A 54,427-nucleotide genomic window follows, 5' to 3' on the forward strand; every position below is an offset into this window, starting at 1 on the left:
GCAACAAGAGAGCGGGAATGCTCACTTGCGGCACCACCGCCGTCAGGCCGCGCAGGGCCGGCGCCGTGCGGAACGAGAAGGCGGTCGTGCCCAGCGCCGGGTCGTGCGCCGGGCACTCCTCTTCGACTGTCGTGGCGGAGATCTCGGCAGACACGATGCGGTGAGGATCTGCTATGCCGTTGGCGTTGTAGATGGCTACCACCCCCAGCACCACGATGAAAGCGGCGCCGTCGGCTCCCTTGAACAGGTTAGCCGCCGTCGGCTGTGGCACTGCTGGCGCCTTCACGACTACCGAGGTGCCGTGAGGCTCCTCGGACACCGGCGCTGCGTGCCGCTGGCGGTCAAGGGTGTCATCTGCTGCGCCATTTGGGGGTGGCAGTTTCGCCGCGCTGTTGTATGAGGATTCGGCCCCCTTGCTGAGGCGAACGGGCGTCGAGATGTCAGAGTCCAGCGCTTGTACCACTTCATGTGGCGCTGAGTGGCCGACTTGCTGCCGAAGTGTGTCTATCAGCGGTGGTAGAGGAGGGCGGCAAAGCACGGCGGCCCCAGCATTGTCCGCGTTCTCGTCGTCATCCTCGCTTACCTGCACAGGGTTCTCTGCGGTCGCATCGCGCCCGTCTGCCTCTGGTAGCGGTGGTGTCATCACTGGGGCCACCGCCATGTGAATAGTGCTACCACGGTAGTGGTGCGGGCGCCGGCGACGCGGTGTCTTGGAGCGTAAAGGCGACGAGGACGCGTCCAAGATGGATGCGGAAGCCGCTGATAGCGCATCGATTTTCAGCGCGAGCGGGCGGCTGCGGTCGGCGTCGTTGTTTGCTCTTCCTGTACTGGCTGAAATCACCCCAGCGTCAGGGGCAGAGAGAGGGTGCACAACGAAAGGCGAGGGGAGCCGCGCTGAGACTACGGCCGCGGCCTCCTCGCCGTCGCCGCCTAGCTCAGGCACCGCTTTCTCTTCATGCGCGGTGTCAGCTCTCATTTCGGTCGGCAGTGCGGAAGAAACAGGCACTTCATCCCTTGTCACAAGGCCGTTGCTGCTGTCGTGCCTCTCCTGGTCGCTTACTGCGGTCATGGCACCGTTTATGGGCGTAGCTGTGCCTTCGCCGCTAGCGTTGTCGTGAGCAGGGGCTGCGCGAGCGGACACCCCCTCTGCAGCTGCTGTCGCACCCCCGACGTTTTCCTCGGCCACCGCATGAAACCCTGCGAACGTCAGCTGGGAGGGAGACGATGCTGTCGATAGCTTCCCATGGCTGGATGGCGGGATGGCCTCATCTCCTGGCGGGGCAGAGGTGTGCGGCAGCGGTGTGTCTCCTTGACGCCCATCCTCATTTTCACATGTCTCATCGTCACTGGCGTGCGCCTTCCGCTCGTCTTCTGCGCTGTTGCCCTCCCCCGCCGTTGCCACGCCTCTCGCCGGTGGAGTGACCCCTGGTAATACCTCGCCAGCTGCCCAACGAAAGCAGACGCGCAGCGGCGGCTGTGAGGCGCCGCGACTGTATTCTGCATCAGGCGTGCCATCGAGCACTTCTTTCGCGGCGGAGAGCTCCAACACAGAGACGCCCGTTGTCTCTGCAGGCGCACCGGATGCTGTCAGTGTTGAGGCAGCAGCGTTGATAGCAGTGCTTGTAAGTATATCCATGGCCACCATGCACCCGCTTGGATGCACGTCGCTTGCATCGGCGGCGGCGCTTTCGGCGTACGCCTTCGTGGCAAACGCGAGCTCCGTCGCGCGACACGCTACGCGGACGCCTGGGTGACGGTACAGGACAACCGGTCGCTGCATAGGAAGCGGGGTTATCTCCCACGGGCACCCAGGCCCACCGAGGCGCACCGCTAGCTCATCGAGGGAGGGCTCGCAGCGGGTGACGAAGATCGAGATGCACCTGCCATTCGCTGCGTCGCCAATGGCCTCATGGATGCTGGATAATCCAGACAAGAATGATGAGTCATCCATCGGTGCCTGTTGCTGTCGTTGGCCCAGATGACCTCGCCAGGGGATGGGCAGTGGCTGTACACGCAGATGCAAGCCGGTGATGGCCACCGAGGCTTTTGCTTGGTCTCTGCCTTTCAGCTCCTTGACAATTTCTGTTTCTTCCCAGCGCTGTTGCTTCTGCACGCGCGGCGTAGTGCTGCAGCGAGCTTCCACGTTGGCTTTCCGTTCACGCCCGTTGTTTTCTGCGGCTGCTTCGCAGCAGCTGTTACCCCACGCAGCTGTCACTGTATTAGAAAGGTCTCGGGACGCAGAAGAGAACGAAAACGAGAGCGCTGCTTGGCGTGGCAGGCACCCCCTCGCCACCCCTCACGAGCAATTGAAAGACGTCAGAGCGTGTGCCCGTATGCGTAGGTGTGTGTGTGTGTGCGTGTGTGAGGGAGAGAGGGAAAGAGGCGCTGGGCAGAGGCGATGCTCGAAGGCACCGTGAGGCAAGGGATAACTGATGGTGTCAACAGCCAAGCAGTCACCGCCACCACTACCATCACCACCACAAAAAAAAAGCTTTCAGAATGGAAAAGAATGCCCATACAACGCAAAGGGCAGCGATAAGAGCAATGGCAAACAAAGAGATCTGAGCGTAGAAAGAGGAGCGGAGGGAGGGGGAATGCAGGGCAACCACCACCACCACCAAAAAAAAAAAACGGTCGCCTCACGATACGGAGAGCAGAAAGCCGCACGTGGCTACAGAGGGTGGTGGGGTGAGGTGGATAGGCACCTTCAATATATATATATATATGTATGCAAGATATCAGCGAGCGAACTGAAGAAGAAGGGAATGTGAGGCTGACCGCGCAAGAGGCGTGGGGGGGACAGAGTAAGAGGGTGCAGACGCGAGAGGGAAACGGAAGTCGGCCGAAAAAAAAACTCAGCTGTTGCGAGCGCAAGTGCGGCTGTTGCTTCTTGATGACTGCTTGTTGACGGGAAAACGAAATGAGATGAGTGTCTGTTGAGAGACTAAACAACCGCAGGAGCGACAGAAGGGGAGAGAGGAGAGAGGAGAGAGACGTTGGAAAGGAGGCGCATGTCTGCAGGAAGAAGAAGTGGGCATAGAGATGACATGCGGAGCCTCTGCGACGCCAAACCTACTTCTCTTTCCAGTACTGTACACTTCCTCTTACAACAGTAGCGTCACTCCTCCCCAGCCGTCACGCAGGCCCACATCTCTCATGGTTCGAAGCAGTGCTCAACGCGCGTTAACGCAGGGCGTTTCCAGCGTCGTGCGACACCACCCCTGCCTCACACTCGGCGCACTCACGCCTCACAGGCGCTCCTATTCAGATAGGCACAGCGCGGAGCATCCCTCAAGAGGGCTGACGTGGAGCGCCAGCCGGCAGGGCGAGGGCCGTGCGCGACGCGCTCGCTTCCCCTTGACGCCTCACGCATCCCACGCATGAGACATTACGCCCGCTGCCGCTGGCCGCTTCGATGCCACGCAATGCACGACCTGACCGCCAGCATCACTGGCCCTATACTGCTCCCATCTCCCCAACGTTGTAGCCTCTCGACCCTGTGTCACCATCAGCGATGGCTCAGCAGTTGGCAAGGGAATGAAAAGGGCTGCGTGGCGTCCCCGCAGAGGGAGGGGGCACCGGTCCCGACGATGCCACGCACGGAGGTGTCGCCACCCGCCCCCGTGACTCAGCATCGTGGAGAAGTGCAAGAGTGAAATATATATATATATATAAAGACGGATACCAGAAAGCACGTAAGGGGAAGGAGGGAACAGCTGTGGCGGGTGTAGGCGTGCGCACCCCCAAACGGAGAGCGCACGTCTTTAGTCGCACAACTGCGAGCGCACGTCTTTAGTCGCACAACTGCGAGCGCGTCGAAGACTCAAGCGACGGCCGTGATAAAAACTGCCAAGTGCGGGAAAAAAAGACGAAATGGATGTCCGTCGAATCGACGAAGGAAAAGAACGCTGGCGCTCTGAAGCGGTAGAGATGGAGTAAGGAGGAGGCCTCCGACCTTTCCTCTTGCGTGTCTGCCCTGGTGCATCACGGTGCTGCGAGTCTCAGCAACCTGTCATCATTGCGATACAAGAAGCCACACCCACACAGAGAGAGTGATACAGACCACAACGTCCAAAAGAAAAAGAAGCAGAGACAGAAGGGATAGGGGGAGAGGGAGGGTTGGAAGGCTCTGATGTCGATGATGGCGCCCAACACACGACGAAGGCAATAAAACAGCAGCCAACGAAGAAGAGAGAGACCGAGATGATGTCAGTCGGCAGCAAACAGGAGTGGCGTCCGCCTCCGGCTCAACAAAAAACGTGAAGCCGCGCTAGAGGAGTGCAGCATATGTGGTACTGGGCCGAAGGCACGTGCAAATAAGTCTGGCCGAGCTCAGGTGCAGGATAACGAGAAAGAGAGGGAAGGGGTCAGGTGTGCGTTGAAGGTGGAGAGAAAAAAAAAAATAGGCAGAGCCTTCAGGAAGAGGTGAGCGTTGAAAACAAGTGGAGGTGCTTGGCGAATGCATCACTGCATCAAGTCTGGCATGCATGCCCGAATTATATGCTGTAATTCTGCCACCCTCACCCCCCCTCTCTCCGCCACTCTCTCTGCGCTGCAGGCGACGAAAGAAGAAAGGGGTAAGGAGGAGGAAGCACTGAAGACGGAGGGGCTGAGATGACAGCCTGCGAGAGAACTGTGCAGGAGTTCTCTTCTTTGACGTACTGATTAGATAAGCGCGCACGTCCACATCTGCCACGCCGCTGGGGAAAGAGACGAGGTAGGGAGGGGACACGGAAAGCAGCTCAGCCGCCACACATCATCACACTTACACTGCTTACGGCGCTGCGGCGCCATCAGCTCACGCCGTCAACGGTGGTCCATGGCATGCTTTCCATCAAGAAACTCTATTCCTCTAACACATCTTCATGCAGCGTCACGGCGCGGGCGACTGTTTGGCGGACGCGAACCCGCTGTGAAGGACTCTGGCAACGTCACCGCTGCACCTGCACCTCCCCCGACCCACCCCAGCATGCCCGCGTCGCACAATATTCCCTCTGAAGGGAACCCGTTCACTGTCGTCTTCATCACTGTCTCACCCTTGACCTCGGCCCCGACGCAGGCCACGAGAACATGGTCGCCCTGCTTTACATTTGTTGCCACCGTCACAACGGGTATCGGCTTTTCCTTGCCCACGTCGACCTTCAGGCGCTTCAGCCTTGTTTTGGGTGCGTCTTCGCACTCCATGATTACACCAACGTGAATGTGCGCGTATGCATCGTCGTCATCTGCCACTCTGGCCGCCTGAGGCGAAGCGGGGCGATCCGCTTCGCACGCTGCACAGGCCACGTCTCCCTCTTCGTTCTCGTACTCGCACTCTGGGCACACCCACGATGGCATCGATGCTGAACAGATATTGGTGTTCGTGACGACTGTGCTATAGAGGTCGATGCCGGTGCGTATCGGCTGAAACTAAGAGAGAAGAGGGGAGAGGAGGTTGTGTGCGGGGAGACGATCATGGAAGGAGTCTAAAGGGGTGCAGCAAAGGAGTTGTGCGCCCTCCACTGAAGCCTCGACAGGACGCCCCGGCCACTTGGCCTGGATACGAAATGTAGCGGGAATAAGGAAGGGTAAAAAAAAAACAGCGTCCTGAGTACCGCCCTTGCGCGGCGAAAGCGCGGTGATTCTCCTCAGGTGTTCCCATCCGTTGAGCTTCCTTGAGAGTGCCCAAATCACGAGCTTCAAGAGCCGCTGAGCCTCCGCGAGGCGATATATATATATATATATATATATTATAATGAAGACACAAAGGCAGCGGCAACGGCTGACCTTGCAAGATGGGCGCACCGGAAGGGCGTGAACTGATGAAGGGAGCCTCTCAGAGATACCCGGTGTTGTAGCCGACAGACACTCGCTGATCCCCAGCGGCGCGGCGCTCGTACAGAGCACGAAGGGCGCGGCTCTCCCGTCGCTCTCGCCCCAGTGTGGTGAGTCGGCCGTGGCCAGGCAACAGCACGGTGCTGTCTGGATACCCCTCCAGTGTCAGGAGACTCTCAGCCAGGCGCTCTCCTGAACCCCAAGGAAGGTCGACGCGGCCAACGCTATTGTAGAAAAGGACGTCGCCTGTGAAAAGCAGGCGCTCGCGTGGGAGAGAAAGCATCATGTGCCCGGGGGAGTGCCCGGGTGTGAAGACGTAGTGCAGCACCGAGTGAGGGCCGAACTCGTAAAAGGAGGTCGAGCGGTTCGTGGCGCTGGAAAGAAGGATGTCGTTAGAACGAATCAACGACGGAGGCGGCGCGTGCGGCGATGTAGAGTGGCCACCGCCAGTCGCCTTGTCGGCGCCGTCCGTCGCGCCCTCCACTGCAGTAGCTACCTCGTTCAGGACGCGCTGGCGCTGCCCTAGTTGATGCGCGTACGTGTAGTAGCTGTACAGACTGTTCTGTAGCAGTGGCAGAGGCTGCCGCATCTCCTCGATGCGGCCGTACCGCTCACAGGCGCGCGGAAAGGCATCCACCCACGACTGTTCGGCCGGGCACCACATGAGCCCCAGCCGCACGTGAAAGTGGTGCTCCATCACAGCCATGAACGCGTTCAGGTTGACGATGGAGTCGACGTGGCAGTGCGTGAGAAAGAAGTGTGTCGGGCGTAGGCCAGAGGTGGCAATGAAGGAGACCCAGTCGTCCGGCCAGTCATCCGCCGCGTCGACGAAAATGCACTCCTTTGTCTTCTTCTGGGCAAGCAGAAATTGATTTCCTGCGAAGCCATTCGCGTAGTTGCGGCCGGCAACGAGCAGATGCGGTGTTTCGTGCAGAATGGAGATGGGCCGTACGTCACGCCTCAGCACCCGCGGAACCCCCATAGGGACGTTTTTGCTGCCGAACTTGAGGAAGTGCTCGTTGCGGTTCAACTGGTTCGTGAGGGAGGTGAGGTTTGGCTGAAAGGCGCACCGGAGCAAGGCGGTGGGGCGAAGTGGCCCGCCGTCCCGGTGCGACCGCAGGAGCGGACGGCAGAGCCTAAGCATAGGCAAACGTGGCGCACGTGTGATTCTTCACTGCACCCTTTTTAGCCTCTACTCAGCAGCTATCAGACTGTGGGCAAGTCGTGGCCAGATGGCGTTCCTCCATCGTACAGCCAACGCACTTCGCACCCGCCTGCCGTTCCGTTGCCGTCTCTCGATGTAGTTCAGCAAAACTGGAAAAAATACGAGAACAGAAGCTCCAAAGAGAGAGAGGGGGACAGATATATCAGCTCACTTGAGCGCACCAGCCTGCGAAGGCAGCGGGCCGACGGAGCCGAACGAAACGTCTGCACGGTCGCAAGGAACACCAGGGGCGCCGGCGACAGAGTTTCGGCAAGGAAGCGGATGCCGGCGCTGGCAGCACCACTACCACCCTCATGACAGAACGCCTTTCCTTCCTCTACGTCAACGCTTACTCCTTTGTTTTTCCCTCTTCCCCTCTTTTACCCCTTATGTGGATGTCCTCCACCCTTGCTAGCGTGAGCTTCGCGCGTTGGAGAGAAAAGAGCGTTATCGTTGACTGGGAGGAGAGGAAGAGGGGATCCATCTCACTTCCAGGATGTTCATGGGAACTATTATGCTGAGCGGTGTCGAGGCACAGAAAAGGGAGACGGACGCCTGCATCTCACTCGCAAGAAATCGCCGCTGACCTTTTTGCGCGACTGTCATGGAAGCGCAGTGGGCATTCATCTTCTTTCATCTCGCCTCACTAGTTACCTGGCTCGGTGAGGTGGGTGTGGCGAAGGAGACTGCCTTGAACTCGCCGACAGGGTGGCAAGGCCGATCCATATCCTCCGCAATATGCAAGAAAGAGCTGCAAATTCTGTGCACGCAGACACACACACACGCGCACGCGCAAATAGAGATACATATTTATACATACATATACTCGAGTGCCGAGGCTGGGCGCCGGCCGTCAGGATTTAGAAAAAAAGGAGAAGGAAAGGAGGGGCGCGAGACACTTCTGCAATGACGATAAATCGAGAAAGGAGAGAAGGGGAGAGAAGGGGGGAGAAGGGGGAGAGACAGAAATACAAAACAAATAGAGAAGAGAGAAAAAACGAGCAAATCAAGATTGTTGGACGGCGTGGCTGAAACGTTGGAAAGAAAACAACATACGATACGCACACGCACACGTGAAAACCGAAAACTTGGTCGGAGAGAGGAAAACACTCACAGATGCAGACGCGGCCCCTTCCCTCTCCCCTCCTATTATACATATATATATATGTGTGTATATACATATACATGTATGCATATATACTATATATGCATATTGGAAGCATGACAGATGAGCGCCAGGTAGGCACCACCCCGCTCCAAAATCAACTCTCCTCCCCTTCTTTTCAGTGAAGGGGGGGCTGATTGCACCAGCTGCGGGGATGGGCAAGGAGGAAGAAGGGAGGATGGAAAATAAATAAAATAAAATAAATAAATTGAGAGTGAGGGAGAAGAGCGACAAGAGTCGCCATGCTTCGCTGTCTTCAGGTACGCCCACTTCGCTTTCTACCATCTCTTCCTTCTTCGCTAAGGTATTCTATCTCAATACTTCACCTGATCATGCGCGTACCACCCGCGGCAAACGTGCGCCGATCAGTTGGCACGCCAGTAGGCTTGCGTGCAAGTTCGAGGCCATGAGCAGAGATCCGGCACACAACTGTGATGACAACGACAAAATTCGGAACAAGATCAAAGAAAACCGTCGGCTGAGCTTTCTTTCAAGCAATAGATTGCCAATAAGGAGGGGAGTGCAATGCCGTCACTCGGTTGCGACGGCAGCACAGGACTTCGGACGAGCATCTTCGATGAAGCGTTGTTGAAGGTGTGCTGCGGCCCTTTGCTGTTGTTCAGTCAAACTTTTCCACGTTCGCCTCGATGGTCGCGACCGGGGTCCGCGATGGGCTGGAAAGAGATACTTACGGCAGTGTACCACGGAGAGGTGCATGCTCACGTCGCGTAGAGAATCGCAGCCGAAACCTTCGCTGGGCTCGCCGATACTAGGTGGCCCAGACCTGTTCGCGATAGAGTGGTTCATGATGCTCACCCTACGCCGCACCTGCGGCAGCCTCGTCGCACGCCGCGTCGCAAGCGCCGCTGCTGCTTCGCCAAAGTGGGCCAGCGTCAAGCTCGGAAAAGTCCGTCACGTCAATCCGTGCGAGCGTCCCGCTCAGCAACGCCGACAAGGAAACAGCGAATAATAAGTCTCGGAGAAAAGGAAGAGGAGCGATTCTTTGAAACGGGCTCGACGGCGCCGTATGACAGCGTAGCGAGGGCACCGCTGTACATGAGCACCCGCTGCTTCACGCTAATGAGCTCCTGCTGGATCTGCAAATCGCAGTCGCGCAGGGGGTTTGGGTGGCGCGTGGGTGTTGCAACAGACGTACTTCTTCATACCGACCGCATCCGCGCCAAGGGCGAGGCCGTTTCGGTCGGCATGCTGCTCAGAGGTGAGGTAGAGTGAGCTGGTCCGCTTAGGTGTCGATGAAGCCGCGCAGCCCTTTTTGCGTCATACGGCGGTATGCGCGACGGCCTGCAACGCAAGCGCCGTCGCATACGCAAATCTCTTTCGCGTTTGCTCACTGGGAGGGGCCGGGGGCGTTCCGTCGTACCGCACCTCCACCCTATAGCCCCGGATGCTGGCGTAAAGCTAGTCGCTCATCTTGTGGAATCCGCTCAGCAGCACGGAAGTGCCCTTGAGATTACTGCGAGCGTCGCCTGCACGGGTTCAAATAACTTGCTTCGCGTGTAGGTCACAGCAGGCGGCGGCGCCGTTGCACGCTTGCATCGAGTCGATAGCTTTGACAGTGGCAGCGTACGCAAGCGTTCTCTGCTACACTCCCCCCCTCCGTGACACCGCGCAGTCGCCACCATCCTGCAACGTCAGGAGAGCGAGAAAGAAAACCTACACCACCCTCATGCGTGCAGCTGCGCAGGCGCGCCCGAAAAATGTGCCATCGGCACAGACCTAACGCAGCCATAAGGGAGGGATGGGGAATCGATGTAGCGGCAGAAGCGGTGCCAGCGCGCGAAGGCGACGGCGGGACGGCGCCTGACGTGCAGAAGCAGCTCCATTACAACTACCAAGCAAGCCATCAGACATAACCCTCAAAGCCAGGTAGACAGCAGACTTGAGGCTGTAACAGACGCACACGGCAGAACGCCTCGTGGGCGCCGGGCTAGCGTACCTCCTGCTATGCTTGCAGCGCCTCGAATGCTCAGCACACAGGTACCTGTATATCTATCCGAAAAGTGACCGACGCTTCTAACACCCCGAGAGAGGCGGCAGTGGCGCGAAGGAGCGCCGTGACATGGAAGTCCCCCGTGCTGTCCGGCGCGACGAGCAAGCAAGAGAGGAAACGGGGACGACGACGGCAATAGCGCAGGAAAAGTACTTGTGCGCACTCGAGGCACGACACAACGCTTACCGCCTTCGGCATATTCGTCCCCTCGTAAAGCTTCCTTGAAGTGCACACTGAGCAAAGAAGATCGATAGAGGAAAGCACGAGCGTCTTCAAGGCTTGCCGCACCGAATAGATTACCTGCGGCTGAAACCTGAGCTGTGCCTAGAGCATGACCAACCAGCGCAGCACCTTTCTCCTTGTGCGAAGCACTCGTGCCACCACTCATAGCATCGGCTAGACGGGCCTTGTAACTGGCCCCGGAGCAGCGCCAGCAGCCAGCTCGCTTGCGCCATGGCCCATTTTTAGGAGGCAGCACACCAAGTAGGCCGCGTCGATAAAACGAGCGGGAGGGGGGCACCAGCAGACCGAGGGAAAAGGACGGCAGCTAGAAACGCACACGCGCAATAAAAAAGGGAGAAAAAAGTTCCTGCAGCGTGTCGCCAAGAGCGGGAAGATGTAATGATACCGGCTAAGATGTTACGCAGCACCTGACAATGCACCACACCGCTCAGAGTGTACGCCGCACTCTCTATCCCCGCCCCCTCCCTCCTCCCCCGAAGTTCCTCGCGCAATCTTCTGGCTGTCCGACGCGTTCAAAGCCAAGGCCCTGCCCTCGGCGATGGAATGTGGCATGCTCAAGAGGGTCTTAACCTACGCTGCGTCGCTGCGAAGTGTCTCTATCGTAGCCGAAGAGACCGCTCGGCATAGATGCCAGCACCTGCGCAAAGCCCTGCCCCGGGTCTTTCCTCTCAGTGTGCTGTTCATTTCGCTTCCGAAGGCCGATTCGCACACGTCAGCAAAAAAAATCGACGCTGCAGATCGTAACACTCTTTAGAGAGTCGCGTCGAGAGAAAGCTCTCCGTTCCCCGGCGGAGTACGCAACCATAGATGGCCGGGCCCCTACGCGACATCACTGCGCTCATGTACACCCTGCTGCAGATGTCTTTCGATGGTAACCTCGACGCCGCGCACGCCAGCCAAGACGCTGAGGCTCGCTGTCGATATCCACAAGATGGAGGCAGTCACTGAATCGGAAGACTCGCAGGCTGATTCTTCTCCTGGCGTGGGCTTTTCTTTTGACGAGGCACACCTGGCAGCGAGGCGAGCACACCTCGCGTATCCCCTGATGGGGTTGCAGGTGCGCCGGGAGCGACGTTTGTGGTGCGGCTGGCGTTGATGATAGGCGCTGATGGGTACCAGAGTCTGCTGGCGGATGCCTTCTGCACGCTGCAAGAGGCTCGGCCATCACGTCTGGCGTGTGGTGGCAAAAAGAAAAGCAAGTCAGCAAGGCGCCGCAGCGCTCTGTTTCGGGACGCCGTTGCGTGGCTGCATGACGAGAACAGTGCGTCGGCAGCGCACAACCCGCGCAAGGCTGGGGCCAGCTCAAGCATAGAGTGGGCACGGCTCCCTAGACTGGCGGAGGACAAAAGCAGTGCATCCATGGATAGCGCTCCGCTCTGAACCGGGAAGGTCAGCTGGAGCGTCAAGCTGCTCCTCTTTCTGCAGTGCGGCAAGGGTGCTAAAAAATGATGCTCTGATGTCGTGTTGCTCTCCTGGTAGCGATCGCGAGTTCATTGCAATGCTCGTCAGATCTTCCACGCAAGGGGTCCGGCTGCCGGAACATCAACGTGCCAGTGGACAGGCGGCCTTCCTTGAAATGGGTAAGGTGCAACTAACGCGGCGTTCAGAAGGGGCTATTGTGCCATGTCGCCGCCACCGCGGACTCGATCGTATGACAAGGGCACCGTGAATCGCGGCACACTGCGTGTGCGCCCAGCATCAGCAGCCACCGAGAGACACATGAGAGCGCGCAGACACACACGCACGGGGAGAGAGACTCGCCAGGCCCCCACGAGAAGATGAAAATAACTGAAAAAAAACGAGAAGAGTGCACCAGAGCAGTGGCAGACAACAAACGATGTACGTGCGAATCCACACACGCACATAAGCACAAAGGCGTAGACATAACCCAATACAAATGCAGTTGTGCATCTTCGACAAAGGACGGAAGGCAATAATAGGAAGAGCGAAAAAAAGCGTACGAAAGCGATAACCAAAGACAAGGTGCACAGCCGCCGCGTAGGGCCCGAGTGGGTCAATGAAACGGTGATGGGGCGAAGAGAAAAGGTCCCCTAAATGGATCTGCGCATCTGTGTGTCTAGGTCGCACAGATGCTACCGGCACAGAGCTGTTTCAACGGAAGCATGCGTAGATATACAACCGCAGTCGCACTGTGACATAAGGAGAGGTGCGTTAGGCCAAGCACGTTTGAAGGGCAAAAAAGAATCGCTGTGCCATCTTTTTTTCTCGTGCTTGCTCCATCGGCCTGTAGGACGAGTGAGCACATGGTCATCTACGGTGGGCTGGGAGGGAGGGAAGAGAAAAGAGGGGCAAACGAGGAGAAGAACAAACGCACACGCATAAACGCAGAAAGAGATTGTTATAGTAAGAAAAGAGGTACCAGAGGCTGCGCCCGTGGGAAAGGGGGGGTGCCCGCATTAGCTCACGCTGTGGAGCAGTCCCCCTCTCCTTCTTTGATCAAACGCGATCGACAGGTGAGTGTGTGACATACCAAACGAATGCAGCTGGGGAAGATGAGAACGAAAGACGTGTGAGTGTGAGGCCTGAGGCACCTCTCTTCACACGTGCCCTGTTTACGTTAGCTAAGGAGCAGCTTGTGTTGTTGGCTGCCGTGTGCGCCCATCTAGGAGATGGCTTCCACATCAGCCGGGCCACCCCCCTCCTCCTCTTCCGCATCTTTACTAAGCGCTGACAACCCCATGCCCGCAGAGCGACTCAGAAGTGCCACACAGTGCGCAGCGGTGGTGTGAAGCGTGGTGAGAGGGGGAAGAGGAGGAAGGGTTGAGGATGAAGAATGAAAAAAAAGAGTGAGATGGAAGGGAGGAAAGGTAAACCAACGATGTCGTGAGGAGGAAGAAAACGCACACCTACACACACACCTACATATATATATATAGACATACACGCATAGAGACGCAGATGCACAAACATATACAAAAGAACACCCGTTGCACCTCAAACTTCCCAAATCTTTTTCCTTTTTTTGCCCCTTTTAGGAGTGGAGACGATTAAAAAAAAGATAAGAAAAGAAACCTGATTGTAGCACAGTTGTGCAAATACGCGCACGGAGAGGGGGGCGGGAGGATAGAAGGGCACAGGCAGCAACAGAGAAACAGCAAAGGGACACACAAGACGGTCGTGCTCAGAGTCGCTTCATTTTATGCTTTTTTTGCGTTATGTTTAAGTTAGATGCCGCTTTTTTACTTCGCGGCGGCCACCTTCTGTATTTCGTACGCCGTCGATGACTCGTGGTGAGAATGCTGCCCCCTCCCCTCCCCCTCTTCACGGCAACTTTATGAGTCCCCACCCTCAGGAAAGCAAGGGGCCGGTGGGTGTGAAGCACGCTGCGCGCACGCCACGCGCAATGGAATGCGTCGCCATCGCAGAGATTGAGATGCCGGTGAGAAGAATAGCCACCTTCATCGGCAGAGGCAAATCATCCACGCGACCGCCAGGGCGAGAGCCCTTGTAGCCGCTGTAGTTCGCCGCCAGCGAAAGGATGGCGAAGAGGAGCCCCAAGACATATCCTGCGCAAACTTGCGCTACCGTGTGATGGCCCCATGTTACTCGTAAGCCTGTCGCATACAGGCTGTACACCGCCACCAACACCTGCAGCGGCCACACAAGCGATACCGACAGAGGCAGCAGGGACGGTGTGCGAAGGAGTGTCTGATTCACTCCGCGAACGGTGACGGCACTGTCCGTATACCGCTGCAGGGCATAGGTAGTTGTCAAGAACAGGAACGATAGGCTGGTCGCGTGGTTGCTCGGCATACCTGGGCTCGCTTTCAAAGCCCCGGAGGGCCTGGGCAGCTTTATGGCGCGCTTGAGCCCCTTGCTGATCGCGGCCGCGATGCATGCGCAGCTGGTCAGGTAAGAAACAACAACAGTGCTGGGAAAGTACTGCATCGAGTAGGCATTCACAAGCAGCACCACGCCGACAACACCAAAGTTGCCGTACCTGTCCACATAATAGCTCACGCAGGGGAGCGACATTATTTCGGACGCACTGGAAAACAAAGCGAGGAGGAGGAGGATGGGGTAGATCACAGCTGACCGGAGGAGAGGAAGGCGCTGAGCGCTTGAATGGCGTTTTCTTCCTCTTTGTGGCTTTCTTTTCGTGTTTCCTCTTCAGCACGGCGTGACCCAGAGGAGGGAGGAATGGGAAGGTGGAGGGTGAGAGGGAGGCGCTTTGTGTAGACAACGATGTGTGGGGAACCTTTTATTCTTGGTGTCTTTCTTCAGGAACACTGACACGTGATACGCGTCGCGGTTCACTGCCCGGATCGAATAGGTGTGAGTGTCCCATATATCGGCGTGTGTAGACAAAATAGAGGCACAGAAAAATCGGTGGGATAGGGTGGAAGCAGAGGGGTAACCGAGACAAAATAGCGGCTCTTTCCATCACGCTGTGCCCATTCGATCACGAGCAGATCCGCGAAGATACGCATATAGCTGTCACTGCTCATCTGCCTCCGCGGGTGCGTGTGTGTGTCTTTGTGTGTGTGTGCGTAAATCCTTACCCCCTCTGGACGAGCTGTCCGCCATCGAACCAGGCCATGCCTCGAGCGGGCGCTTCCCCCGCCCCTCCACCTCCTCCATCACACGCGTACATGCAGCGCGAGCTCGGCTAGCCTGCACCCCTCGATCCAAGCGATCCGCGCCCAGAATCCTGCTCGCGGGCGGAGGCAGTGGTATCTCTCTCTTGGAAGTGAAAATGAAAAAGGGGATGCTCGTGCAGTGGCGTAAGTCCGTGACCAAGACCGCGACTCGTGAAGTTGGCTGCGACGCCGTGCACCAAAGAGAGAGTACACTGTCTAAGGGCCACTCAGCTCCACGAAATGCTCTCGTACTCAGTGTCTTACCCTTCAGAGGGTGAAGGGCAGTGCCGCCTGAGTGAAGCTTTTGTCTGCAGAGGATATGAGGAGCGTGGGGTTATCCGCGACGGAGGCGTGGTGCATACCAGGCGGCTCGATGTGCTTCACGCTCAGCGGGTCTATCACAAGAAAGAAGAGGGCTGCGAACAAGCCCCCCCCCGTGACATACGAAATGAAAGCATGGCCGTCATTGTATTTCCCATTCTTGCGGAAAGCACAGGCGTGACTATCGTCTAGGAAGTCCATGGCGTAGCAAGTGCGGCCTACGGCAACGTTTGACCTGTATCAGTCCCGTCATCTACAGGGTCAAGCGCACGAGCGCGATCCCATAAGCGTGGCTCTTGTCGTGGTACCTGGATGACTCCGGAATTCCGTGTCGAGGAGGGGGAAGGAGTGCTGTTCAAGGGCCTCAACAGTTGAGCGGTGAGGGCAGAGGCCAGGCGACTGAGGCCGGTACCTCTCCTCCACATGATCGCGCAGACGTCGCGAGATGGCTTGCTCAGGTATCTTAAGCCGCCTGCCGCTCAGTGTCCCAGGGGCAGCAGGACGCAGAGCCACTACCAGCATTGTACGACCGCAGGAGGAGCATAGCAAGCCTCTCTTCCCATACAGCAGGGGCCGCCGCCCGTGACGACGCTCTCAGCTGCAGACGCTCAGAAGCGCCTTCTTGTCTCTTGCAGCAGTAGGACGCTGATGCTCTCACCATGAAGTTTCTCTACGCCTGATACGCAGCAGAGGTGGGAAGAGTAGCAGGCAAACAAAGGAGCGTGCAGGCGGCAGGGAAGATGGTGAGCATACCACAGAGACAGGGGGGAGAGAGGTTGGACCAGTGGCTGGACTCGCCAGGGGTGGAAGAAGGGGAGGGCTTCGCCGGCCATCCTCGCCTTGTAGGCCGCTACCACCGCTAATAGCATTGCCCAACCCTCCTCACCGTCTGCGGCGCGAAAAAAAAAAGAGCCGAGGAAGCGCGCACAAGCGTCGGCGTTGATGTGCTGCAATGACTCCCCTTCAGTGTGCCCACACCCACAGGAACAACCAAAGGGCAGAGGAGAGCCTCGCAGAAGGGCAAGGCGGAAGGGAAGGGAGAGAGGGACGTTGACTGTGCGCGTGCACATTAATGGGCCTCTTTTTCTTGTTTTCGGTCCGTGGAGTGGGGAAGGGGGAGGGAAGGGGAGGGGCCTTAGGAGACACACACACACACAAAGGAGGAAGGGAGAGCCCGAGGGACAGGGATACAGGCAGCGTCACCCTGCGTCGCGCAAGAATGGCAACGACACCGGCGCGGCCTTTGCCGATGGGCATCCTGTCACTGCCTCCGTTGCTCGCCTGCTTTGACGTGCGCAGGAGACAGCCCACGGAGGAAAAGAAAAAAGCTGGAGAGAGAAAGGAATGCGGGAGGGTGTCGGTGAAGGCAGTCGGCGTACGCTCACTTACACATGCAGAAAGCTTTTTAAAAAAAGGAAAAAAAGGAGCTGCTAAACAGCTTCCGCGGCACACGTTCGCGTGTGCGTGGCGAACGTGCAGTACACAACACGAGCCCTCAATGCCCTTACTCTAAGTCTCCGTTAACGATCCTCTGTCGCGGATGACAGCATCACCCCGCCGCGCCCTAGAAGCGGAAGCGGTAGCGAATAATGGGCACATCAACGTCCTCTTCGTCGCCAATCATTCCCGTGACGATGAGGTCAACATAGTCGATACCGTCCCCGATTGTTTCGCCCTTCTCCTGCGCAACTTCGGAGACACGCTTCTCCTTGTCCTTTGCCTTCCCGCCAAACTCTGTGTAGATCATCTTTCCACTCTTGAGCGCGATCATGAACACCTCGAGCTCGTAGCGGTCGAACAGCAGCTGCACCAGCTCCCTGACAAGTATGTCACGACCCTCCGAGACGTCGAGGCGGTCCCAGATACCCCATCGCAGCTTCCTGCCGCTCGGCAGCGCATATGAACGACTCTGCGCGACAATGGGGTCTGAAAAGGCAATGAATGGAAGAGCGATATTCACGAAGGCGCATCTGAAGAGCGTTGCGAGCTTCTCCGGCTCTTCGTCCTCCTCGAGGTAGAACTTGCTGCGGCTGCCGTCCCTTCCGTCAGCTGCACATGCACGCGCGTGGTGGTACTGTATGAGCAAGTACTTCAGCATCTCAAAGCCCACGAGCCCCGTGACGAGAGATGTCGTTGTCACCATGGCGGGGATGATGTTCCCTGCGATGCGCTTTGTCTGATTGAAGTCGGCCACGGGGATGTTGTACGCCCGCGCACGCAAGTTGGAGCAGTATGTGATAAACTGCACGTGGTGGTTTGTGATGTCATCCTTGTCGAACTCCTCGGCCCTCATACGCCGAGCGCCGAAGTGGGCAGCCGGGGGCAACTGCTCCACTGTCAGCCCACACGACGACGACGTCTTTTGCGACGTCTGAGAATCAGACGTCGCGAAGACAGCGTGGCGCGGCACAAAGTCGGGCACCGTCACGGCCGCCGCCTGCCGTGCCGTTTCCTCCATGGAAAGTGAAAAGCGCGGCAGCTGATATACTGCCGCAAAGAGGAAGGCGCTGTGGTAGATAAATTGCGCGTCCTGCTCCGAGTGGGCATCGAATTCCTGCGGCGTCGGCGGCTTCTTTGCTCCGCTCCAGAACAGCTGCCCGTCCTCGTTGCGCTTGTCAAGCGGGATGTTGTGCAGGAGCTGGCGGAAGCCATCGTTGAAGTGCTCCTGGTAGAGAAGGCGCGCAAGTCGCACGCAGTCCTGCTCAGTCTTTGGCCACCGGCCCAGCGCGTCGTTCACGTTCTGCACAATCGTATCAGCCGCAGCCGGGTCACCGCGCAGATTGTTCGTGAAGGCGATCGGGTCGTCCAGGTACTGGTTCACGTCCGCTGGCACGCTGACGAAGAGCAAGTGAAACAGGTCTCGGGCCCACTGAATCGTGTGCTCGATCGCGTTTGGAAAGTTCTTGAGCGTGCACAGCGGGATGCCCTTCTCTGGAGGGTCGTAGCTGCTGTTGTAGCTCTCCGTCACAAACGGGATGACGGGCTGCATGTTGCATTTCGTGCCAAGCGTGCCGCTCTCCAGCAGCGGCTTCTGATAAAACAGGCAGCGGCTGTCCACGTACTTGCGACTCGTGACGTTGTCCAGCGCATTAAGGATGACCGTCTGTTGTGCCCAAAAGTCCTCGTTGAAGACTGCCTCGGTCTCTGGCGACATCTTCGCCTCGTACGGCGTTATCTTCACCTCGGAGTTGATGTGGCCAGCCGCCTCCGCCGCCACGACGGATTTTGGCCGACCGATATGGTGATTGCGGAAGAGAAACTGCCGAGACAGATTGCTCATCTCAATCGCGTCCATGTCCGTGATGGTCACCTCGCCCAGTCCCATCAGTGCGACGTTCTTGATGAGCTCGCAGCCAAGGGCGCCAGCTCCGACGATGAACGCCTTCTGCTGCCGCAAGTACTGCTGAAAAGCGTGGCCGAGCACCGCCTCTTGGCCAGCGTACCGCGACGGCGCCGGCGGCGCATCAGGAAACACCGCCGCTGAGGAGGACAGCATCGACGCAGAGACGGTCTTTCCTCCGTACTGCCACGCCTGCAGCACCTCACGAGCGTCGTAGTACATCCATTGATGCACTGGCGTGAACTTCCCACTGCACACCTTCAGCACCTCCTGCGCTGCCATGCCGCCGATGAAGCACGCCATCGGGTTGAGGTCACCAGCAAAGGCAGGGAGCAGCGTGCGCATGAGGGGCGCCTCTGCGTCTGCGTTGATAGTCTGCGCCGCCTTCACGACAGCTTCTACTTCAGCTGGTGACCTCGGCGCGTGGCCGTGGCGAGCGACGGCCGTGAACATGGCGTGCAGCGTAGTGGCTGCCCCGCTCTTCTCTTCTTTGTCGAAGATCACGAGACACTCGGGGTTGTGGAGACTCTCAGCCAGCGTTCTGTAGTGCTCCTTGCGCTTCTTCTTGGTGGTGTGCAGGTAGGCGGTTGTCCCGACGTCGATAGAAGCGTCACCGCTGACAAGGTCAGCAATGCCTTTCAGGCGCACCATGTGCGGCGAGATGACCTCCGCCACCTCAAATAACTTCCACGCTGACGGCGTTGCCGGCTCCGTCGTGTTCGCCTGCGGTAGCGCAGGGAGACCTGTGAGGTACACCCTACTACCCACCTCGCACTCGTGATTCTTTTCTTCGTGCAATGTGACAAGGCCATCCGACGACAACGCCGTCACCACGCACGTGACGGTGTCCTCTCCATCTGTGTCCACAATGTCCAGCGATTCGCCGCCGTCCACAAAGATACAGCCGCACAAGCCGCGGCTCTCGCAGCTGATAAACTTCACGTTGTTTTGCCGCGCTACATCGTTCGCTGCCGCTAGGGTAGACGTGTAGGCGTTTGTATAGATTACTACATGCACTGCGGGGATGTGCGAGAGCGGATCGCCGCTGACAGAGGAGACCTCGACGAAGCGGTTCAGCTCCTTGGCAGCCTGTGCCACAGCGGCGCCGCGCGACTTCCCCACATCATCCGGTCGCAAAAAGAAGTTTGTGCCGAGATCCTCGATGGCAACCACAACGTCGTCTAGCACCTTGACGCTCTTCACGCCCGTGAGGACAACGTTTTTGATGATCTCCGCGCCGAGGCCAGCGGCACCGACCACAAGCACATGCGTCAAGCCATACTTCGCCTGCGTCTCCGACCCCACCACGTATTCTTGGCGGTTGTACAGCTGCCGCTTTTGCTCGTCTTCGGACAGCATAGCGACTTCTGCGTGGCCCACGTGCCTGAGTGTGGACGCGCGATCGTGCGTCAGCGCCAGTAGCCCAGAGGCAGAGAAAAGTGCTCGTGCCCAATGCCACGTAGGCTCGCTAAGGACGTGGGAGAGAGGAGGCCGGGTGGGCGGGTGGGTAAGAGAGCGGGCGCGAGAGGAAGCGTTCGAGCGAGGTACTTATAGGGCACCAACAACATCCACAACACGGCGAGCCAACAGACACAATGGGAAATAAAAAGAGCAATACACACCCGAGAGAAGGACGGGAAGATCAATACAAAATAAATTCGCAGCAAATAGGGAGACTGAGGAGTGATACCAACGCGATGCACGCACACGCGCACACACACAAGCACACGCGAGGAGGAAGAACAAAAAAAAACAGAGATGCCGTGAGGGGTGGATGGGAAGCAGAGAGAGAGAGTCGTGGGGAGGGGGAAAAAGAAGCCAGATAAAGGCTACTGCGTACATGGGACGAAGTGAAGGTGGCGCTCATGGCGCTTCTCTCTGCCACCGAGCCCCCCCCACCCCACGCCCCTGCCCCTCATGTCCGTGTCGTTTCCAGTGTGTTCTTGCGCCGGTACGGTGCCGTGGAGCGCGCACTTTGGAAGGAGGCGAGCCAGCATGTGAAAAAAAAGGAAGCAGCGTAACCGCTACGGCAGGGGCATCGCCATCACAGGTGGCAGGACACGAGGGAGAGGAGCGCGCGTTTTCGCTGTCATTGACGCACCTTCTTTTTTCCTCTCTTCTCCGAGGCGCGAACGCTTGCGCTTCGTCAGATGACACGCCCGCACGCTAGCAATCCGAATCGTGCGCCCCACTGCTGAAGTACGCTGAGGTTGCTCTTTGTTGGCTTTTTCTGACGGTTTCATGAGCACGTTCCTCTCTGCCATGCGGCACGTTAACAGCGCACCCCGAAGCCCGTCGAAGACACAAGCGCGTGGTGCAAAGCAGCCAGGCAAACACATGCTACAGCGACTCACCGCTTCAATGACGTGGGCGCAGCCTCGGCCTTATACTCTACCGACCCACCGACGCTTCGCAGGTCACCCCCTACAGCTGCACCTCCCCATCCTGTTGGGCGCCAGCTGGCGCATCCCTCTTTGGATGTCCTGGGCTCCCCTTCACCAATGGGCACAGTGAGGGGAGGGCGACACGCGCTTGGCTCACGCCAAGGCTTCCCCAAGCATATGGGTACCAGAGCCCCACCCACTGCCATTCGACTGTCCGACGAAAGGGCGCGTAGAAAAGGACTGCTGGAATCGCCATCTATACATCGCCGAGACCTCCTCATGCTGTAGGAGCTTGATGCGGCCGCCACAAAGCCAAAGTGCTCCGCATCACTCCAGGGCGCGCGCTGATGATGCTGGTAGACGAAAGCGAGAGGCGAAAAGAAGTCTTCGAAGAGGAGAGAAGGGCTCACGAAGAGGAATCGCTGAAGAGATGAAGGAGGACGACCGAGAATAGACGTTGAGGGTGGGTTTGCGCTGCGCTTCTCTACAGCAACCCCCCCACCCCTCCCCTTCACTCCCACAGCTCGCTCTAAATGCACGTGCGCTGCGTCGTACACAACTTCGCTACACCGCTGCCGGCACAGCGACTCTTCATCGCCAGTTCCCTTAAGTTCAGCTCAGCGCAAGAGCAGTCATGTATGCTTGCCAACATGTGAATCAGCCAAAGAAGGGGGTTGCGCCTCAGGAGTCGGTGCGCCTTCTGATCTTCCTCCTCTTCTCTCCCCCTCCTCTTTCCTTCAGGGGGAAGGAGGGGGGTTGTGCTGGTCTGCTGTGAGCAGCGCACGCCTTGAAACAGCTCCTAGACGCATGCAGCTCGCACCTCCGTAGAAGGCCATGCGGGGGGGGCGCGACCGTATGATCTGTGCACCCACAAAGCGGAAGCTTGTCTGTTTATAGCTTTTGAAGAGCACCTCCATGCGAGTGTGGCTGGCTGAGACTCCTGCCTGCGCCAACCTATTCAACGCCTGCGTGTGGCCTCGGTGCTCATGCACTTTATCGTCCTGCGTCCATATGAAGCTGGCAGCTTCACCAAATACGCACTCGACGCGCTGAAGCGCGAGCGTACCACGACCGAGAACGAGGAGAAAAAGAGAGAAAAAGGGAGCGATCCGAAGAGAAGAGGGGTACCCGATGAGTGAGTCAAGACGAAAGAAACAAAAGATAGAGAGAGGGGAGAGGGGGGGCAGCCCCTCTATTCCCCCTCTCCCCTCTCTCCCGTAAGCGAACAAAGAGAAGCGAAGAGTGTGTGAGGGAGTGAAGACGCAACGCCCGCAACAGGAAAGACCGACAGAGGCCTCTTTGCCAGCATCAAGAAGAGGAAGTGGGATAAACATAGAGACAAAGAAACGTTACTGGGAACTAAAACTCAGGCCGCGACGTCTTGTGAAAGCTGATGATGCCGCCCCCCTTGGCCCCAGCACAGGAGAGACTGGCGTGTCGCCACCATTGCACAAGCGGAGGAAGGTGGGAATGCGTGGTACGCGACCTAAAGGTCGGGGGGGAAGAGAGGTGAGCGTAACGGGAGGAAGAAAGAGGGGGGACGAAGAGAGAGAGGGAGGAGAAGTGTGTGTGTAGGGGGGGCCAAGCTTCATGGAGACAGCGACCTCTCTGCAAAGCGTCCGCCCCTTTTCCTTTATCCACATAGGTCTCTTCGGCGCTTCCCTCCCCCACTCGCACCTTTTTCCCTAAAGCCTATAAGCATATAGAGGGCCAAACGATGAGCAAGAGGAAAGCGTATGTGCTTGCATACGCGCGCTTTCGCCACACTGCCAAAACTGAAGAAGACATAAAGTTGCCGTAGTCGCTGTGCATGTGGGAGAGGGTGGAGGTGGGTGGGGCATACCAAAACGCGCAAGGAGGGGAAGATGGTGAGTGAGATGGAGAAGTGGATGGGAAAGGAAGAGGTAATAACGGTGACATGTTGCTCTAAATGCCTTCACTGACGCGCAAGGGCATGAACGAGGCACGGAGAAGCTGCACAGATACAAGCACGCCCGGAGACGGGCGAGGGCAGAAGCGATATATCTGCCGCATGCAATACACACACACACACATATATATAAGGGAAAATCAAGCATGCGCAAGGTGAAAGTGAACGGCGAGCAACAAGAGCGGCACCAATATAAACTTCCGCCTCTTCAGGGTAAAGCGCAGACAGAAGACACACACACACACCATACACCCAAAGGAGGGAGAGAGAAACGATCAGACGCATCAGGAAGCGAAAAGGCGAGAGCATTTCGTGAAAAAAGGGGGGCGTTTGTGTTGAGGGAGGGAGGGGGGTGGAGAGAGGAAAGAAGGGGGAGAGGGGGACTGGCCGGCAGAAAGCGAAAAAGAGCAGCGGCTTCTCAGATGGAGTCAACCGTCAACGTTCCATCGCACTCTCGTCTCCCTCCTCCCTCCCTTGGTGTTTCTCACCCATGGCACACTACACGATTTACCGTTCTGTGCTCGCGTGCCAAAGCGCGGCTGTGCCGTCTTCATTGAAGTCGAGAGAGTGGGGCACAGCGAGCCGGAAAAAAAGGGGAGCAAAGCGAGAGACAACACATACACAGCAAGTACTTTCCGTCTCCGCCTCACTCTTCCCTACCCATCATCTGCCTACGAAAGCCCTTAGCGTGCAGTGAAGGTAACGAGAGGCGTCTGTGTCAGAGAGGGGGGAGGGAGGGGGCGGAGTGGAGCACTCGCCTGCAAGACAAATATAAGCGACAGCATACTAATAGGCGTGGGAGCGCTGTTGAGCTAAACCAAAAAAAGGGAGAGCAAAGAAAGAAAAGGGGAAAATTCAGAAGCGCACGCGTTCATCAGGAGAAGAGGAGGTGGAGTTGCAAGCAAGGAAGCATGCGAAAGAGAGAGGAAGACGAGTGAGGAGGAGTGGGGGGCGTTCCACGGCGACCTGAAAGGACGGTTCTCATTGTGTTAAGAGGACGGCGGCCACGAGAAGCGTCGTGAGGCGCAATACCGCAGAAGTGGAAAGTGGAGTGGGGAGGGGGTGAGTAAGCAGGTGGGCTGAATGACAGAGAGTGACGCAGCAAACAAGAGGAAGAGAGTGTCACAGCGCCAGAGGTGCGAAGCGAGACGTGATGTTGGGCACGTGCCCGCACAGGGTAAGTGAAACGACTCGCTAAAAGGTGGAGGGAGAGAGAGACCCCCCTTCCACACACACACACACCTGCCGCCCCTCCCCTCCCTCCCTCTTCTTCCCCCCTTGTTTTCTGGTGCTCTCTCAATTCAACCTATGTACCCCTTGGTGCCGCCACGATGGCACCCGCAGTGTGGCTGCCTCGCGCTAGTCCAGCAGAGCCGCGCTCGACCTCACCTCTTCATCACCTTCTTGTGGCGCTCTCGAACGCTCTGGAGCTCTCGGAGTACCTCGTACCTCCGCGAGCGCCTCTCGTCGCGCTTACTGCGCAGCATTTCAAGCTCCCCCTCATCCTTTTCCAAGCCCTGCCGGTATTCCTTTGTCTTGCTGGCAGCTATGGTCTTCTCCATCTCTAAAAGCTTCCGTGCCGCGGCCTCGCGCTCCTTCTTTTCTTCATCGGCCACGCGGCGAAGTTCGTCCACCTCTTGCTGGCGTCGCTCCCGATACTGCCGAAGCACCTCGCTGGCGTTCATCACCTCATAGATCCTCGCCCGACGATCTTCGGCCTCGTGAAGGCGCGCCGCCCGAGACTCATAGCTCAACTCATACTTCGCTACGGCAGCGGCCTTTTCGTCCGTCAGCACCTCAACAGCCTTCAACTCCTCCTTTGCCGCTTGCTCTCGCGCCTTCGACTGTTCGAGAATCCTCTGGAACTCTGCGGCGTCGGCGGCGTCGCTCTTCTTTGCGCTTCGCAGCTTCGCGTAGTGCAGCTCGTAGGCCTCATATTTTTTGTAGAACATGAAGCGACGGAAGGTGCGCTGAATGATGATCGCGGCACGGTCCTTAAAGATCTCCTGCATGCGTAGACGCGTCTTTTCGAGAGACTTCCTCAGCGCCTTTGTCTGCCGCTCCAGCTGCTGCGCTGCCTCCTGCTTGGACCGCAGCGTTTGACGGAGGCAATCCAGATTCTGCCGCTGAATGCGCACGGCGTTGTCAAGGGCGCCAGCTTGAGACGCCATGCCGTTGTGCACCATCGCTTGGTCGTTCATCTTCACTAGCGTGACCAAGTTGCGGGCCCTGCTGCTCCACTGCAGCGTCGCCAAGGTGTCAGCGTAGTTCTTCACGAGCGGGCTGAGTGTGGCCACCATGGTCGTACGAGCGTTGCCGCCAATGCTGTCGCTCAGAAGCCACGTCAGAACGCTGTCGCGAAACGGCACCTGCGGAAGGGGCCGCTCCTGGTAGTACTTCCCCGTGATCTCGGCCTCCGCCATTTCCACCAGCATGTTCTGCCGCTCTGTGAGGTTGTCGATGACACGACGGAGTGCCAGTAGCGAGGTGTTGATGGCCGCCGACTCCTTCACATAGTCCTGAAAGCCGCCGCGCTCGGAGCCGGCGAGATCGACCAGGTTGATGCGACCCGCCTGCGTCTTGAAGGAGGGGAGGGCGTATTTGTTGCTGCCAGGAACCACCTTCTCCTGCAGCACCGTCAGCTGGAAGATTGCGTGGCTGCGACTCGACTGGTTGTGCACTGCTGTCGCGCACGTCGTGCGGTGCTGTGAGCCGCGCTCAAGCAACGTGCAGCACTGTGCCCAGTTCTCTACCTCGTACTTGGTGACGCCCTCCACGAAGGGGCCGCTGTACGGATCCTGCCGGATGCGCGCATCCTGTAGACGCTCGTTGCCGCGGGTGTGGCGCAGCGCGGGGTCGAGCAAGTCGCGCACGCGTTCCATGTAGATCTCGACAAAGCTTACCTCGACGCGAAATTTTGTGCAATCGCGCGGCTGCTTTGTCTTTGCTTCCTCCTCCATGCGCTCCTTCAGAATAGCAAAGATGTCGTTGGACACACGCGGAATGATGCCCTCCTCCCCGTCACCACCACATGAAGCGTTCGGGTCGTACAAGCCCATCATCGTGTAGGTCTTACCGCTGCCGGTGTGACCGTACGTGAGGATGCAGCTGTTGAAGCCGTTGAAGACGTGTGGAACAAGGTCCTTGGCAATGAGATTGTACACATCTCGCTGAGTAGCGTATGTCTTATGCTTTGTATCCTGGAACGTGTGCACAATGTGGTGCGTCGGCGGGATCGACCAGAGCGACGCGTCGAACTCGAACTGTGCCTTTGGACTCCAGCCGTCCTTCGGATCCAGCAAGATGGTCTTGGTGTTCGTCATCTCCACGACGGAGCGACGCTCCTGGCCCTCCATCTCGGCCAGCTCCTCTCTGATAAAGGGCCGTACACGCGCCACCACGCGGAAAGACGTGATCTCAGAGACGCGATTCTTGAAAGCCTCGGTGCCCTCCGAGGCATCCGCGGAGGTGAGATTGCGGTCCGGGTCCTGATATCGAGGCTTCGAAAGCGAGCGCTGAGCCCTTGGCGCACTCTGCGTCGGCGTCCTGGCACGAGCGGGCGGTGTCGCGCGATTCGGCGTGCCACCTCGGGTGCGCATTGTCCTAGCTTGGCTCGAGCTGCGCGAGTTGCGCGATTTGCGCGGCTTTGGTGCCTGAATTAGCTTCGGCTCGCCGTTGAGCACCATTGTCGTTGCAGCGTCCGTGTACGCCCACGTATTCTGCTTTCACGACACCTCACCCTTTCTTCTTGGGGCTGCTCCGTGGAAGAGGGAGTGGGGGAGAGATGCCCCCGACGAGAAAAGAACGCCAGACAGTGAAAGGGGGTGACGAGGTGAGGCACACGTATGCGGTGCGTGTCTTTAAGATGGATAACGGAACGCAATGGGCTCTAGCAACGACACACGCACGTATGCATATATATATATATATATAATATAATAATCTGCGGCAGGGGACGCGAAAATTGACCCCAAGGCCTTGAGAGACCGCTACGACCTAATCGAGGGAGTGGGGTGGGAGGGAAGGACCGGCGGGCACAGCGATGAGCGGCAAACCAACGCTGAAAGCAGAGGGGGGATGCCGGCGAAACAGTGATAAGCGGCGGGAGGGGGTGTCAACTGCGGGTACGAGAGAGAACGCCGAGACCCAAAGACACACTGAAAGAGACCGCCACAGCGCCCGATGTGGCAGAGCACGCAACGAACCAAAGCTTCAATGCGCCACCACACCTCCGCAATCCTCAAGAGACGAGCGCGCAGGGGAAAAAAAGGTACGGGAGAATGGGGAAGAGAGAGAGGGAGGGAGGGATGCTTCCGTATCCGCAGGGCAGGCAGGTGAAAGGAGCAGAGGTGCGACGAACGCTGACGCGCCTCTCCTGCAGTGCGACCGCAACCTCGTTTCGCTTTCTTTTCGTCCGGGTTTATCAAGAGGAGATGGGAGAGGAAGGACGAGGGGTGCGGGTGGCAGAAACAACGAGGGACTCGAGCAGTGCCTAATGCAGCTACACCATGAGCATGCGCGCTGGAACGGCAGGCGGTGACACAGGCGAAGAGAAATAGAGGGGCAGGCGAAGGGAAGAGCAGAGAGTGAACGGGCTAGTGCGATGAGCGGTGCGCGTGAGTGGGCTCAAATGGCAGCAAGACATGCGAAGGGTACAGGGAAGCCATGGGGCGGCCCAGGCCGTCACAGAAGACCACAGCGCCACAGATCTCTCCCCCCCCGCCTTGTACACGCCACCGCCAAGGTTGGGGGAGGTGTCCCCGTCGCGTTAGAAGGCGTGCTGCCACCACCACCCTCCCCGGTGACCGCGGCTGCCAATGGCGTGTCTTCTGCCCACCCACGTACACCATTTTCTATATATATATATATATATGTATATATATGTATGTGGGGGGAGCAACGAACCCTCGATCAGCGCACACAACGCTGCCTTGGCGCGATGCGGCCCGTTGATGTCGGTGCGCACCGCGATGCATTGTCCATAGCCTGACTTTGCTCATGCGGTACTAATCAACAAGATGCTCCACTGTTGGTGGCGCTCATGGAAATTGTAGTTAATCAGAGGCAAAGCTATGTACAGGGAGAGGCAGTCGCGCATGCGTGCGCGCACGGCTGGCCAAAACGTCGCTTGTGTGGAATCCGCTACACGTCCACTGCTGCTGGCATTGCCACCTCACCTTCCATCCGCAACCAAGCACTGCAGAGGGCAGGAGGGTGGCGATGGAAGGGGAAGCACGGCGGCCGGCCAATCGCCATCACCAGCGGCTTGCACGTGTCCTGTGCGCGGACGGCTCCTCACAAGTGCGAAGGAGCAACCGCTACAGCCTACAGGTACGCACTGATATGCATATATACATATATATATATGTATATGTACGCATGCATGGCTGCATAGCGGTGTTTGTTTCCATCTACCGTGGCTCGCGCTACATGTGCATCCACTACGGAAAAAAAGGGACAGGGGAGAAGGAGGAGCACCACGCAATACGGCGGTCACACAGAGAGACACAAAATGGGCGCGAATAAAGGAGGTGGCGTACGTATACGTTGTGTGTTCGCGGCATTTCATGCAGCCGTGGCAGGCCACTCTTCGCCAAAGATGCTCACACGCATCAAAAACAGACGCACGGCAGGGTCTGCGATGGGTTCCGCAGGCGTTCACTACTTACGCTTGCCCCCTTTGCCCGTTGTGAGCGGAAAGATCGGATCTGCACTAAGGTCTATGGGCAGCAGCGGACTCGTTTGGATGTCCTCCAGCTCAGCCAGGCGCTCCGCCGTGCACATGGATAGCGGGCCGCGGTTGCACGCCGCGTCGATCGCTTCGAGAAACAGCGCTGCATAGAGCTCAATCCATGCACCGCGCTCTGCCGCCAGCTCTGTCTCTCGCTGCATGCACACGGCGGCCTTCTCAGCTGTCTCCAACGCTGCCGCAGTTTTCGGGGTGGCCTGAATGGCGCTAAAGCTCAGCAGCTCCTCTGTCGGGATCGCGTCTAGCACCACACGCTGCGCCTTGGTGAGTTCGGTTACAGTCGCACCTTCGGCACGGTCGACCGTTGCTGCGGCCCCACCCTTACCTCGTGCTGACGTGGTTCGCTTTCTGCCGCTGACACTTCGCGGGCGATTGGCAGTAGTGCCAGAGGACAAAGCGCCTGCAGCTTCTCTGCCACCTGCTGTGCCGTGGAAAGCAGCAGTGCCACTGGCCTCAGCAAAGGCCCGCATGAAGGGTGTCGCAGCGACGGCTAGCTTCTGCCCAAGCAGATTCTCGCACTCTCTTTCCAGCATCGCGGCACGGCGACGTTGTAGGCTGTCGGCGAGGTCTGAGGCGGCTTGCGCCAGGAGCGTCGGCAGCGGCAGCGTCTTCGGGTTCACATCTTCGTTCCCCCCGCCACGGCTGCGATGATTCCGAGATGCTCGAGCGGCGCGCAGGAGGGCGAAAAGGGCCTCAAAGAACGTCTGCCGCGTCGGCGCATCGCGCACCGCCATCATCTGTTGCACCAGCAAGAGTAAAGAGCCGTCCCATTTGGCTGGGCCCAAGGCGGTCGTCGTGATGTTTGCGGCCGGTGCCGTTGTCTCCACCTTAGGTGGTGGAAACGGTGCTGGCAAGGCCGCACAGGCCGCAGAGGGTCGTGCCCGCGCCTCGAAGGAAGGTGCGGTGGAGGCAGCCGTCGAATGCTTCAGAGCTGCGTCCGTCTCGGCCTTCTTTGGCCTACCTAATCTGCGGCAAGTCTCTTGCACCACGGCGTACAGCTCCTCCAACTTGTCGTACACGGCAGTCGCGTAGGGAATGTGGTCAAAGGTGAGCCGGTTGGCGAGGTTCCACGCGTCCTCCTGTGCCTGCCGCAGTTTCCGCTCGGCCTCCGCGGCGGCGTTGGCCGCCAAGTCCAGGGCATCGATACGCTTTGACAAGTCGGAGCCTTCGATAGCGTTCACGTCCATGCTGATCTTCTGCGCCAGTCTCCGCTGTGCATCCAGCATCACTTTGGCCTCGATGGCCTCCGCCACCGGCGCGGCGAGCCACTCCAGGGCCGGGCTGTCGCTCTGGATGAGTGCACGCAGGCGCACAAAGATACGGTTCGGCGCCGGCGGTACCGTGAGTAGCTCATAGGTGTGCTGAAACAGGCCAGCACGAGTCGCGCGTACTGCAAAGGCGAAGGTGCCTTGTTCTTCCGGTAGCACAACGCCATTCATTGGGGAGGAGAGGAAGAAAAAGTTGTCGCGTGCAGCGCGCTGGTGGACGGCGAGAGAGTGTGTAATTATCACGGCAGCGGGGGCGGCCCCACCTTGGACGCTCAGCTGTTGACGGTGCTTCCCACTCGCGCCGTCCTCGTGCACGGTTCCGTCGTCAGCCACCTCTTCAGCCGCGGCAGCAGCTCCCGAGTCTTGGCCAAGGTGCCCAAACTGCTCTTCGACGGGGTCTACTGGTACCCAGCTGAAGTAAATGGTGGTTGTGCCGGTGTTGCAGAGTGTCACAGTGCCCTGTAACAGCTCGTGTGGACGCGTCTGAAAGAACAGGCTGCGTGTTGACAGCTCCATCGACGGACCAGACGTTTGCACACGCTCCTCTTCTTCCTCTCCAGCCTCCGCGCGATTCCGCTGGTGACGCAGCAGAGTACCACACTTGTCCACCTGCAGTGGGTGGAGCGGGGAGGTGGACGCTGCGCGCGTCTCGCCGGTTCGCACCGCGTGGGCGTCGCCGTCGATCGAGTCGGCAGAGATGTCGCAAAGCCGCTCAGACGGGGTGGCGGTGGACACACTGCCTCCGGGTAGGTTTTCCTCATCACCTTCGCCCTCCCCTGAGAGCGCGTCCTCCTCATCAGCACGAGTGCTGTGGTCCTTCACATTGGGCAGAGCCCCGAGGCTGTGCGAATGCGCACCGCCGACAGCTACCTTATTCGAACCCTTGCGCTTCCGTGCGCCAGCGGCTGGCTGAACCGTGCTCGCTATACCACTTGGCGAATCTGAGGTGGGCATCGACGCCCACATTTGCGTCTGCGATGGAGGCGGGTAGTATTCCACGGGCGGTGGTGAGGGCAGCCGCGCGGTGGCCAATCCTTGCCCCTGCGCCTCCATCTCCTCCGCTGAAGCGCGCGGCGCGCGATGCCCGTCGACGTGCAAGAAGACGCGGGGCTGCAGAAAGTGGCCGAGGCGCTCCATCACATATGGTGCAAAGCGGCGCAGCTTCGATTCGTAGTAGGAAACAGCACCACTGCTCTCCGCACCCTCATGAGAGATGCGCGTGTCCTCCGAGTCGGCGATATCCTCGGAGGCTTGGGCCACAGCGGACATCAGTGCTGCTCGCACGCGACTCTGCGCAGCAGCGCGCTGCCGCACTCGCTGCACAGTAGAGTCAAGGAAGGGGTGAGACTCTGTCGCGCCTCGCGCTGCCTCTACGTCTCCTTCAGACACGACGCGCGTGTAGATCATGTGATCATCCGGTAGCGCCGCCGGGTTTCGGGCCTCGCTGTAGAGGTAGTACGGGAACCATGTGCGACCAATAGGAACTAGCCGCCTCGCCAATCGTGGGTCTGTGCAGCGCAGCAGGCCCTCCCACGCATGGCTGCCCTCGTTGGCCACCTCGGGCTCCGCCACGGCGAGCAAGCCAAAGTCCTCCCGCTTCGCTCTTGCTGCTGGGGTGGCCCCTGTAAAGGTGCGTGCTGTAGAAGCCCCAACACTCCCGGCAGCTGCGGTTGGGTGCGTCATGGCCACCCTAGACGACGAGGTGGTGGTGAGGGAAGCAAGGCGTTTTTGCATGCGCGCCCACGCTGCCTTTTGTCGCTCCCACAGCGCCAGTGCTTTGGCCTGGCGATTTCGCTCGTCGTACAGATCTGCGGCGGCACGACCAGCATCCGCGGGCCACCGGCTTACCACGTCTGCGCCAGTCTCCATGGTGGGAAGCAGACGATTGCGGTACAAATACAATGACGCCGATAAAGACGGCGTCGAAGCCTCTCAGCGGCGCACCCGAGAGGGGTAAGAGGGGGGGGGAGGGCGCCGTCGCGAGGCGAAAAGGGGCAAAGGAGAAACAAAAAGTGGTTGCGCGCACGTTCGCTGTGCTGTTCTATTGCGTTACGTATAGGGCGCCTTCTATCGGCTGCTGCCACGTGCGACGACGCGTCGAGGACGACAACAACTTTGCTCTCAGGAACTAAGGGGCGAGGAGGGAGAGGAAGGCGTGAGTAGTGGTGGGGAAGGCATCGACGAACGCCGGATGGGGGCGTGAAGAGTCGCAGAGATGGGGCGGGGGGAAGAGCGAATGAAAGGCGGCACATGGGCTGCCGCAGGCCGCTGGCTGCTGAAAAGAGTGGGTAGCGTCGACGAAAAGGGGCGAGTTGGAGAGATGGCCAGTGCAGGCGCGAAGCCTCGAGCAGAGAGAGCTGTACCCCCTCGCCCTTTCGGCTACATACCTACGCCCGTACACCGACCACAAGCAGACTCGTCGCGACGCCCCCTCCTCTCCTTTCTAGGGCACTACCAGTCGCCAGCCATCCGAAATCGTCGTGGTGCCGTCGTTCCTGCTCGTCTCTTGCCGGGCGCCCTCCGAGTGCGCATGCAGCAGGGTGCTCCCTCCCCTCCTTTTTGCGTGCTCCCTTGCCCCCACCCACCTCCCAACCTCACCCAAACCCCCGCACGCACTTGGGGAAGAGGGGAAGGGAGAGGAAATCGCGCCTGCGCTCGTACACGAAGACGCTTCTGCACGTCCTGGAGTGTGGGCCTGAGTGCCGCATCTCTTCAGGCATTCCCGCTGCTAGGAAGAGGTCCATCAGCTCCTTCAGGTGCCTGATGAGCGATCTAATGGCACACGCACACACACACAGACAGACGCACACTTCATGCCATAAACACGGGGAAGAGACAGTGAGTCACGGAGTTGTGAGTATCGGCATCGCAGGCAGACGAGCGACAAGGACGCCGTCGACGAACGCACGCGCGAAAGACGGCTTTTGGAGCGGACAGGCGCACAACGGGCACCATCGGGCACAGCACGAGGAGGAAAGGAATGAGGCGCGATAGACACTTGCATGAGAGCTGCGAGGGCGGATACAGCGCAGTTTACGATGCGGCGCGCTGCTGGGCTTTCCCACAGCCGTTGCAACATCTCTCCCCACATCTTTGCGGCGGCAATACCCCTTCAAATCCACTTTCTCTCGCCACTACCCCACGGCTAGGCGCCCGGTGCACCGCCCCACCGCATCATACACATCTAAGACGTTCCCGGAGTGTATGGTGCCACCACTGAAAGTGGAGATCAGCTGCAGGACGCTGCGCGATCTTCGCGCCTGCTGATTGATGTAGCGCAGAAAGAGGTGAAGTTTCGGGTACACATTCATGTACAGATCGTTCAGCACGCACCGCCGTCGCACCTCGCGCGTCGGGCAGAGCTGCAGCTGCCGGCGCAGATAGTACATGTGATCCTCGACAGCGGCAACCGCGTCCGGTAGCTCGGTCATGAGATGGGCGTAGTGAATCAGAAACAGGAGCACATCCTCCCGCTGCAGCTCCTTGACACCCCACAGCCGACGCCTCTGTTGCGCGTGCTGCACCTCTGCCGGCTTCGCGACAGAGACAAATGGGTTGGGCTCCTTTCCTATCCGCGCACTGCTGTCCACAAAGCGTGGCGCCGTTCCGAAGATGGCGCTTGGGGGCCCCACAATCGCGGAGGCGCCCAGTCCCGGCGGCAGCGGCGGGGATATCGAGCGTGAGCGCGACCCGCGAGCACCCCCTGGCAAGCCACGGAGCAGTAAAGCGTCACAGCGCTGCCCCTCCTTCGCAGTCCAAATCGTATTCGGGCTGATCTGAAAAGAGGCACGACTCTGGGTGGATGCCTGGGTATAGTGCTGGGCGAGATGCAAGACCACGCGCATGCTGTCTTGCACAAAGAGACCACCGAGGCCTTCTGCCTGCTGCACCACGCGGAAGCGGACAGCCGTTGTGCTCTGCTGCGTCGGGAGCAGCGTTACTTCCCGAATGGTGCGGGGCGCACTGGTGAGGGGTGCGCGCGCTGACAGATTGAGCAGAGATGTGGCGCCGCCGTCCTCATCGATGCCTTCCGCCACCGCCCTTCCCACCGGGTGCGCTGTGCCTGCTGCGGCACGCGAAGGGGATGTCGATGCAAGTACGCGGATGGGCGAGGGTTCGAGCGCACCGCCGGCAGACACCCCCGCTTGCGGGTGAAAGGCTGACACGTATGAAGATGACTGCTGCTGCCGCTGAGGAGCAGCCGCGCGACCACAGGTCACTGAGCCACCCCTGGAAGACGTTTCGCCCACAGCGGCCGCTGCTGTCAGCTCCCACATACTCTCTAGCACCAGCTGCCGCCACGCTGCGCCGGTGGAGATACAAACTGCAAGTCGCCCTCGACTACCGCGACGGTGCATGGGGCTCGGTGCGGAAGAACCTGATGCACGAGCACCCTCGGGCGTCGTGTTTGCCGCGCCTGTACGCACCGTCGCGCCGGCGCGCCGCATTTTCTCACTGAGCTCTGTTGCCTCCTCCAGCAATTCCACTTCCATGGCGGGGAACACGTTCCAGTAGGCTGGGTGCGTCCGCTCCAGAATACCCTGCGCAACCGTCCGCAGCCGGCGCAGCGTCGCCTGCGAGAGCTGGCCTCGCATCACGTTGCCCTCCAGACGCGCGCGAGTATCGAGGCTGCCCAACGCGTAGGAGAGTGCGAACACATTCAGTGCCTCTAGCGCAGTCAGCCGTGTAGGTAGCGGAGCAGGGGACGGCGAGGAAGGGTAAGCCGAACCGCGCAGTATCAGCTCGATCAGAGTGGCCAGGAGGCTGCTATCACGCAATAGCAACGCTGCGACGCGCGATGGATCGGACAAGAGTAGCCACCTCCAACATAGGATAGCGGAGACACCAAACACGTGCATCTGCGCCCCACGCCAGCGTAGCATCTCCACCAATGATGCCATAAAGACGGGCACAGGAGCCGAGAAAGAAGGCGCCGCCAACTTCTCGGGCGACGGCAGAGCCGTTGTCGCCGTGAGGGGGGATATGTCGTCAAGGAGACTGTGGACAAGGTCGGCAGAGGTCTGCGGCTGCGTCTCCAAGAGGGCTGCCGCCCACAAGGCACCTGCCTCGCGTATCTCTGCAACCGGCACGGTCAGCACCTGGACGAGAAAGGCAGGTACGCTGGCATTCTCGCTGAGGAAAAGTCTCAGCGCAGCAGGGCAGCCCCGTGTCAGCCGACCGAGCACCTTGAGCGCACTCCAGAGCAGCATTAAGGCACATTCCTCATCCGCAGCGCTCGCTTCCTCACAGATGGCGCCGGCGGTGAAGAGCGGGGTGTGCACGAGTCGCTGTGCCAGTGCGCAGACAGCGCGAGGGGCGTCATAGCTGCAGAGGACGAGGGACGCTTCGTTGTGCCTTTCGGGTTCAGCGTTCAGCAGCGTCAGGAGCAAAGAAACAACGTCCTCGCTTCGGTGGAGGTATGTGGCGGAGATGCCTTGAGCGCTGCTCATAGAGACTCCATCGGCACGGCCCGCCGCCTCGTCGGCTGAAAATGGTGGCGGCGGGACTTTGTGAAGAGCACGCATGCACACCTTCAACAGCGCGCCACTCGACAGCAGCGCGTCTGAGACTGGCCCACACATTGCAGCAACTTCGCGGAGAAGCTCAAGCGTAGCGTGCAAGACACGCTCGCGCAGCACGGCCGATCTGTCGAGCCGCGCGTCAATGTAGCTGCCAAAGCGTGAGGCCCCGATCAGAGGTGAAAATAGTCCCGGTGTTGCGTTGGTCTCCTCTGGGTCCACCTGCGATGCGAGCCGTGCCTCACCCTCCGCCTTTGCATCGCCTTGGCCCCGCGCGAACAGACTGCGGTTACCCCTCCGAGCAAGAGGAGCCGTAGCAGAGGAAGAGCCATGCGTCGGGGATACGCGGCGCTGAGCGTCGGCCGTCGCCGAGCTGCTGCCGTGCATCCCTGCTGCGCTTTCAAGTCCTTCAAACGCGACCAAAGCGCACAGACTCAACGCCTGCAGCGCCTGGTGCTCGCCCAGAAGCGCATCGCACACAAACCCCTCAGCCGCCTCGCTGCCGTAGACGTCAGAGAGGGAAGAGAACACGCCGCGCAGCGCCGCTAGCGCGACTATCTGTGTTCGCACGGACGGCAGCGGCACCTGTCCCATTGCTAAGAGGTACGGAACCGTGTGGGCGGCGTCAGTCACCGCCATGTCGGCTCGAGCAGCGATGGAGCCCAGCAGCTGTAGCACTTCCTCCTCCATCCGGGCAGTGTGTGAGCCGCTACACTCGTTACGCAGCACAGACGGACTCAGCATATCTTGCTGCAGCTGGCGCCACTGTGCCTGCAGCGCCAGTGCTAGTGGTGACATTTTCAGAGGCCCTTCGGCAGAAAACGCAAGCTCATCCGCTAGGCCGCGCCGATGCGTCGTCATGTGGGAAGATCGAGATGGGTGGCGGCGAGGCGATTGCGGGGAGGGGGCGCCGCCATGGTGCGCCCCATTCTCACGGGTGCCACCTCGGAAGGAGGAGGTAGCGGCTATTGCCGCTGCGGCCGGCAAGGAGGGCGGCAAAGACGCATGTGGGGTGCTGCTCATCTTCCAACGCGGTTCGCAGCGGTCAGCTCGAGCAAAGAGTAGCGAAAGCGGGGGAAAGCAGCAGGTGAGCGCCTCAGCAAGCACCAGCACCGGGCACCTCCGCGACCCGCAGCCGCCTCGCAAACGATGATCTGCGAAAACTATGGTGATAATCAGCGGAGAAAGGGATGTGGGGGGCGGTAGATGGGGAGGAAGGACAGCGGCAGAATACCAAACGCAAGTTCGCGAGCAGCGCCGCCGCCTTCTTTCGCCCCCTTAGCTGTCTATGGAAAGTGCCTGTTCCCCTTCGTTGCTGCGTAGCGAGGCGGATGGCGCTTCTGCAGACGCAAGGCAGTGTGAAGAGTCACGGCGAGCAGCAGCGGAGGCAGAAGAGAGGAGAGAAGGTAAAGGAGATGGGTATACAGCCTGTGGTACAGTTCCCGCGTTGGTGGCGCAGAGGTAGTGGTGACTTGTGCTATAGCGCGTGTGCACGAGTCGAGGCTGCACAGATGCCGCCAAAGATGAAGGCAGGGGCGCATATGAATGCTGAACGGGTGAGCAAAAAAAAAGGTTGAGACAAGAAATCGAAGGGAGGCTAGGTGAGCTTCTACTCGTAGACAATGGCACCGCACACGACGGATAGGAGTGTGCGTGTGAGTGGGAGGGTCTCCAGCCTGAGAAGCATAGATTGCGGCACCATTTCTATGCAGAACTGGTGACGTTTACGGGAGAGGAGGGGCAAGAAGGGAAGCCGAACCAAAAGGTAGAAAAAACAAAACAGAAGCGCATCTTGATTTGACGCAGCTGCCATCTTCAGAAAGGTCCGTCTCTCTTTCTCTCTCCACCCCTTCTTCCTCTCCTCTGTCTGCACGCCTGCAACACCAGCTACCACTCAAGCACGTCAGCGCCTCCCCTCCCCTCTCCCAAGAACCGTGATTCGGCTAACTGACAACAGCGAAGAGCTCGGAGAGAGCATACAGACGTCAATCACGCCTTTTTTCCCATATCTGTGCGCGTGTGTAAGTGTGACTGATTTTTCCCCTGCTTTGTACGGCGTCTGGCGCAGCCGATATCCAAACAACCAACGCCTCCTCTCCCGGCAGCAATCGAGCGAGAAAATCGCTCCGGCGCGCTGTCGAGCAGCTGCCTCCCCCAGCCTTTCCCTCTCCCTCTCTACTGGAGTGCATGCGCACACAACAGCAGGACAAAAACAAACGCGAAAGCGATCCATCGCTCCCGAGGGAGAAGAGCACAGGGAGTACACGGGCTCTGCCTCGCATGCGAGCCGCCACTCGAGCGCGCATGCCTCTCTGCACGCCGAGTCTTCCCCTGCGTCCCCTCTCTTTCCCGCAAACAAAGAAAAATGCGCAGCGTTGCGCGAAAGGTCCGCTTTCCCTTCCCTGGGCCAGGATCCTTGGTAGAGCGATAGCACTCGCTGATGCAGAGCATGGGCACGAGCAGCCCACTCACGTGTCACGACCGACGCGGACAGGCATACACATGGAGGAGGAGGGCGCAGACCACTCAAGAGGGCATAAACAGCCGGAAGGGTCGAGTGCATGGGCACACCTCGGAGGGCCCCACCACCACCACCACCACAACGGTAGGCAAAGAGTCTATCCGAGTGTGCGTGTCCTCTGGCACAGCCCTCACTTACGCTTATCCCTTCCGCCGCCCTCGCCAGAAAAAGCAGCGGGGCGTGGGCCGTAGCCATGGCCCACCCGCCTGTCGCATGTCTCATGCGCCGCAGGCGCCGATGACCGGACGCTAGAGGTTTGCCAAAGGCTCGTGAGCTTGGATGGCCGGGCCACAGTAGCGGGGGGCTCTGCAGCACCATTGCGCTCGTGCTCACCGCATTCCGTCACTAAAACGCCCTTGTTACCAGGTCCCCGTGCCTGGGGCCGACAGCGACTTCTTACCACCGCTCCACCGCACATCTCCATGTTCACTGTGGAGCGGTGCAGTCCCCAACCCGACGCTCGCACCTGTGGTGTTGTGTAGTGCCGCGTCCCATCCACCTCGACGTCCGACATGAAATCCCAGTCATCCATGCTGTCAGCTCCCGTGATGTGGGCAGCAGACGGCGCGCGAAAGCCGATGCCGCTTGAGGAGACGCCTCCCCCCGCTACCCCACTTGTGTGGCCCGAAGCAGCGCTGCCAGCTCCGCGGCTCCTCAGTCCGCGTGAGTGCACCCACGCCACGGTACCGGCCCCAGCCGTGTCACTCGGCGTGGTCGTGCCCGCGCTGCCATTGTCGCCGCCAAAGCGTGGCCAGCTGCCACTGCCGACACCAGCAGCATCGGCCAAATTACGCTGGAGCTCAGGGCAGCGGCGTGCCGTTGGGGAGCCTACCGCTGAGCTGTTGCGCAAATCACCACCCGCCAGGAGACCGCCAGCAACGGCGGCGACGCAGTTCGTCGTCATATGCTGCTCTCCCCAGTCCAGTGCAGACATCTCCTTCCCTTCCTCGCGCCAGCCGCTGCCCCTGTGACTCTGTGAGCGCTTCGCAGCCTGACGTCCATAGCGTCCGCCACTGTGGCGCGAAGGCTCGCCGTTGCCGTGCAAGAGTGCCTGACGGCTGGTCCACTCGTCCTCCCGCTTCCTACTCCACTGCAGGTGCACCCATAGACGCCACACAGGCGCTTTAAGGAGCACAGTTACCCACAAAGCGAGAGACGTCAAGAGGTACAGGAGGCCACCGCGCAAGCATACGTTTGCTTTTGCCTCCCTTTCCCATCCATGTTTTGCGGCGAGCACCTCGAACGTCCAGTTTCCGCGACGCAGCATGTGCGACATCATGAACAGCAGCACCGCCGCAATAGTCGTGAATGGCGCACACACCAAAGCACAGCTCGACGTGAGTGACATGAGAAACTCCTCAGAGGGGAGAAAGGGGGGAGGGAAAAAGGCGTTTGACCTACCTCAGGTCTGCCACCGCGCGCGACAGCCGGTAATGTTGTCCTCCCCCTCCCTCGCCTTCGAGCTTGTTGATAGATGAGGTGGAGTGTAGGGGACTGGGTAGTGGACAGAGCGACTGTGTATAAGAAGGACCGACAAGCCTCAGTCAATCGAAGACAAAAAAGGAATGGTGTATTCGTTTTTGGGCGCCCACTACTCTGCTACGGCTGTATGACGGAGACAGCCAACCAGCATCAACAGAGATGCGCACATGCACGTGCGCCCGTTAGAGAATAAAAATCTGAGCAGCAGAGGAAGAGAAAGGGGAAGGTGAAAGAATGCAGAGCGTAAAGAGGGGCGGCAGAAGGCCACGCACAGACTGACGTACAAACAGAGAGAGAGCGAGCGAGGCACCGGAGAGAAAGAAGCGTGCGTGGGTGTGTACTTTGAGAAGCAGTAGCGATAGCGCAATTGCGCGTCGATGCGAGCGGTTCCCTCTGGGGCAGAGAGCGCACCTCAAGCGAGAGCCGTGAAAAAAAATGGAGGGGAGGGGGAGAGCGTAGGCAGGCAACATCCAACGTGAGCTGTGCATCCGCACGCGCAGAAACACACGGCCGTGCCAGAGTGCACGTGTCAAGGATTACCCGAATGCACGGATGTGCGTCTGTGCCACGTATGTTCGAAGACGAGGAAGACAAGACACCGAGCAGCCAAAGAGCGCACGCCTGCCTGACTGCGACAACAGGCAGATGTGTGAATTTGAATGGGCGGCGCTTTGCTTTTCTTTGAGGCACGCACACTGCCAGCTACGGCAACTGTGTCAGTGCCACTAGCACACCCGCCGTAAGAAGAAAAGGGGAAGGGGGGTGAATATGCTGACAGACGAGACACCAGCACTGAAGGTAAAGCCGCAGTGGGTTTCAACGCCTCGCGTAGAGTCTCGTAGGCGACCGCTTGGTGTAGGATCGGTGCTTGTGATGGAGAGGGAGACTGCATCTAGAGTGGATCCAAGAAGTGTCCACAAGGAAAGCGGAAGCAGTAGTTCGGTAAGAAAGCCACAAAGGGGAGCAGAGGTGAGGTTCGAGACAGCGGTGAAGTGGCGGAGTGCCATAGCGGCCTGTTCTTCTGCAAGGGGGGCGGCCACCTAGCGAAGCAACAAGCGCGGAATCAAAAGAATGCGGCATACGCACCACATAGGAAACAGGCACCTCTCCACGAAAAAAAAGGAGGGGTGGGCGGGGAAAGCAGACACAAAAATTGGCGATGCCGTTGCCACCCCTCCCCACCACCCCAGTTGCGCACTGCTCGGCGATTTTCCCATGACAGCCTTCACCTTTTTGCTTCCTTTAGTTTTTCTTCTCCTCTCTTTTCCTTTATGGCTGAGTCTTCCCTTCTCCTCCAGCAGAGTGTACAGGCGTATACATATATATATATATATACGTATATATATATAAAGGTCTGCTGGTGGTGCGCGTATGAGCGCACTCGAGAGAGAAGGGGGGGAGGGGCGACTCGTATGCAAAGGCCATAATGTCCCCCCCCTCTCCCTATTCCTCTCATCCCCAGCCGCCTGCCCCTTCCCCTCTTTCCTTTCACTCGCGTGCGCTCCGCTTAAGAGAGGGGAAATGGGTCGCGGCACCTTTCCGCGCCTTCGCCCTACCCCTTACAGTTGACAGGAGCTTCCGCCACGAGCGAGGGTGGCCAACAGGTTTCGGTGAGGGACCTCAGCGAGCAGGCGAGTCTCCTCCGCTGAACGTGCCGCCTCCTCTGCGATGATAATGCCGTGAACAAGTCCTATGCCCTCTCGGGCGTCTGCACCAGAGTGTGTATTACTGTCACCTGCCTAGGGTCAGCCGACGCGCCTGCTCACCCGCTTTACGAGTGCGACGGTCTGGCAGTGGTACAGGGGTGTGTGGAGAGAGAATATGCGCTCACAAGTGTGAGCGCAGAGCGTGACGCAGCGTCAGCAGACGCCCACTTTCCTCGATACCCTATTTGGCACGATGGTCAGCCTGCAAAGGGAGGCGCCCGACAAGACCGCTACCATTCAGGGCTGGCGGCCAAGGACTAGGACCTTCTCCCTAGATGGCTTTGCGGAGCGCATCTTCACGATTTTCATGGGCCACTATGGACGGGGCGTTGAGGGGGGGGCAGCGCAGCGGCTCTTGGCGCGCTTGCAGCGCCGTCAAGTGATGCTGTCGCATTCGGTAGAACTTTCGCCAAGAACCTTACAGCGCTGCCGGAGCTGAGCAGGCTTTGTGCGAGATGAACCGTAGCTTGCGTCCCCGTAAACCACAAGTCCAGCGTCGCCTGCGGCCACGCGGTCAGCAAAGAGCGGGGTCGGCCACTGAGGCCGTGCCCATCCGCCGCTTTTTTGCGTAGGAGCAGCGCGGGTACTCTGGAGACTCGTGGAAGACGGCCCGTTGGGGTGAGGTGGGGTGGGGTGGAAGAGTCGCAGGAGAAAGAGAAAAGAAGCCTCTTTCCGCTGTCTTCGATACAGCACACGCTCAACGTCGTGAGCATCTTGTCCTCCATGTATCGAAAACGTCACCGTAGCAGCCCTGCGGGTCGGTCAACGATGACTGTCGGCAGCAGAGGCGCCTTCACGTCCCTGTCAGTGCGCGCAACCAGGAGGACAACCCATGCATGACTACGCAGTACCCTCGGGGTGACCACACACACGTACATATAGGCCACCTTTCAGTTTTAAAGCCCACGAGACAGTGGTGGAGACGAAAAGATTGCCGAGTCAGAGAATTGGTGGCACTCAGCAGGGGGTCGCTGCAAGGGAGGATTCGCCCAGCTGTGCCTCGACCCATTCACCACAGGTACTCCTCCTCCGCACTCGTGCAAAGCCCTTATATGCCGTGCGTGGGTGATACTGCAACGACCATCTCCACCAGCCCCGCACTCCACTAAGGTGTAAAAGAGCGCACGCGCGGAGTCGTAAGGAGGAGAAGTAAGGAGAAGGCAGAGTGAAGAACGGAAGCGGCTGCGCGGCTCTTTCATCAGCGATCACCCGTAACTTTTATAGAAGAGCACCCCCCAGCCCCCTCCGACTTACCCTCTTGCCAGTCCGTCAGCAGAGCAGCAGAAAATGAATAAATACACTTCAGCACTGACGAAAAGGGGGAAGGAGCGATGAGACGAAGACAGCTCAGAAAGGCGCGCAGGCAACCGCTGCGTGTGCGTCAGGTGGCCTCCTCGATCTTCTATACTTCGCCAGTCTATGCTTACGGCATCAACAGGTCGACCTCCTGCGCACTGGCCGTTGCCGACGTATTCGGGCTCACTCGCTGGATCGGATGGGTCTGCGCTGCCCCCAGAGAAACGCTCCCACACGCCTATCCTGAGAATCGCACAGGTGTCACGGAGCTGATGGTTGCCGTAGGGTCGCTGAAGGCGCCCCTCGTCGCTGAAGATAAAGGGGATGAGAAAGGGGCATCCACGCGCCCTGCGGCCCCTCGCACGAGAGCAGCTGAGCTCGCCGTTCCTCGAGAGTCTTCCGCGCCCGCAGGTTTGCGCGTCGCTGTGAGACTTGAAGATGGCGCCGCGTCGGCAGAGGGCAGCGGGAACACCGAAATACCTGCATGCTGCTGAGATTCCGCCGCACCCGCCCTGACTCTAGCGACAGGCGTCGCTGTCATCTCAATGACGTCAGTGGCGGCACCCGCTCCCTCTGCCCCGGTTGCCTTTCTTTGCTTGCGCATAAGCTCGCGCACGCTGGGGAGACGGCCGTCCTGCCACCAATCGTAGACGGAGGTCGGCAGCTTTTCTAGCTGAATGAGGTACAAGTCGAGAAGCACCAGCACCCACAGCAGCATTGAGACGCATAGATAGATGATACCGCCATTGCGGCTGCAGCGCGACTTCTCTGCCCTGTCCCACTTGCGCTTTGCGGCCAGAACCTCAAACGTCCAGTTGCCGTTGGATAGCATGACGGAGAGCATGAAGAGGAGGATGGAGACAATAAGTGTGAAGGGGGCGCACGCGTACAGGCATGCGGTACCGGTGCCCATGGCTGCGTAGGCTCCTCTGCAGTGGGGTAATTTCGCACCCGGCACTGTTTGTGTGTGTGTGTGTGTATGGGCGCGTGCTGACGCAATGTATCGGTGTGTCGGGGGGAGGGAAGAAAGAGTGAAAGTGGGGAAAGGTCTTAACTCGAAGAGTCCCGCTACACCGGCATCGGTCCACCCAGAAGTAAACGTAACGCGCCCCCTCGTGCGTATGCGTATGTCGTGGACGAAGAGAAAGGAAATAGCGCACCTACGCGACGAAGAAGGGTTAGAGGAGGGAAGTGAGAAAGACAGAAACTGCTGCGACGCCTCCTCGTCAGCGAAATATGCGGCGGCTGAGTCTCTGCTTCTTTGTGTAGCGGCGTGCTGGAGGCGACTCGTTCTCTTGTTGGGCCTGTGGAGGTGAGTGACGGGAGGGGGAAGGGAGGGGAAGAGGGGAGGGTAAAAAAAAAAAGCAAAGCCAAACAAGCAGCGTGCAGAAAATATGGCCAAAAGAAAGAGCGGCTTTACACGAGGGGGAGAAAGATGGAGAGAGAGGGGGGGGTTACGTCCTCCGGTGCGCAACCACACGAACTCAAGAAGGAGCAGTGCCGTGAAGCAATGGAGGGCAGAAGGCAAGAAAGCAACGAAGAATCGATCAGCGCGCCACCACAACCGGAGAGCTGGAGGGACGAGAAGGTAACAGAAAGGGAGCTTATCTCGCCTTTTCCGATGTGCGTGTAGACGAGCGTGCATGTGCGTGTGGGCGCGCACGAATGTGTAGAGGGAAGGAGGAGGGGGAGGGGGCAGAAACAAAGTTGCGGACGTTCGGCGTATGATGGCGCAGCATACACCGGAGCAGGAGGAGGAAGGTGTAAGAGAGGAGAGAGAGCCAGTTACGAGATGTGAAGTGAGTGTGCCGGTCTACGGGACGAGGACAGCCATGAGAGGGTAGGCGGCCTACTGTTCCATCGACTGCCACTTTCGAGTGAAGGCGAGCATCTGTGTTTCTCTTTGCCCCGCTATATGTTCCACCTGTGCGGCTCGCTCACACGACGCTTGGCTGTGATAGGGCGCCTCTCTCTCTCGTCCACATACGTGGAACAAAAGGGGGCGGGGAGGGAGTCGGCAAGCTGGCCATGGGCGTTCGCTACCTCCTCGACGCAGTCGCAGCACCGACTCCTCTCATCAGTAGCTCTCGTCTTCTCCCTTGTCTTTGCGGGAAGGGAAGCGTCACTGCGTACGCGCGCGTGACGCTAACGGCATATGAAAATACGAGAGAGAGAAAGCAGCCCTGCTGCACAGCTCTCTTTGTGTGTGTGTGAACTAAGCGCAGAGCGCCAACAACAAAGAAAACAAACCTCTTACAATTCGATTTACGGCAACATTACGGGTTCCCCTCACCACATCCGCCCACCCCCACACCCTCAACTCCTAACACATCTCCTCCTCGGCCTCCTCCCGCCCCTCCTTCATTTGCATCGGCTCAGACCGCATGAAAAAAGAGAGCGTGGGAAGGGGTGGGTGCAACCCGAGACGGTAGGCGCCTCGACTCACGTCACAAGGTGTGTATGGTGGTGGGGGATGAGAGGGAGGAGCAGATGCTCTTTCCTTTCTGGTAAACGATCACGACAGCACGATAGGCAAGCTCAAGCGCACGGCATTGTCGGCACATTCCCCGCGAGGCGAGCGAGGGCGGGCGGTGAAAGTAGCGAGGCGAAACGCCGAGAACGGGGGGGCATATGCCATGTCCGAAGTCGATTCATGCACACAGGACACACACCTGCGCCGTTGGGAGAGTGAGAGGAAGAGGGAGAGGGGGGCGCGTGCGTGAGTGCCGGCAAACGCGCAACTAGAGCGTGTGCAAGGCGGAGGAGGCCAAGTTCTACCCGTAAAACACGCCCACACATGGGGCAGGGCAGGTGCTGCAAAAGCAAAGGGGGGGAAGCCGGGGAAAACTCGCGCGGCTCCTTCGCACCACGCCACTGCACACAAAGGCTTTGGCATCATCTCCCAATCGCCCAACCGCTTTCACTGAGTATTCTTTCCGTCTTCGGCCTCTCACTTGTGCGGTCCTTTTGCCGATCTCAGCGGAGAAAGCGTTGGAACGCTGCATTCGCGCGTGCGTCGGCCTCAGGCCCACTGTGGCCAGACTGTGGCTGCTGGCGGTGGCGACGCGTCGCTGGCCGCGACTCGAGGTCGCAATCAAAGTCCTGCCGAAGCTGCCCACGAATGTCGTTCGCCAGCTTCAACGCCTCCTGACGGTCGCGCTTCTTGCGCCGCTTTGCATCCCTCGACGCCGCGGCAAGCGCATCTGCCTCCTCCGCGTCCAGGGCGTCTTCGTCGTACACGCCGTTGCGCGCGTCGCGTGCCATCTGGGCGCGGTTGCGCTGCACGATGCGGGAGGCTCGCAGCGTCTGCTTGCTGCGCACCTTATCAGCGCTATCCTTCTTGTCCCACTTCGCCATCTTGCGTTCCCGCTGGAGCTCCTGCTTCGACTTGACCTCTCGTGTCTTCGGGGCTTCCTTGAAGCCAAGTTCCTCATCCACCTCCTCGTCGCGGCCCACCAACAGACCGGTCGGCGCCGCGTCTCCAAGCGACTTGCTAGCACGCCGCATCTTCCGTTCACGGATGGCCCGCGCCTTCCGGTTCAGTCGCAGATTTTCGTTGTACTCAGCCAGCCGCTTCTCATTGACGCCTGGAACCTGAATGTCCATGGAGATGGTATCCGGCGGAAGCTTGTCGAGCAGGTTCGCGACAACGCGCTCCTTGCGGTGTCGCTCCGTCTCGTGCGGGTTGGCATAGTAGAAGTCGGGGTTCGCCTCTCCGGAGCCGGGAATCAGCAGCGACGTGAAGCCGCGCGAGTGGCCAATGCCAATCACATCTTCAAAGGGGCAGAACTTCACCTGCTCGGCAACGTTGCCGTAGCCGAGACCAAACTTCATGTACGGCGAGCATGGCTTGGCGGCGGTGAACATGTCTTTCCAGATGTGCACATTTGTACCACCACCAAGCGCGACGAGGCCGCTGCTAGAGATGTCGAGCGTGTGGAAGCTGTACGTGATGGCGTATTCCTCCAGCGTGCGAAGCGTGCGGCAGTCCCACACCTTCATGGCGTGGTCGCCGCCGAGGGTCAGAAAGAAACGACCATTCGGGTGAAAGCAGATGTCTTCGATGACCCCCTTGTGGCCTTTGAGCTGCAAGAGCGGGTCCACCACAGTCGGTGACCAAAACTTCACGACACCGCGCAGATCGCACGTGGCAGCGACACCGTTGCTCGGGTTCACGGCGAGGCAGCTGGTCGGGTCGCGCATGACGGCCGGCACTTTCGTGCCTACCTCTTGTCCTGTGCTAATGTCCACGTACTGCATCGTGCTATAGGTGGATGAGGTGGCGGCGAGGAGCAGGTGCTTCGGCAGGTACGCGAGGCGATCCATGTGGGCCATCTTCGAGAGAATGTGCATTTCTGTTCCCTCTTTTGTGTACATGTAGACAAACTTCTTCTGTGCGGTTGCCGTCATACTGTGGTCGACCAGGAAGATGGCGTCGCTGATGCGATCTTTCAATTGCGTCTCGCCCTCAAGCACGAAAGATTTCCAGCGGATGTTCGCCATGTGACCGCGCAGGCCGGCAAGTAGCAGGTGCGTGCCGTTCAAGGAAAAGTCAATCTTGTAAGGCCCTAGTTTATCCAGCACGAGGCTGTAGCGCTTCCGCTGGGTTTGCAGGTCCACCCCATTAGCGATGTCACGCTGCGAGATGCGGTCGGCCACCTCGTGGTCGTCCAGCAACAGTCCGGTGTTGTCCTCCTCCATTCGACAGTACATGTCTACCTTGGCAAGCATCTTTGGCGCCTGCCGGTTCAGCTCTTCTCGTCGGCGCGCTCCGCGATGGCGCAGGGCGGCTGTGTCGGTCACCCAGCGGCCCTGAATAAACCCCTTCTCATGCTTCGCCGTCTCCTGCTTGAGCTCTTCCGTGCGCTTATCGATAAGCTCCTGCACCTCCTTAGAGGGCCTCTGCGCTGCTCCGCCCCGCCGCGGCGCGGCCGTAGCAGCCGGCGGTGGAGACAGTGATACCGATGATGAGACAGGCAGCATTCCTCGCGGTTACTCTGTGTGTGGAGACGGAGCATGAGGCGATGCGCGTTTAACAGCAGAGCATATGGCATGAGGGTGTGCGTGAGAGACCGAGGGTGAGACAGAAAGAGAGGCATAGAAAAAACAGAAGCACACACACGCGCGCGCAAAAGTAGCCTCGCACGTTACGGTGCGCCGTCAGATGCTGCTCATGTCCGAGAGGGGCAGAGACACAAGGGGAGCCACCTACCTTTGCGGCAACTTTCCGCGCGAGTCTTTCTGCCGCGTGACAGAGGTTTCATTGTGTGACTTTCGCAATTTCTTTCACCGTGTACCGGACGCACACGCACAAACGGATCAGCCTGAAAAGCCGCTGCCCACTTGCGCCCTTTTTTGGGTACCACAAAAGGTTCAAGGGAAGGAGCGCGCACAGGGAGATGTCAAGCACTCTGGCTCAACAGCTCTTCAGACGAAGCGTGGCTCTGTCGTGGTCGGCGTAAGCCCCCTCTTCAGGAAGCCTCGGTAGACACATTGACCGACGACACACCATCAACCTACTTTTGTGTGTAAGTGTGTGTAGGGGGAGGGGGAGGAGGGTCACGTCGCAGGCTGGCCTCTTCCTTATGCGACTCTTCCTGTCACTGCTGCTTCTGCATACGCCCGCTCGTGTGAGCCCCCCCCCGACTACGAGGCCGAAAAACAAACGAAGAGGGAAAAAACATCTTAGAGAGGGAGAGGGGGGAGGAGGGAGGGAAAAGAAAAGGTAAACCAACGCCGAGATCAAACGAAAACAAAAAAAACACCGCTCCGGTGTTGGTGGTGGTGAGCAATGACCCCACACAACATAACATAAAATAAAAAACGGAAAGAAGGGGCCCAAAATGGGGGGGATTCGGCGTCAGAGTGTTTCGTGGGTCTGTGCCTCAGAAGAAGGCGAGATGCTCCTAAAAGAAATAAAAGAGGAGAAGCCATACGCACGCATTGTGACGCGAAGAAAAAAAGAAAAAACAGAAGCCGCCACAGAGATGTACGCGCGCTGACAAGCCTGCGTCTCTGTCTATTTGTCACCTCACGTGCAAGAGAAGCGCCCCTCCACCGAAGACTGCTATCGGAGATACGGCAAGAGCTAAAGAAAGGAAACGTGGCACATCACACCCCACACAACGACGCAGAACGAAGAGAGAGACAGTATGTACAAGGTGACACCAGGCGTGACGGAATACCCCTTCATCTTTGCCTATTATCATCGAGTAGCTTTTTATTGGCTCGCGTATCCGTTCTGTCTTGGCGCATAAATCTACCCTACCCCACACCCACCCCGCCGCCGTCACCGCATCCTCACGGCCCTGTGGCAGCGGCCACATCTCGCGTGGCGCGAAGCAGCCACTGGAGGCACCCCTTGCAACAATGCACCAAAGTGTCAGCGTGGCGCGAGCGCGTCCCGCCCGGCCATCATCGCCTGTTAGTATGGGAAGCCTGAGGCACCGCAGAAGGGGTGCACGATGTGGTAGAGGGCATAGCGGGGTGCGGCTGCGAGCGGGCGTGCGAAGTAGAGCTTAAGGCTGAGGTCGCTGAAAAATGACGAGGCCAGCGCGTGGCTGTAAGGCGAATCTTCAGCGGCACTCGAGATGGGGCCGGTGTCACAGGACTGGGAAGAGGAGGATGAGTGGGTGGAACAGGGCAGACTTGCACGGTTCGGGGTGAGGGGGACATCGTGGCCTAAACAGAATATGCACGACTGACACAACGCGTCATCGGCATTTAGAGACAGGCGAAGTGGAAACGATTGTGGCGTGAGTGAAGGGAAGAGAGGGTGCGCGGTCTCGTGGAAGGTGGTGCAGGCGCAGAGGCCCGCGTTTGCACAACAGGAACGGTGAAAGGGGGAGGGGAGGGGAGGGCTTACAAATGAGCGTTTATGTTGGTTAGACTGCTCGCGAACGCCTGCGACACGGAGCAGGCGAGTGAGTAGTGGTGGACGCTGCAGACGAACTGCAAGCCGTACACCTAAAGCGACCACAAAGGAGAAGGGAGAAGAGAAAAAAAGAGGCGCGGGAGAGAGCTTAGGAAAGGGCAACGTCGACAGTGCCGAGGCATCCACAAACAAAAAAAGGGGAGTGACTACAGCGGATTTAAAAAGCGAAAAAAAGAAGAAGCTCACATCACGCATGCGGCGCTCGCCTGGGCGTTCCCTCACCTCTGTGAAGCGCACAGTTACATACCTTTGTAAAGGCAGACACGATGTAACACCGACGCACGAGCGCAGCGTGAAAGAGCGAATCACATTCGACCTTGTTCACCCATGAATGGAAGCTCTGAGGTGCAGCACACTGTACGGCGATCGAAAAGAAAGGCTTGGCGAACAACCACGACGAAGCGCGGAGAAATAAAGGAGGCACGTGGTCAACACAGGCCCATATCAACCACACGAAAATGAAAAAGGCAGAAAGTTCGCCGTGAAGAAGAAAAGTGAGGTCTCCTCCCCCTGTACATCGAGCAACGGAAGAGCCGCCGGTGTGTGTGTGTGCGCGCGCTGGGAATGCTATACGAGACAGAATCCAGCGAAGAATAGAGAGACTGACGGGAGAGCCAAAGGGGCTTGGCAGCATTCAAAGCAGCGCAGCCAAACGAAAAGCAACGGCATGCACGCCCCCATCCACGAGCTAAGCCGATGCGCCGGCAAGCAATGAGGGAGGAGGAAAGGAAAGAAAGTCCAGCTTACGCCCCCACACACCACTCCGAGGGCGGGCAGGGGGGACATAGATTCTGAGGAGCGGGTAGAGCTCGGCGCAAAGGCGGCAGAGACCCAGAAAGAGAGGAATGAGTCCACAGCCCCCTCCCCGGCGTGCTCACCCAGTCGCCCACCTTTCTTCTCCTGGTGAGACCCTCGGCAGTGAACGACACACCCCACACAGCGGCGCCGCCCATTCTCCTGATTGGGGCTCGCTGAAGACTTCTAGAACGGCTAGCGAGCGAGCCTGCTGCGTGCATGGCGTTGCCGCGCTTTTTCGTCCGCGTTGCATTTCACACAGTTGTTGCCAAAGCGCTTCCTGCAGACGGTGCGTTTCGCGCAGCAGCGCCCGCAAATGTCGCAGTCGCTCCTCGCGCGTGGAGAGCGGTGCGGCGAATGACAGGTTGTGGTCGCCCGCGCTGCCAGGGTAAGGGTCGCCGGTGGCGCCGTACGGCAACGGTAACCCCAAGACAGGAGACATCAAGCACCCCGGCTGGTGATGCGGCAGAGCACACGCCGAGCGCCTACCGGCCGCACTAGCCAGTGGATGCGTGGCAGCAGAAGCAGCCTCTCCACAAGCTGCCTTGCACGTGAGCAACCGCCGAGGGCAACTGGGACGCCTAAGCACCCCCACTGCGCCGGAAAGCAAAGTGAAGGACGTGTTTGGAGTTGCCTCATCGGCAACCTCGGCCATCGGCACGGCGCCCGGTACACTGCCTTCACTTGACTCACCCTTGAGCTCCTTTCCTTTCGCTAAGCGGCGCTGGCGCTGCTGTTGCGCAGGGCGCTGCTGTGCGTCTTGTGCCAACACCAGATCAAAGACATCCATGGGCAATACCTGACTCCAACTGCAAGCGGCCGCCAATGCCGGCTCTGCAGCCAAGACGGCAGCTGCTTTCTTCTTCGCAGGAGACACCAACAGAGATGGTGTGACGTGCACGCGGGGCGGCGATCGCATGGGCGCCCCGCTCCCACTCGCCGAAAAGGATGAGGACCATGTGCGGCTGCAGGAGTCATACGGCAAGCTCACCTGCGTCAACGACGAGCGCGTCACACCACCGGTGTCCTCTGTCAACCCCCGTGCGCAGTCGCTGAGACTCGCACAAGACACAGACGAACGCAGCAGCGGCTTTGCGATAGAGTCCTGCCGCTGTGGCCGCTGGTGCAGGGACGGCATACGCAGCAACACAGAAGAGAGGCGCAGATGGAGGAAACACAGACACAGACAGACACACACACACATGCACACTAACACTCAGAGAACGAGAGAGAGAGAATAGCGAAGAATAATGACAAATTAAAGCAGAGAAACAAACGGACAGCGCTAGCAGAGACGTTATGTGTGCGTGTGAAGGTGTGTCTTATTGTCTTCCTTTTTTGTTTTTATTGTTGTCGTCGTTGAGACGGAGCAAATTGAAGATTTAAAAAAAAGGGGACGTAAACGAGAGGGAGGGCGCCCACCCCCAAAAAAAAAATAAACGGAGGCGGCAGATCAAGGGGCAGGGGTGATGAGAGAAAGGTAAAGAGCACAGACACAGACAGATGCAGCGTAGAAGCAGATCTCTGCAGATAATTGGCCGGCAACGGAAGAGGAGTGGAGGGAGACCAGAACGGAGGGAGAGAGAAAAACAAAGGGCACGGGCACGCGTACTGAGCTGGGCCACACCAGCGAGCAGGGGAAGGAGGGAGGGAGGGGGGTCACGTACACACACGCACACGTGCATATAGGCTTTTACGGGTGTATATATGTGTGTAGGCACGTGTACGCTGGAAGGTAATGCCAAGGATTGTGTGAAAACCTTCTGCCAGCTCTTCCACAAGCGAGGAATTCAAGGAAGAAGAAAGGCGAAACAAAAAGGCTCCGTGCGTGCAGCTGTGTATGTTGTGCAGGACGGGCGGAAAGAGTGTGGACGGAGAGGGGGTCGGTGGCGTTTACGTTGATGAAAGATGTGAAGCGCACCTCGAACAGAACACGCCTGAGCGAAGGACGCGCGGAGGCGTCGGCAGGATCGCTGGCAGTACCTACAGTGAAAAAAAATACGGAAACAAATAAATAAACAGGCGAAACCAAATGTTCAAAAGGCGGGAGCGTTCGTTGATTGAGTCCACCGAGTGTATACAAATATATTTTGGGGGGAAAGGGGGGAAGAGGGAGAGGGAATCACAAAGGTGAGTGAGTGTGTGTGTGTGTGTGGAGGGAGGAGGAAGGGAGAGGGGAATGGCGTAAACTCATGCACTATACCGCAAAGAAAATTTAAGATCCGCCGTCAGACACAAGGATGAGATGGGAAGACACCGCTTGCCGCTTGGGATGACAACTGCCTCCGACAAAAAGGGCGAAATGAAGGCGAAAGATGCAGAGAGGCAGTAGAAGAGAGAGGGGGGAAAGAGACAGAGGGCACAGTAGCGGCGCTTATGGAGCGTGGTTTCCTTTGGACGCCTTCGCAACTCGGATGCCAGTGATGCTGCTGCGTGCAGACCTTTTTCTTATCGGCGTTGCTATGTTCGCCTTTCCCTCTTTCCCCAACCTCGTATGCGCTTGTGTGCACCTCAGCAAGAATTATCGGCGCCAAAGAAAATGGAGGTGGAGGGCAAATAGAGCGGAGGAAGGGGGGGAATGGTGAACACACGGCGAGAGATGCGAAGTTCGCTGAGTATCGTCCTTTATTTAAAAAAGGTGGTACGAATGATTCCTGGAGAGGACACACGTGAAGCGCACACACAAGCCAATAAGCAAGCACGCAGGAGGGAGGGACAAAACGTTTAGCGACACACAAAAAAAAAGAGGGCCGTTTATGAGATTGCGCAAGAGAGCCACGGGGTGGTAATGTGTGTATGTGTGCACGTTTAGAAGTGGCGTCAAGAACTTGAGGATAAGGGCGTGGGGGGAGGGAGGGTGGCCGGATGAAGCAGCAGCAGAGAGCAACAGCTCAGGTGACACAGCGACAATGGCTTTGGGACACACTCGGAGGGAGAGAGAAAAAAGAAATGCCAAACGAGAGAGGCACACACAGACAGGAGTGCGTGTAACCCCTCCTCTCCCTTTCGCTATCAGTACAATGCAGCGACAGGTGGCAGAAGAGCAGAGCTCCTGACGCCTCGTCCAAGCATACACACCTGCACACACACACACACACACACACTGGCAGGAGGCACGAGAACAGAAAGGTACAGATAGTACCGCCAATAAAATTCTGGACGAGAAAGAGTTGGGTGCGAGCGGTGGTAGAGAAGGAATATGGGGAGTAGAGAGAGAGCGCAGTGCTGAAACGGAGGTGATAGGAGAAGCGATCGTGTATAAAAAAAGCAATGGCAACGATGTGGTGCGTATCGGGTGAGGGGAAGGTTGCTGCTCCGCGTATGCGCCGAACGTCACAGAGAGAGAAAATCAAGGGTCAGACAACTACAACAACAGAGGGGCGAGAGCACAACACAATGAAGGAGGCGCCACAGCACTTTTCGTTGGCGAAAAGGGCTTTGCCGCTTTACGTATGTGTGTGTGTGTGAGAGAGAGAGCGGAGGGGCACTGTGGGAGCGACAAACAGTAAGAGAGGAGGAGGCGTGGGAAGGCACGTGGCGTCCCATCACCGAGAAGGACGCGAGAGACGGGAGAGTTTTTTAAAAAAAGGAATAAAGGCAAAGTAAAATGTATAAACGACAGATCGGAACGCGTGCAAAGAAATCCTAAAAGTAATCCTAAGCGAGCAAGGACGAGTCGGGAGGGGGAGGAAGTGGTGGTGTTGGCTGGGAGGGAGGGAGGGAGGGTACAGAAGAGATCCGGCACAAGCTGAGCGAAATCGACAGAGAACGGGGCAGGCCTGATGCGGTGGTGATGGTGAGGCGGGCAGCCGTGGGAGGGGGGGCGGCGTGCCAATTATAGAGGCGCGAGAGGGAACACAGGGAGCGAGAGTGAAACTCGGTTGCATTCACACACGCACACGCAGAAGAGAGGGAGTCCGGCGACGGCAGGAGAGGAGACCGCCTGTCGAGCGATTGCAAGAGAAAATATATGCAGGCGCAAAGGGACATACAACCCCAAATACCAACAAAAGAGAGACGAGAGGCGAAAAAGATCGAGGGTGAGGAGATGCCCAAGACACACACACACAGACACATACACACTCGAACAGGGAGAGAGGGGAGGCGAGGGGAGAGGTGATAAGAGATATATGCGGGTACCCTC

At 58.7% G+C, this 54,427-nt stretch overlaps 12 protein-coding genes across 12 annotated transcripts in view; all 12 read right to left on the minus strand.

The window, feature by feature from the left end:
* LSCM1_06062 (uncharacterized protein) overlaps positions 1 to 1,951 on the minus strand; it is a gene marked incomplete at both ends in the record, with an annotated part of 10,089 nt that extends 8,138 nt beyond the window's left edge. The window contains one exon of the mRNA XM_067323494.1: positions 1 to 1,951. This exon is cut by the window's left edge and continues 8,138 nt beyond it. Coding sequence (XP_067178599.1) covers positions 1 to 1,951 — 1,951 coding nt within the window.
* Positions 1,952 to 4,863: 2,912 nt separating this feature from the next.
* On the minus strand, positions 4,864 to 5,337 carry LSCM1_06063 (uncharacterized protein; the record flags this gene model as incomplete). Its single annotated transcript, XM_067323495.1, has 1 exon — positions 4,864 to 5,337. The coding sequence occupies one exon, from the start codon at positions 5,335 to 5,337 to the stop codon at positions 4,864 to 4,866; it is 474 nt and encodes a 157-aa protein (XP_067178600.1).
* A 478-nt stretch (positions 5,338 to 5,815) lies between these two features.
* LSCM1_06064 (uncharacterized protein) lies at positions 5,816 to 6,958 on the minus strand (the record flags this gene model as incomplete). Its single annotated transcript, XM_067323496.1, has 1 exon — positions 5,816 to 6,958. The coding sequence occupies one exon, from the start codon at positions 6,956 to 6,958 to the stop codon at positions 5,816 to 5,818; it is 1,143 nt and encodes a 380-aa protein (XP_067178601.1).
* A 6,788-nt stretch (positions 6,959 to 13,746) lies between these two features.
* LSCM1_06065 (uncharacterized protein) lies at positions 13,747 to 14,433 on the minus strand (the record flags this gene model as incomplete). Its single annotated transcript, XM_067323497.1, has 1 exon — positions 13,747 to 14,433. The coding sequence occupies one exon, from the start codon at positions 14,431 to 14,433 to the stop codon at positions 13,747 to 13,749; it is 687 nt and encodes a 228-aa protein (XP_067178602.1).
* Positions 14,434 to 16,923: 2,490 nt separating this feature from the next.
* Positions 16,924 to 20,058, minus strand: LSCM1_06066 (uncharacterized protein; the record flags this gene model as incomplete). Its single annotated transcript, XM_067323498.1, has 1 exon — positions 16,924 to 20,058. The coding sequence occupies one exon, from the start codon at positions 20,056 to 20,058 to the stop codon at positions 16,924 to 16,926; it is 3,135 nt and encodes a 1,044-aa protein (XP_067178603.1).
* A 4,340-nt stretch (positions 20,059 to 24,398) lies between these two features.
* Positions 24,399 to 26,699, minus strand: LSCM1_06067 (uncharacterized protein; the record flags this gene model as incomplete). Its single annotated transcript, XM_067323499.1, has 1 exon — positions 24,399 to 26,699. The coding sequence occupies one exon, from the start codon at positions 26,697 to 26,699 to the stop codon at positions 24,399 to 24,401; it is 2,301 nt and encodes a 766-aa protein (XP_067178604.1).
* Positions 26,700 to 28,674: 1,975 nt separating this feature from the next.
* Positions 28,675 to 31,899, minus strand: LSCM1_06068 (uncharacterized protein; the record flags this gene model as incomplete). Its single annotated transcript, XM_067323500.1, has 1 exon — positions 28,675 to 31,899. The coding sequence occupies one exon, from the start codon at positions 31,897 to 31,899 to the stop codon at positions 28,675 to 28,677; it is 3,225 nt and encodes a 1,074-aa protein (XP_067178605.1).
* Positions 31,900 to 33,164: 1,265 nt separating this feature from the next.
* LSCM1_06069 (uncharacterized protein) lies at positions 33,165 to 36,572 on the minus strand (the record flags this gene model as incomplete). The annotated part of the gene is made up of 1 exon (XM_067323501.1): positions 33,165 to 36,572. The coding sequence occupies one exon, from the start codon at positions 36,570 to 36,572 to the stop codon at positions 33,165 to 33,167; it is 3,408 nt and encodes a 1,135-aa protein (XP_067178606.1).
* Positions 36,573 to 38,200: 1,628 nt separating this feature from the next.
* On the minus strand, positions 38,201 to 39,418 carry LSCM1_06070 (uncharacterized protein; the record flags this gene model as incomplete). Its single annotated transcript, XM_067323502.1, has 1 exon — positions 38,201 to 39,418. One exon carries the CDS (start codon positions 39,416 to 39,418, stop codon positions 38,201 to 38,203), a length of 1,218 nt encoding a protein of 405 aa, XP_067178607.1.
* Positions 39,419 to 42,792: 3,374 nt separating this feature from the next.
* Positions 42,793 to 43,467, minus strand: LSCM1_06071 (uncharacterized protein; the record flags this gene model as incomplete). The annotated part of the gene is made up of 1 exon (XM_067323503.1): positions 42,793 to 43,467. The coding sequence occupies one exon, from the start codon at positions 43,465 to 43,467 to the stop codon at positions 42,793 to 42,795; it is 675 nt and encodes a 224-aa protein (XP_067178608.1).
* A 2,063-nt stretch (positions 43,468 to 45,530) lies between these two features.
* Positions 45,531 to 47,537, minus strand: LSCM1_06072 (uncharacterized protein; the record flags this gene model as incomplete). The annotated part of the gene is made up of 1 exon (XM_067323504.1): positions 45,531 to 47,537. One exon carries the CDS (start codon positions 47,535 to 47,537, stop codon positions 45,531 to 45,533), a length of 2,007 nt encoding a protein of 668 aa, XP_067178609.1.
* A 2,825-nt stretch (positions 47,538 to 50,362) lies between these two features.
* On the minus strand, positions 50,363 to 51,421 carry LSCM1_06073 (uncharacterized protein; the record flags this gene model as incomplete). The annotated part of the gene is made up of 1 exon (XM_067323505.1): positions 50,363 to 51,421. One exon carries the CDS (start codon positions 51,419 to 51,421, stop codon positions 50,363 to 50,365), a length of 1,059 nt encoding a protein of 352 aa, XP_067178610.1.
* Positions 51,422 to 54,427: the final 3,006 nt, after the last annotated feature.

The sequence above is a fragment of the Leishmania martiniquensis genome, chromosome 23, assembly GCF_017916325.1.
Source record: "Leishmania martiniquensis isolate LSCM1 chromosome 23, whole genome shotgun sequence".
NCBI lineage: Eukaryota > Euglenozoa > Kinetoplastea > Trypanosomatida > Trypanosomatidae > Leishmania > Leishmania martiniquensis.